A 72,089-nucleotide genomic window follows, 5' to 3' on the forward strand; every position below is an offset into this window, starting at 1 on the left:
GCGGTAAATGTTCTGAGTGGCCTGCGCTGTATCACGTGCAGCGGCAGGAGCTGGGGAGCGCCTGCGCGGGACCGCGAGTGGTGGCTCATTGGTGAGTGGCCTTCAGCAGCGCATTAAAACTGGTTGATGGCACTCCACACCAACTCAGTGCCCGGCCCTGCTATAGACAGCTCAATGCCCGAAACTAACTGCCAGCTAAATTATTGTCTGTTCTAGTGAATCATTTCCAACAGTTCCAAGAATATTTTTCTTGAGCAACTTTAAGTTTCACACCACAAACTCGATAAGCTGAGATATTCCTATTCGTTTAGTTGAAATTGCTGTTGTATCATCATTCTTTTATTAAGTGCAGCTTTTAAGTAATATTTCATTAACTATTTCATAATTAACGCAATATGAAGATGGATTGTTACCTGCTACAATTAACATCACCAGGTCACTTGTTGCTGAATTAATCCAAACTCTATTGATTAATTTTACACATTTGCAATAGTTCTAAGAATCTGTTATCTTTGCATCCTGGATGACAAATGTCACGTTGTAAGTATCCTCGGGGGTGTCACGGTAATCACATCTATCGTGCTCATTGTAGAATTCATGTCTGACACCTGCAATCCGCGAGCTACAGGTGAAGGAAACGCCTTCTCGCGTACAACCATCGCAGTTGGAGGGTCCACGGACAGTGTTGGCTTGAGGATGACATCTGAATAACATGAGATCAGGGACACGTTACTAATTTACAAATTATATTTAACTTTGTTAATTGCCACCATCTCAGCAAAACCCCAGCCCTGCACAAGGTAGAAAAGGCCATCCGTCAGCTCAAGAACAACAAGGCAACAGGAGCAGATGGATCCCCGCCAAGGCACTAACGTATGGCGGAGGAGCACTATTGATACAAATGCATGACCTCATCTCTGTTATCTGGAAGGAGGAGAGCATGCCAGGAGATCTCAGAGATGCCGTAATCGTGACCATCTTCAAAAAAGGGGACAAGTCCGACTGCGGCAACTACAGAGGATCCCCCTGCTGTCGGCCATTGGGAAAGTCATCACAAGAATCCTCCTCAATTGCCTTCTCCCAGTGGCTGAAGAGCTCCTCCCAGAGTTACAATGTGGATTCCGTCCACTAAGGGGTACAACGGACATGATCTTCACCACGCGACAACCACAAGAGAAATGCAGGGAACAGCACCAACCCTTGTACATGGCCTTCTTTGACCTCACAAAGGCCTTTGACACTGTCAACTGTGAGGGATTATGGAGCGTCCTCCTCCGTTTTGGCTGCCCCCCAAAAGTTTGTCACCATCCTCCGTCTGCTCCACGATGACATGCAGGCCGTGATCCTGACCAACGGATCCACCACAGACCCAATCCATATCCAGACCGGGGTCAAACAGGGCTGCATCATCGCGCCAACCCTCTTCTCAATCTTCCTTGCTGCAATGCTCCACCTCACCCATCAACAAGCTCCCCACTGGAGTGGAACTAAACTACAGAACCAGTGGGAACCTGTTCAACCTTCGCCGCCTCCAGGCTGATCCAAGACCGTCCCATCCTCTGTCGTCGAACTACAGTATGTGGACGACGCTTGCGTCTGCGCACACTCAGAGACCGAACTCCAAGCCATTGTCAACATCTTCACCGAGGCGTTTGAAAGCATGGGCCTTACACTAAACATCCGCAAAACAAATGTCCTCCACCAACCTGACCCCACCACACAGCATTGCCCCCCCGATCATGAAAATCGACGGCGTGGTCTTGGATAACGTGGACCATTTTCCATACCTCGGGAGCCTATCAGCAAGGGCAGACATCGATGACGAGGTCCAACACCACCTCCAGTGTGCCAGAGCAGCCTTCAGTCGCCTGAGGAAGAGAATATTTGAAGACCAGGACATCAAATCTGGCACCAAGCTTATGGTCTACAGGGCAGTAGTGATACCCGCCATTCTATATGGCTCAGAGACGTGGACTATATATAGTAGACTTCTCAAGTCACTGGAGAAATACCGCCAGCGCTGTCTCCGCCAGATCCTGCAAATCCACTGGGAGGATAGATGCACCAACGTCAGTGTTCCCGCTCAGACCAACATCCCCAGCATCGAAGCACTGACCACACTCGAACAGCTCCCTTGGGCAGACCACATCGTCTGCATGCCTGACACGAGACTCCCTAAGCAAGCGTTCTACTCGGAACTCCTACACGGCAAGCGAGCCCCAGGTGGGCAGAGGAAATGTTTCAAGGACACCCTCAAAGCCTCCTTGATAAAGTGCAACATCCCCACCAACACCTGGGAGTCCCTGGCCAAAGACCGCCCTAAGTGGAGGAAGAGTATCCGGGAGGGCACTGAGCACCTCGAGTCCCGTCGCCAAGTGTATGCGGAATTCAAGCGCAGACAGTGGAAGGAGCATGCAGCAAATCAGACTCCCCACCCACCCTTTCCTTCAACCACTGTCTGCCCTACCTGTGACAGAGACTGTAATTCACGTATTGGACTGTACAGCCACCTGAGAACTCACTTTTAGAATGGAAGCAAGTCATTCTCGATTTCGGGGGACTGCCTATGATGATGATGCATGTGTGTGTGTATATGTGTGTATATATGTTTGTGTGTATGTGTGTGGATGTGTGTATCTATATGCGTGTATATGTGCACGTATATGTCTGTGTGTATGTATGTCTGTGTATATACGTGTGCATACATGTGTATATGTGTGTATATAAATGTGCGTATGCATATATTTTTTTAAGTTATTCATTCATGGGCTGTAGGAGTCGCTGGGTTGGGGGTAATATATTAGCATGGATAGAGGATTGGCGAACAATCAAAAAACAGAGAGTCGGGATAAATGGTTCATTCTCGGGTTGGCAACGAGTAACTAGTGGGGTGCCGCAGGGATCAGTGCTGGGACCCCAACTATTTACAATCTATATTAACGACTTGGAAGAAGGGACTGAGTGTAACGTAGCCAAGTTTGCCGATGATACAAAGATCGGAGGAAAAGCAATGTGTGAGGAGGACACAACAAATCTGCAAAAGGACATAGTCAGGCTAAGTGAGTGGGCAAAAATTTGGCAGATGGAGTATAATGTTGGAAAGTGTGAGGTCATGCACTTCGGCAGAAAAAAATCAAAGAGCAAGTTATTATTTAAATGGAGAAAGATTGCAAAGTGCTGCAGTACAGCGGGACCTGGGGGTACTTGTGCATGAAACACAAAAGGATAGTATGCAGGTACAGCAAGTGATCAGGAAGGCCAATGGAATCTTGGCCTTTATTGCAAAGGGGATGGAGTATAAAAGCAGCGAAGTCTTGCTGCAGTTATACAGGGTATTGGTGAGGCCACACCTGGAGTACTGCGTGTAGTTTTGATTTCCATATTTACGAAAGGATATATTTGCTTTGGAGTCAGTTCAGAGAAGGTTCACTCGGTTGATTCCAGAGATGAGGAGGTTGACTTATGAGGAAAGGTTGAGTAGGTTGGGCCTCTACTCATTGGAATTCAGAAGAATGAGAGGTGATCGTATCGAAACGTGTAAGATTATGAGGAGGCTTGACAAGGTGGTTGCAGAGAGAATGTTTCCACTGATGGGGGAGACTAGAACTAGAGGGCATAATCTTAGATTTAAAACTGAGATGAGGAGAAATTTCTTCTCTCAGAGGGTTGTAAATCAGTGGAATTCGCTGCCTGAGAGAGCTGTGGAAGCTGGGACATTGAATAAATTTAAGACAGAAATAGACAGTTTCTTAAACGATAAGGGAATAGGGGGTTATGGGGAGCAGGCAGGGAAGTGGAGCTGAGTCCATGATCGGATCAGCCATGATCGTATTAAATGGCAGAGCAGGCCTACTCCTGCTCCTATTTCTTATGTTCTTATTGCCCATCCCTAATTGCCTTTCAGAAGGTGGTGGTGAGCCGCCTTCTTGAACAGCTGCAGTCCGTGTGATGAAGGTACTTCCACAGTGCTGTTAGGGAGGGAGTTCCAGGATTTTGACCCAGCGACGATGAAGGATCTTCTGGTTGGTATATAATTGGAGGGGAACGTGAAGGTGGTGGTGTTCCCATGCGTCTGCTGCCCTTGCCCTTCTAGGTGGTAGAGGTCACGGGTTTGGGAGGTGCTGTCGAAGAAACCTTGGCGAGTTGCTGCAGTGTATCTTGTAGATGGTACACACTGCAGCCACGGTGCGCAGAATATTGAAGGTGGTGGATGGGTGCCAATAAAGCGGGCTGCTTTGTCCTGGATGGTGTTGAGTGTCTTGAGTGTTGTTGGAGCTACACTCATCCAGGCAAGTGGAGAGTATTCTATCACACTCCTGACTTGTGCCTTGTAGATGGTGGAAAGTCTTTGGGGAGTCAGGAGGTGAGACACTCGCCACAAAATACCCAGCCTCTGACCTGCTCTTGTAGACACGGTCTTTATGTGGCTTGTCCAGTTAAGTTTCTGGTCAATGGTGACCCCCAAGATGTTAATGGTGGGGGATTTGGCGATGGTAATGCCGTTCAATATCAAGGGGCAGTCGTTAGACTCCCTCGTGTTGGGGATGGTCATTGCCTGGCACTTGTGTGGTGCAAATATCACTTGCCACTTATCTGCCCAAGCCTGAATGTCGTTCAGGTCTTGCTACACGTGGGCACAGACTGCTCCATTATCTGAGTGCAGTCATCAGCGAACATCTCTACTTCTGACCTTATGATGGAGGGAAGGTCATTGATGAATCAGCTGAATATGGTTGGGCCTAGGACACTGCCCTGAGGAACTCCTGCAGCGATGTCCTGGGACTGAGATGATTGATCTCCAACAACCACAACCATCTTCCTTTTTGCTGGGTATGACTCCAGCCAGTGGGGAGTTGACTTCAGTTTTACTCAGGCTCCTTGATGCCACACTCAGTCAAATGCTGCCTTGATGTCAGGGGCAGTCATTCTCACCTCACTTCTGGAATTCAGCTCCTTTGTCCATATTTGGAGCAAGGCTGTAATGAGATCTGGAGTCTTGTGGAACCCAAACTGAGCATCGGTAAACAGGTTATTGGTGAGTAAGTGCCACTTGATAGCACTGTCGACGATACCGTCCGTCACTTTGCCGATGATTGAGAGTAGGCTGATGGGGCGGTAATTGCCTCAATTGAATTTGTCCTGCTTTTTGTGGCCAGGACATACCTGGGCAATTTTATACTTTGTCGGATAGATACCAGTGATGTAACTGTACTGGAACAGCTTGGCTAGAGGCTAGTTCTAAAGCACAAGTCTTCAGTACTACAGCTGGTGTGTTGTCAGGGCCCATAGCCTTTGCTGTATCCAGTGCACTCGGTCTTTTCTTGATATCAAGTGGTGTGAATCCAATTGGCTTAAGACTATGATGGTAGAATGTAGGGTCTTTTAAATGCCCTTATTTCCTTTAGATTCACTGGCATAAATAGTGATGACAAGGTTACTCGCTTGTGTAAATCAGAATAGCTTATTAAACACACACAAACATGTCTTACACAAACTTGGACAGTGAAGACCTGGTTATAATACAGGCTTCACTTCCCGTACAACCAAGAACATGGAACGTGCTGATGTGGGATGCCCGCTGGACACCCGCTCTTCCTTCCTTGAAGTCGCCTCCTCCGTGTGGCGAGGGGTTTGGAGGTTAACGTCCTCATACCCTGTCAATATACAGTCGTCACATTCTTCATTGATGGCCGTCTGAGCTTTGCCTCGTTCTGTTGATGATTGAATTATTGTCTTCCAATCTTATGATCTGTTCTCATCTCCTGTCTTTTGTGACTGTCTTCCAGTCAAGGAGCATTAACCAGTAAGCATAATCACAAGAGTCATTTTCATACGTTCGTTAACATATCTGACACTAAAGACAAATTTTCACTGTAAAGCCATTACAGAAACTGGTATTTGTGTTCTGCAGGAAAGAAGCCACTAACTATTACAATGGTCGACCCCGAGAAACCTTTGACTGGTCTTGCTTCAAAGGCAGGGCTTTCATTTGGAGCTATCAGAAAAGCTGGTATCTATGTTTTACAGGATAGAAGCAATTAACAGTGCAGCTATGTGACTATTGGTTTCGGTGGAAATATTAAGCCCTTATATGGGGACCTCAAGAAGAGGCCAAGATGGATCATCCATTTGGCTCTTCTGGCTGAAGATGGTTCCAAACGCTTCAGCCTTGTCCTTTGCACTCACGTGCTGGGCTCCGCATTGATTGAGAATGGGGATGTTCATGGAGCCTCCCCTCCTCCCGTTTGTTGTTTCGTTCACGACTGGGTGTGGCACGACGAGGTTCAACACCACCTCCAGTGCGCCAGCGCAGCCTTCGGTCGCCTGAGGAAGAGAATGTTTGAAGATCAGGTCCTCAAAACTGGCACCAAGCTTATGGTCTACAGGGCTGTATGATACCCGCCCTCCTGTATGGCTCAGAGACGTGGACCATGGACAGTAGACACCTCAAATCGCTGGAGAAATACCACCAACGATGCTTCCGCAAGATCCTGCAAATCCCCTGGGAGGACAGACGCACCAACGTCAGTGTTCTCAACCAGGCCAACATCCCCAGCATTGAAGCACTGACCACACTCGATCAGCTCCGTTGGGCGGGCCATATTGTCCGCATGCCGGACACAAGATTCCCAAAGCAAGCGCTCTACTCGGAACTCCTACATGGCAGAGGAAACGTTTCAAGGACACTCTCAAAGCCTCCTTGATAAAGTGCAACATCCCCACTGACACCTGGCCAAAGACCACCCTCAGTGGAGGAAGAGCATCCGGGAGGGCGCTGAGCACCTTGAGTCTCGTTGCCGAGTGCAGGCAGAAAACAAGCGCAGGCAGCGGAAGAGTGTGCGGCAAACCAGCCTCCCCACCCACCCTTTCCTCCAACCACTGTCTGTCCCACCTGTGACAGAGACTGTAATTCCCATATTGGACTGTACAGCCACCTGAGAACTCACTTTTAGAGTGGAAGCGAGTCTTGCTTCCTCGATTTCGAGGGACAGCCTATGATGATGAATTCTGGCTGAAGATGGTTGCGAATGCTTCAGCCTTGCCTTTTGCACTCACGTGCTGGGCTCCGCCATCATTGGGGATGGGGATATTCATGGAGCCTCCTCCTCCTGTTAGTTGTTTAATTCACGACTGGATGTGGCAGAACTGCAGAGCTTTGATCTGACCGGTTGATTGAGGGATCACTTATCTCTGCCGCGACCATTCTGCTTCCACAGTTAGCATCCTGTCTTGTAGCTCCCTCAGGTTAGCACCTCATTTTCACGTACACCTGGTGCTGCTCCTGGCCAGCCATTCTACGCTCCTCATTGCATCAGGGTTGGTTCCCTGGCCTGATGGTAATGGTGTGGTGAGGTATATGTTAGGCTAGAGGGTTATAGATTGTGGTGGAATACAATTCACATGTACCCCAGTTTTGAGCTGCTAAATCTGATCTGTACCCATCCCATTTAGCACAGTGGTAACGCCACACAACACGATGAGGTCCTCATTGTGAAGACAGGGAGAAGGTTTCCTTGGCCCTGTTGCCATGAGACTTCATGGGTTTCAGAGTCAATGTTGAGGACTCCCAGGGCCACTCCCACTGTATACCACTGTGGGACAGGACACGCCCAGGGATGGTGATGGAGGAATCTGGGAAGTTGGTTGAAAGATAGGATTTTGTGAGTACGCCCATGTCAGGCTGTTGCTTGACTAGTTTGTGGAGCTCTTCCAAATTCGGCACAGGTCCCCTGATGTTAGTGAGGAGGGCTGAGTCGACTGGGCTGGGTGTGCCTTTTCCTTGTCCAAAGCCAACGCCTCTGTCGATGCTGGGTGCTCCATCCGGTTTTATTCTTATGATGCTTTTTTTGTAGTTGGCTTGGTGCAACTGAGTGGCTCGCTAGGCCATTCCAGAGGGTCATTAAGAGTCAACCACATTGCTGTGAATCTGGAGTCACATATAGGGTGAGGTGGGCCTTCCCTAATTTGACACCGAGCCACATAAGGAGATATGTAGAGCAGACGACCAAAAGCTTGGTCAAAGAGGCAGGTTTTAAGGAGCATCTTAAAGGAGGTGAGAGAGGTACAGAGGCGGAGAGGTTTGGGCAGGGAGTTCCAGAGCTTGGGGCTCAGGCAGCTGAAGGCACGGCCACCAATGGTGGAGCGATGAAAATCAGGGATGGTCAGGAGGGCAGAATTGGAGGTTTCCTTCCCTAAAGGGCATGAGTGAACCAGTTGGGTTTTTACAAGCTTTTGTTCCAAAATTATTTAAAAGAATTCAAATTTTGAATTAAGTTAAAAATACGTAGGATTTGAACTCATGTATCCAGATCAGTCCAGCCATAACCACTGTGCTGCTGTATCGTATATCTTGGTGTATGTATATATTATATTACTTCCGGACTCAAATCGAGTTCAACAATTTCAGACTATAACCTCCGCCCATATTTTGGTCCCTTTCCTTGATCTTTTCACAAAAACTAACCCCCCTTTTTAAAATTTATTTTGTTTCTCTCTGTTTCCTGTGGTAGCTGCTAATTATTCCGCCCTCTCTAGACTCATCTTTTGTTTCCTAACTTGTCCCGTTACCATCTCAAGTCGGCCCACCATCCCTTTCATCTCTCTAATCTCTCCTGCCTTCACCGACCTTCCCTTTTGTTCTCCACCCCCCCTCCCCCTTTCAGTGCCCCAACACTTTCTGAAGAATCTGTTACATTTTGAACTATTGCCAGTTCTGACGAAGGGTCATCGACCCGAAACACTAACTCTGTTTCTCTCCACAGATGCTGCCTGACCCGCTGAGATTTCCAGCATTCTGTGTTTGTATTACGTTCTCCATGGTGTTATTCACAGTGAGACAGAATCCACAGAGACTGTTTTATAATTATAGGGGGGTGTAATTCTCCGCCATGCACTCTGGGAGGCAGAAGAAGCACAGAAGCAGGACCTGTCCCCCTTATTTGCAGACTTAAAGGGCTAGAAATTGGCCTTTTGGTGATAGTGGTATTTTTTCGTCATTTTTCGTCAAAAAATACTGTTACAAATATCGCTATTTTTTACAGGCCTAAAATTGGCAAAAAAAAAGGTCCACGACGGTAAAAATCGGCCTTGCACGGGGATTCGCGGTGGAAACCACGATCCTCACCAACTTTAGTCTGAGGCCTATTACCGCTAAAAATCCAGGCCCCGGGATGGGGGAAAAATAATTGCAAAAAATCCAAAAATAAAAAAATCACAAAACATTTCCAAGACACTTATCTAGCGAATCGCTGAAAAAGAACTAAAACCTAAAAACTTTAACTTATCTTTTTTGCAGCTCTCCACACTCAGATCGCTGTTTCTGGGGCCTGCAATGCAGGCTTTTCTCGGCAGTTTTCTCACCCAGAATATGGGTTCGCCGAACAGCCAATTTAAAGCGATATTGCTTTTTGTCGTCCTGCATGACGGCGGTCCACTTTTCAGCGGTATTTCAAAACCGCCGGCACACAACTTTGGCCAATTTAGGCGAGCACCTTTTTCCGTCAAAAAAGACGAAATATCACCGAAAAAACGGGCGGTAGGCTAGTCAATGTCTGGCCCAGACAGTCTTTAATAAACTTAAATTTACATCAACAAACAAAAGTTAACTTAGAAAGGTTCGAGAGATTCATAATTTTTTTCATATAAAGCTTCCTTAACCACAACACTAATGTGCATTTATATAGTGCCTTTAACATAGTAAAATGTCCCATGGTGCTTCACAGCAGCGATTATCAAAGAAAAGCTGACACTGAGCCACGTAAGGAGAAATTAGGGCAGGTGACCAAAAACTTGGTCAAAGAGGTAGGTTTTAAGGAGCGTCTTAAAGGAGGAGAGAGAGGCAGAGAGGTTTAGGCAGGGAGTTCCAGAGCTTGGGGCCCAGGTAACAGATGCCTGAGTGATTATAATCAGGGGTGCTCAAGAGGGCAGAATTAGAGAAGCGCGGACATCTCGAGGCTGGAGGAGATTCATCATCATAGGCAGTCCCTTGGAATCGAAGAAGACTTGCTTCCAATCATAGAATGAGTCCTTAGGTGGCTGAACAGTCCAATACGAGAACCACAATCCCTGTCACAGGTGGGACAGGTAGCCATTGAGGGAAAGGGTGGGTGGGAGGTGATTACAGAAATAGAGAGTGACGAGACCATGGAGGGATTTGAAAACAAAGATGAGAATTTTGAAACCAAGCCATTGCTTAACTGGGAGCCGATGTAGGTCAGTGAGCACAAGGATGATGGGTGAGCGGGACTTGGTGCGAGTTAGGACACGGGGGTGATGGGTGATTGGGACTTGGTGCAAGTTAGGACACGGGGCACGGCATGATGGGTGAGCGGAACTTGGTGCGAGTTAGGACACAGGGGTGATGGGTGATCGGGACTTAGTGCGAGTTAGGACACAGGGGTGATGGGTGAGCGGGACTTGGTGCAAGTTAGGATTGGGGAGCCGAGTTTTAAGTCCTCGTTTATTCTTCAATTCTAACCATGGAGTTTCTGCTAATTGCCTTTCCTCACCTATATCCTCTCTTACTAATGTAGTAATTATATCTTTACTCCATAAGGCTCCTCCTCTTCCAGTTTCCCCATCCTTCATAAAGGCCTTATAACCTGGAATATTTAACTGCCAACCATGACCAGCTTGTAGCCATGTCTCTGGGAAGACCACCATGTCATACACTCTAAGCTGTGTTTGAGTCTTTAATTCACTCAATGTATTTCTTATACCCCGTGCATTAGTCGGTAAGATTCTCATTTGACCTATGGAGCCCCGATGCTGCCTTTCTCAAAAACGATTTAAGCTAACACGTTTCTTATTTGTACCATCACCATAGGCAGTCCCTCGGAGTCAAGGAAGACTTGCTTCCACTCTAAAAGTGAGTTCTCAGGTGACTGAACAATCCAATACGGGAATTACAGTCCCTGACACAGGTGGGACAGACAGTGGTTGAGCGAAGGGGTGGGTGGGACTGGTTTGCCGCACGCTCCTTCCGCTGCCTGCGCTTGCTTTCTGCATGCTCTCGGCGACGGGACTCGAGGTGCTCAGCGCCCTCCTGGATGCTCTTCCTCCACTTAGGGTGGTCTTTGACCAGGGACTCCCAGGTGTCGGTGGGGATGTTGCACTTTATCAGGGAGGCTTTGAGGTTTATCAACCTTCGTCACCTCCAGGCCAGATCCAAGACCGTCCCATCCTCTGTCGTCGAGCTATAGTACGCGGACGACGCTTGCGTCTGCACACATTCAGAGGCTGAACTCCAAGTCATCGTCAACATCATCACCGAGACGTACGAAAGCATGGGCCTTACACTAAACATCCGTAAGACAAAGGTCCGCCACCAACCTGACCCCGCTACACAGCACTGCCCCCCAGTCATCAAGTTCCACGGCGCGGCCTTGGACAACGTGAACCATTTTCCATACTGCGGGAGCCTACTATCAGCAAAGGCAGACAACTTATTTGTAACTCCTGCTGTAACTATGTTAGCTATTTTAGTTTTCACTTTACCTGGTATGTCTATATCACTGTCTGTGACCTGAATTCTGTTCTTCGACCATTTTTACCTTTAAACTATACGTTGCTATTGTTTCTGATTGAGCCCACCCTCCCGCCCCATTTATTAGTTTAATGTCCCTTCTGCCACCCTATTTATCCTTTCCACTCGGACCTTGTCCCACTAATCCGTCCCAATGGTACAGCCCAAATACTGGTGCCTGTGTCCTATGAAATAGAACCCCTCCTTCTCATACCACTCCTTCAGCCACATGTTCACCTTGTTGATCCGTTTGTCCCGATGCCAATTAGCACATGGCTCCGGTAATAATCCCGACATTACCACCCTTGAGGTCCTGCTTTTTAATTAAGCTCCTAACTCCTGATCGTTCTCCGGCTGAACTTCCTTGCTATTGTGCCTGGCATGGACCATGACAACTGGATCTTCACCCCTCCCTATTCAGATGCCTTTCCAGCCACTTCGAGATTTCCCTGATCCTGGCATCACACCCTTCGGGATCACGGTCGAGGCTGCGGAGGATGCTATCTTTCCCCCTAAACGGTATCGGCCGGGGCTCAGTGGGCAGCACCCTCGTCTCTGAGTCTGAAGGTTGTGGGTTCAAGTCCCACTCCAGGGACTTGAGCACAAAAATCTCGGCTGACACTCCCAGTGCAGAGCTGAGGGAGTGCTGCACTGTCAGAGGTGGTGTCTTTCAGATGAGATGTTAAATCGAGGCCCTGCCTGCTCTCTCAGGTGGACGGAAAAGATCCCATGGCACTATTTTGAAGAAGAGCAGGGGAGTTATCCCCGGTGTCCCGGCCAATATTTATCCCTCAATCAACATCACAAAGAAACAGATTATCTGGTCATTATCGCATTGCTGTTTGTGGGAGCTTGCTGTGCGCAAATTGACTGCTGCGTTTCCTACATTACAACAGTGACTACACTCCAAAAGTACTTCATTGGCTGTAAAGCGCTTTGAGATGTCCGTGAAAGGCGCTATATAAATGCAAATTTTTCTAACTGCAACCGTTGCACTCTGCACTTCCACTCCTTGGGCAACATCGTGCTCCATGGTGCCTTGGTGGGCATTCTGGCTGTCCTTCCCATAGTCTTTCTCCTTGTCCTCACAGTATCGAGTACTTTATAGCTGTTGGACAGGGTCCGTGTCTGCGGGATCTTCTCCTCGGTTCCCCCTTACCCTACTGACTGACACTCCACCCTTCCCATACCTGTGCTTTCCTCCGAGGTGTGACTGCGCTCTGGATTAAATCATCCAAAAACTCCTCTCCCTCCCTTATGTGCTGCAGTGTCTCTTGCTCGGAACCCAGCTCAGTGACCCTGTGCTACAGTGTCCCTGGCTCGGAGCCTGGCTCAGTGACTCTGTGCTACAGTGTCCCTGGCTCGGAGCCTGGCTCAGTGACTCTGTGCTGGAGTGTCCTTGGCTCGGAGCCTGGCTCAGTGACTCTGTGCCAGAGTGTCCCTCACTCGGAGCCCAGCTCCAGCTCAGTGACTCTGTGCTGGAGTGTCCCGCGCTCGGAGCCCAGCTCAGTGACTCTGTGATGGAGAGTCCCTCGCTTGGAGCCCAGCTCAGTGACTCTGTGCCGGAGTGTTCCTCGCTTGGAGCCTAGCGCAGTGACACTGTGCCGGAGAGTCCCAAGGCAGAGACAATTCCTGTGGATGTGGCAGTCTGGGACTGTCAAACTCCCACAAATCACAGTCCATATAGCCATTTCTAGTATGTATTTATTTATTTGTTAGTAGTAATTTACCACACTTGATCAGCTCCGCTGGGCAGGCCACATAGTTCGCATGCAAGATACGAGACTCCCAAAGCAAGCCCTCTACTTGGAACTCGTTCACTGCAAATGAGCCAAAGGTGGGCAGAGGAAACGTTACAAGGACACCCTCAAAGCCTCCCTGATAAAGTGCAACATCCCCACTGACACCTGGGACTCCCTGGCCAAAGACCGCCCTAAGTAGAGGAACTGCATTCGGAAGGGCACTGAATACCTCGAGTCTCGTCGCTGAGAGCATGCAGAAACCAAGCACAGGCAGCGGAAAGAGCGTGCGGCAAACCAGTCCCAACCACCCCTTCCCTCATCGACTATCTGTCCCACCTGTGACAGGAACTGTGGTTCTCGTATTGGACTGTTCAGCCACCTAAGGACTCATTTTAAGAGTGGAAGCAAGTCTTCCTCGATTCCGAGGGACTGCCTATGATGATGATGATAATGAGTAGTAATTTAACTCCGCTCCTGCCTCAGCTCATCCGCTGCTGGAGCCCTCATCCATGCCTGTGTTACCACTCGACTTGACTATTCCAATGCACTCCTGGCTGGCCTCCCACATTCTACCCTACATAAACTAGAGGTGATCCAAAACTCGGCTGCCCGTGTCCTAACTCACACCAAGTCCCACTTACCATTCACTCCCTGTGCTCGCTGCCCCGTGTCCTAACTCGCACCAAGTCCCACTCACCCATCACCCCCTGTGCTCGCTGCCCCGTGTCCTAACTTGCACCAAGTCCCGCTCACCCATCACCCTCTGTGCTCGCTGCCCCGTGTCCTAACTCGCACCGAGTCCCGCTCACCCATCACCCTCTGTGCTCGCTGATCTACATTGGCTCCCGGTTAAGCAACGCCTCGATTTCAAAATTCTCTTCCTTGTTTACAAATACCCTCCATGGCCTCGCCCCCTCTCTATCTCTGTAATCTCCTCCAGCCCCACAACCCCCCGAGATGTCTGTGCTCCTCAAATTCTGCTCTCCTGAGCATCCCTGATTATAATCGCTCAACCATCGGTGGCCGTGCCTTCAGCTGCCTGGGCCCCAAGCTCTGGAACTCCCTGCCTAAACCTCTCCGCCTCTCTACCTCTCTTTCCTCCCTTAAGACACTCCTTAAAACCTACCTCTTTGACCAAGCTGTTGGTCACCTGCGCTAATTTCTCCTTATGCGGCTTGGTGTTAAATGTTGTTTTATCACACAACCTGTGAAGCACCTTGGGACATTTCACTATGTTAAAGATGCTATATAAATACAAGTTGTTGTTGCAGATATAATAGAATTACTTGAGATACAGATTATAATTAGTAGTTGAATTAAGCTTAATATCAGATTAATTTGAGACTAATTAGTCTTGTTCTTTGTGTATTAACTTATTTGTTTTAATATTCCCTTACCTGCTATTTATTATTTATATATACCATTTATTTAATGCAATAAGGATCGCTTTAATGCTGGCATCCTCTATTTCATAAATTTTAATTTATCCTCATGTATCTAATTCATTACTTTGATCATTTATTTATGTATTTACTTCCTTACTGTTGCCCATTGATTTAAAAAACAGCACATACTTCCTGCTCTGCACTGAGTTCTCACTCTCATCAAATTTCCATCGTCACACTGCTTAGTAGCCTCACCCAACTCTCACCAAGCCCTGTGCGGGTCTCTGACACCTGATCAATCTGTTTATGATTCTGGTCGCTGATAGAATCATCGAATAGTAAAAAGAGAGACTTGCATTTATATAGCGCCTTTCAGGACCTCTGGACCTCCCAAAGCGCTTTACAGCCAATGAAGTACTTTTGAATTGCAGTCGCTGTTGTAATGTAGGAAACGCGGCAGCCAATTTATGCACAGCAAGCTCCCACAACTAGCAATCTGATAATGACCAGATAAAATCTGTTTTTAGTGACCTTGCTTCAGGGATAAATATTGGCCAGGACACCGGGGATAACTCCCCTGCTCTTCTTCGCAATAGTGCCATGGGATTTTTTACGTACACCTGAGAGGCTTGGCTTAACGACTCATCTGAAAGACGGCACCTCCGACAGTGCGGCACTCCCTCAGCACTGCACTGGGAGCATCAGCCTAGATTCTTGTGCTCAAGTCTCTGAGTGGGACTCGAACCCACAAGCTTCTGAAATCACCCTGAATATCTTGATCAGCTCGCCCCCCTAATCCTCGAATCACTTTGGGCTGGAAATTCCTCTGCGCCCCGCTTGGGGTGATAACTTTTGAGATGTGAGAAAAGTATCGGCAAGCGCTAATCCTTTTTTCATCCCGGGAATTTCAGCTTCGGCGCTCCAAGAGGGAAGTGGAGCTAAATCAAGCACTTATCATTTCTCTTAGAGCGCGAAGGTGTGAGAGGGGCGGGAGCAGCAGAGCGCTGAAGAATGTTCAGTGCAGTGCTGCCGTCTGTACAGTTTGCTTCCCTCGTTTACAGGGACGGCCAATGATGGTTTGCAACATTCTTCTTCCTAGTTCTGTGGGGTCATGGGAGCTGCGCGACTTCCATTAAGAACATAAGAAATAGGAGCAGGAGTCAGCCACCTGGCCCCTCGAGCCTGCTCCGCCATTCAATAAGATCATGGCTGATCTGATCATGGACTCAGCTCCATTTCCCCGCCCGCTCACCACAACCCTTCACTCCCTTATCGCTCAAAAATCTGTCTATCTCCACCTTAAATATATTCAATGTCCCAGCCTCCACAGCTCACTGGGGCACAGAATTCCACAGATTTACAACCCTCTGAGAGAAGAAATTTCTCCTCATCTCTGTTTTAAATGGGCGGCCCCTTATTCTAAGACTATGTCCCCTAGTTTTAGTTTCCCCTATAAGTGGAAATATCCTCTCTGCATCCACCTTGTCGAGCCCCCCATTATCATATGTTTCAATAAGATCGCCTCTCATTCTTCTGAACTCCAATGTGTATAGGCCCAACCTACTCAACCTATCTTCATAAGTCAACCCTCTCATCTCCAGAATCAACTTAGTGAACCTTCTCTGAACAGCCTCCAATGCAAGTATATCCTTACGGAGACCAAAACTGTACGCAGTACTCCAGGTGTGGCCTCACCAATACCCTGTACAGTTGTAGCAGGACTTCTCTGCTTTTATACTCTATCCCCCTTGCAATAAAGGCCAACATTCCATTTGCCTTCCTGATTACTTGCTGTACCTGCAAACTAACTTTTTGTGTTTCATACACAAGGACCCCCAGGTCCCTCTGTACTGCAGCACTTGGCAATTTTTCTCCATTTAAATCATAACTTGGTTTTCTATTATTAAAGCTCCGATCACTCTCAGAGAGTGGAAGGCTGATACATCGCACAGCAATGCGGATTTCAAAATTTCCAACAGGCACCTGATGGGTGCGTGGAATAATGATTGGCCTACTTCATCACCACTGCCTTTAATTAGCGCTCCCCAAGCGGGAGGCCGAGGCGACAATGCCTCCTGTTGCTGCCATTGTTGACGCCCGGCGCTGCTGCAGGGGGGGGGGGCGGGAGCGAATGTCACATCCGTCACGATCCACGGGGCGCAAGAGAGCGAGACGGTTAGCGCCAGCGCAAAACCACCAGGGAAGTTCTGGACATCGCTGAGTTCGCCGCGCCAGGTCGGTAACCCCCTCAGCGCCCCGATACCGCCCCCTACAGGCGTTAACGGGAGGCGCAAAGCAGGCGAATTTCTCCCTCGTCTATGCAATCTCTGCTCATAACGTAACCCCTTTAGCCCCGTATCGTTCTGCTGCTATACCCTGCACTGCACCCACTCCAAGGTCACATATCCTTGCTCAGGCGTGGTGCCCAGAACTGAGTGTCGTACTCCAGGCGTGGGCTGACCAGAATTTCATGCAGCTAACTTTTCTGATCACCTTTCCTAAATGCAGGTGTTTCATTTGATAGGAAGGCACCAAACAGTTCCCAATTACAATTAGATTCCTTCAGTTAGTCAAATAAGCCCCTAACTTCACAAAGCAGGGCAGAATTTGAAATAATCTACTGCAAATAATGTTGCTGTGTGATCGAACTCCCCTCCCCCAGGTCCCAGAGTGCTGAAATCAACAGACAAGGAACGTTATTTACAATCACATCTCCCACCTCGCTGTCTGCTGGAACTGACAGTCATGCAGTCCTCAGAGAGTTGAAGGGAAACGGTTTCCTGAATGATTTTAATATAAACATAAAACAGTCTCCAATCGCACAGTGCTCGCAGTTCAGGAGTGCCTCTCGCGGCCGGATTCGCTCGCAGGCACCTTTTCCTTTGTACCATCTGTATCCCGGACTGAAACTCTTCGCCCAGACCATCAGCCCGTGTCACTGGTCCCCATTCACAGTGACAGAAACAGCCAGAGGCTGAAACGCACAGCCGGCCGCTCTGTGTCTGAGTGAGGGAGCGGGGCTTTAACCGTGTGTTGGAGTCCAGGAAACCAAACTCCGCCACCCCCCCCCCGGGGGCCTTTTATGATCAGATGCTCCCACTGGGAATGGCGTTTCCCGGGCGTGCAGCAAGCGATTTCCTAAAAATGCACTTCAGGGAATGAAAGAACGACAGAGGGACTTGCATTTATATAGCGCCTTTCACGACCACCTGCCGTCTCAAAGCGCTTTACAGCCAATGAAGTACTTTTGAAGTGTTATAATTCTTTTTGAAGAAGAGCAGGGGAGTTATCCCAGGTGTCCTGGCCAATATTTATCCCTCAATCGTCATCACTAAAACAGATTATCTGGTCATTATCACATTGCTGTGTGTGGGAGCTTGCTGTGCACAAATTGGCTGCTGCGTTTCCCACATTGCAACAGTGACTGCACTCCAAAAGTACTTCATTGGCTGTAAAGTGCTTTGAGACATCCGGTGGTCATGAAAGGCGCGATATAAATCCAAGTCTTTTTCTAATGTGGGAAACGCGGCAGCGAACTTGCACACAGCAAGCTCCCAAATCAGCAGTGATAATGACCAGATCATCTATTTTTTTGTTATGTTGATTGAGGGATAAATATTGGCCAGGACACCGGGGATAACTCCCCTGCTCTTCTTCACATGGGATCTTTTACACCCACCTGAGAGAGCAGACGGGGCCTCGGTTTAACGTCTCGTCCGAAAGACGGCACCTCCGACAGTGCAGCACTCCCTCAGCACTCCCTCAGCACTGCACTGGGAGTGTCAGCCTAGATTTTTAGCTCAAATCCCTGGAGCGGAACTTAAACCCACAACCTTCTGACTCAGGGATGAGTGTGCTGCCCACTGAGCCACAGCCGACACTGGCTGGTCGTAGTGTCACAGCAACAACAACTTGCATTTAGTGTTGTGAAATGTCCCCAAGACAGGATTGACACCCGAGTCACACAAGGCGATATTAGGGTGGATAAGGAGGTAGGTTATAAGGAGCATCTTAAAGGAGGAAGGAGTGTTAGAAAGATTGAGGGAGGGAATTTCAGAACTTAGGGTCTTGCTAGTTGAAGGCACAGCCGTCGATAGTGGAGCGATTAAAATGGAGGATGCGCAAGAGGCCGGAATTGGAGGAGTGCAAAGATCTCGGAGGGTGGTAGGGCTGGAGGAGGTGCCGAGATCTCGGAGGGTGGTAGGCTGGAGGAGGTGCCGAGATCTCGGAGGGTGGTAGGGCTGGAGGAGGTGCCGAGATCTCGGAGGGTGGTAGGGCTGGAGGAGGTGCCGAGATCTCGGAGGGTGGTAGGGCTGGAGGAGGTGCCGAGATCTCGGAGGGTAGTAGGGCTGGAGGACGTGCCGAGATCTCGGAGGGTGGTAGGGCTGGAGGAGGTGCCGAGATCTCGGAGGGTGGTAGGGCTGGAGGAGGTGCCGAGATCTCGGAGGGTGGTAGGGCTGGAGGAGGTGCCGAGATCAGGAAATAGGACGAGGCCATGGAGGAGCTCGAACATGAGGATGAGAATTAAAAAAATGAGGTGATGCTGGACCGAGGAACCAATGTAAGTCACGATGATGATGATGGGTGAACGGGACTCGCTGTGAGTTAGGATACAGGGAACAGAGTCAGCCCTGAAATATTAACAGCATTAACCCATCATGTGGCTTGCGGAGGAGCCTGTTGTCTATTTTAAGGGCCTTTCTGTTTTTAACACTTGCTTTTACCCCTGCAATGACACAGCCCTGGACAACAACAGATTGAAATGCACTGTGACCCAGTCCAGATTTCGGTGCCCGCCCCGTGTCACCAGACCGGCGGGGTGCGGCAGTGAGAATAACACCAAGTTCGCAGACTTGCCGGGAGCATTGCCGTTTTAACTGTTCCAGAACAAGCCTGCGGACGGCGAGATTTGCAACAAGGAAGTATTCCTCCAGGGTTTCGTGTCAGGGAAGCGAACTTTCGCAGGCGATGTCACCAAAGAGCTGTCACACCTGCCTTAATTATGATTAATAACACACCTGCAAAGATTACTCTCACTGAGTTTGGTCGAACTTCCGAGTCTGTTGCTAAATATTATCTCAGCAGCATCTGCTGGAGCAGTGTTTGAACTTGAAATGAGACACTTCATTCATGAGCTGGTGCAAGCTGGGAGTCGGGCATTGTGTGTTCCCAAGTCAGGGGTCTTCTTAAGGGAAGCATCTTCCTCCTCCGGCTATGGTGCTCCCGGGAGGGCTTTCATTAACTTAATAGACGGTGACAAACATCTGCTTGTGTGATGTGCTCCATTTCCTCATAACCCTTACTTCCAACAAACAGTGGTGTCCCAAGAAGCACAAGGACACTGAATCGGAGGCTTGATCCAGAATGTTGTTGCAAGGAGTTCGATCCCGTCCAACCGAACCAGCTCTGAGACAATTAAAAGTCACACCAAGTAGCCATTCCTCCGCAAAGGGACATGTCCCCAATAACTACTGACAATGGAGTCTCTGAGTGTCCGTCAGCACTGGGGATATCTGAGTGTAAGATCGCACTGGGAGTATCTGAATGTGAGACTGCATTAGTAATATCTGAGTGTAAAACAGCACTGGGGGTATATGAGTGTAAGATTGCACTGGAAGTATTTGAGTATGACACAGCACTAGTGATATCTGAGTGTGAGACAGCACTGGAGAATAAAATCATAGACATTTACAGCACGGAAGGAGGCCATTTCGGCCCATCGTGTCCACGCCAGCCGAATGGTATTTCAAGTGCATATCCAAGTACTTTTTAAATATAGTGAGGGTTTCTGCTACTACCCCCCTTTCAGGCAGTGATTTCCAGACCCCTACCACTTGTAATAGAGCTCCGCCTAGTGGACTATTGGTGTAATAACAACTACTGATGTAATAACAATAAAAGGTCATGTAGTAAGGTCATGTGACACAGTTCTTGTTAAGGAGCCACCTTATGTGTGTATGTTTGTTAGTGGTGTCTTAAAGATATCACAGATTGGCGACAATGATGGGATTTTTTGGGATTCCCTAGCTGATATTTTTGTTGGTGGATAATCCTGCCAACCGACGGAGAGACTTTGAGTGGTTCTTTGTTTTGCGGAACAGCTAAAAGTCCACGGTAATTTTCAAGCACACTTGGCGGAGCTGTCGACATTACCAGTGTCCAGATTGCTGTGCCTATGGGAATAATAGGGAGCTTGTGTGAGTTCCATCATGACCGAGAGACTTTCGGAGTATATGTGGAACGGCTAGAAATGTTTCTCACCGTGAATAATATCGTCGAAGTCCCCGATGATGTAAACTGTAACTGGGTGGTTTTGGAAAGGAAACAGGCTATTTTCTTGACTGAAGCTGGCCCTGAGGTGTATGAAACCCTGAAATATTTGCTTGTTCCTGTCAAGTCAAAGGGCATACCACTGACGGAGATTCTAACCAAGTTAGAACAGCACTACAACCCTGAGCCCCTAGAAATTGCTAAAAGTTATCGTTTTGGAACACAAAATCAATTAAATAATGAGGTCATCAGTGAGTACATTATAGCTTTAAAACACTGTCATTTCGGAAACTTTCAGGACCGAGCATTACATGACCGCTTTGTTTGTGGGATGAAAAATGAAGGAATCAGAAGGAAATTGTTGACATCCATAACTTGACTTTTGACTTAGCTTGTCAGATAGCTATGATGATGAATCTGGCCGACCAATACTCCCGAGAATTTTGTGCCATTTCCAGTCGTCAGACAACCGAGGTGAATTGCCTGCAGGTTAAAGGTAAAAGGCAGTTGGGCCCCAAGGGTTCAGCAACTGACCAAGGTAACAGTGCACTGAAGTCATACTATCGGTGCCTCGGGCAATACATTGCTAAAAGCTGCCCATATGTGAAGGCAGAGTGTTTCTGCTGCAAGAAAACTGGGCATCTTGCGAAGGCATGCCGACTGAAGAGTAAACCGACTTTCAATGCTAGTGGTAGAAATTGTCAGACACTACATAGCATTGAAGAGAAGCAACAGGACGAGGAAGTTCTGGAGTTACACATCATCAGGAGCACGAGGGTTTCTAACAGCCAAGTAGACATTGCAGGATCCAGGATACCCATGGAAATCCTGGGTATCCATGAGCCTAGTACCAGAGTCGCTATATCGTGACACCTTGAATGATTTTCTACAGGAGAAATCGAAGATAGAGTTTTGAGGCTACTCAGGAGAGCAAATCCCTGTTGTAAGATGTATCACTGTACCGGCGAAATACAAGGATCAGTTTCAGAGCTTGCCTGTCAGAGTAGTGGCAGGAGACAAGCTTGCCTTGATCGGTAGAAATTGGTTGTGATCACTGAAGCTGGACTGAAATTAGATTTTTGTGTGGAAACAAAATTTGCATTGAAAGATGACATCATCAAGCAGTATCCGCAGGTGTTCTGCGATGTTGGGGAAGTCCAGAACCAGGGAACACAATCTAAGGATAAGGGGTAAGCCATTTAGGACTGAGATGAGGAGAAACTTCTTCACTCAGAGAGTTGAATTCCCTACCGCAGAGAGTTGTTGATGCCAGTTCATTGGATATATTCAAGAGGGAGTTAGATATGGCTCTTATGGCTAAAGGGATCAAGAGGTATGGAGAGAAAGCAGGAAAGGGGTACTGAGGTGAATGATCAGCCATGATCTTATTGAATGGTGGTGCAGGCTCGAAGGGCCGAATGGCCTACTCCTGCACCTATTTTCTATGTTTCTATGAAACAGGCAGTCTGATCCAAGACATCAAGGCAAGTGTCAGAGTGCAGAAGGACACTAGACCAGTTTACTGCAAGCCACGTCCCGTACCATATGCACGCAAAGAAAAAGTTGAGCAAGAACTCAAAAGACTAGAGACTGAGAACATTATCTCGAAGATAGATCTAAGTAATTGGGCTGCACCCATTGTTGATGTACCTAAGTCAGATGGTAAGGAAGGTTGTGTGGTGATTATAAGGTAACCGTAAACCAGGTTCTAGAGGGTAATCTCCCCAATACATTGCCAAATGTAGAAGAAGTGTTCTATTTTTCATACATTGTTGAGCTGCCAGTCACAGCTGAAGAGCTTGGTAGAGCAACCAAACATGACCCGGGTATGTCAAACGGATGGCCAAACCAGGTATCAGAGGAAGATAGTCATCCATACTTTGTTTGTGGAATGAATTGTCAGTGGATAAAGATTGTATCATGAGGGGAGCAGGAGTGGTTATCCCAAATAAGTTCAGGTTAAAATTGTTTGGAGATATTCATGACCAGCACCTGGGAATGTGCTTGACTAAGAGTTTTGCACGCAATTACTTATGTTGGTCAAGTTTAATAAAGATATAGGGCTAGATTTTCCATTACTTTTTCCTGCATAACACCCACTTAATGCCCATCTTACCGCTGAAATGAGGTGTAACGCCCAGATATCGCCCATTTAGCCACAAAATGGAAACTGACGCCCATTTTTTGGAGACTTATCGCTAAGCGTTACTTTCTCCATGTACATAACACCAGGAAAAAATAATACCGGCCACCCACTTTTTTTTGTCGTAAAGATCAAATTTTCCGAAACTAACGCCCAGTACATCACCCAGCGTCACTTTCACCACCTCACACACATCTCGCCCACAATATCGCTCGACCAATTGTGGGCACTCTGAAAAAATGGAACTGTTCTGAACGAATCACAGCGATGTGGGCTCCACTTTTCAAATCGTAGGTCGCTTCATTGAAAAGGCTGCTGCAACTTCAGGGGAGTTTGGATTGACTCTGGAGTTTTCTCAGGTGAAGTGACCATCTGAACAGACAGCTTTTCAGCCTGTGGACGATTGGGTTTTAATGTAGGTGTCTTTCAGTGTGGAAATTATTGCTTCTGATCAATCGCTATTATACTTTCATTGGAAAGGGGCCAGCCATTTCTCAGCCTGCATCGATTAATACGCAGATGCTGCAGAGTGCAAATGGCACAACGTCTAATGCACATCATTATGTGCCCAATCTAAGACGTGCAAGAATGAGGAGGCGGTCCAGATCATACACAACCCGCTCTTACAGGGAGAAGAGGTCTTCTCGATGTGTCCGAGAACACCTGCCTTCGGAGACTGCGCTTTCACAAAGTGGTGATCACTGAAATATGCCAGCTCATCAGGGCAGATATACAGCCTGCCATCAGGACATCACTGTCCGTCGAGGTCAAGATCACCGTGGCACTGTCGTTCTATGCATCCGGTTCCTTTCGGGCCTCCGCAGTCGAGATTTGCCCTGTGTCTCAGCATGCCAACCATCGCTGCATTAGACAGGTCACGGAGGCCCTGTATGCGTGAAGGATGGACTTTATCAGCTTCCCCATGACCACGAAGGCTCAGACTGACAGGACTGGAGCATTCTACCACATTGCTAAGTTCCCCAAGGTGCAAGGAGCAATACAGTGTACTCACCATCGCCATGCTGGTACCTTCTGAGGACCCAGTGCTTTTTCGCAACAGAAAAGGATTTCACTCCCTGAAGGTCCAACTAGTTGTCGACTACAACCAGATAATAATGGCAGTGAATGCCAACTGTCCGGGCAGCTTCGATGAGGCTCACATCCTGCGTGAGAGTGCTGTCTCTGACATCTTTAAGAGTCAGCCACAAGGACAACGCTGGATGCTTGGTGACAACCGATATGGCCTAGCCACCTGGCTGATGACCTCCCCTGCATGACACCCACACCGAGGCCGAGAAGCGATACAACCAGAGCCACAGAGACACACACAATGTGGTCCAGAAAACAATAACTGTGCTTAAGCAGCGCTTTAGAAGCCTGGAGCACTCAGGAGGGGAGCTACAATACAACCCTGAGCAAGTAGGTAAATTCGTAGTCATGTGCTCCATGCTGCACAACCTGGCTCCTGGCTATCAGGAGGGGACAAGAATTATCTGAAGGGACTGATGGGCCACCTCAGGAGAGAGAGGAAGAGGAGGATGAGGGGCTGGACGCTGACGTAGGGCCAGACAATCAGGCTGTCTATGCAACCATGCCCACGCCGCCCTCCAGACCGCAGGAAAGGGCCCGTGGTGGCTACATAGCTGTAAGACTCTTACATCAGCAGCTCATAAATGAGCGATTTACCTGAAAGAACGTTGCTGTAATTGACAAAGCTGACACACTGCCGTGTGTGTGCAGCTCAGACATCAATGGTGGGCAATACCTTGGTGCCAGTTAAAGTTTAAGTTGATTCAAGTTAAGTTTTATTTAACCCTTTCATGTTAAGGAATCACCAGTGTGTAACGGTCCAGCTATCTGAGACAATGCGCAACAAGGTAATATTGAATAACAAACATTTAACATGACCTTTGGTCTGAAAGTATCATAAGTATCACGGGCAAAAACAGCCCACCCACACCCCACTTTTTCGAACATTGACCTCAATCACATGGTCAACATATTCAGCAACACAGAATACAAAGGCAAGGCAGGAGGGTGGCTCCCTCCCCCATTCATTACAACAAATTGCATACACCCAGATGGAGATATAACACAGCCATCACGTGTGGACATGCACCTCACTTCCCTTCCCCCCTCTCCTTCTCCCCACCTCTACCCCTTCCCCTCCTCGCTCCACGCTCCTTGGCCGAAGAGCTTCTCAGGCGATGCCTCATTGGGGGGGATAAAGGCAAATATGTTGGTTGGATGGGTATGGGAGCGGGGGGTGCCAAGGGGGCAATATTTTCAGATCCAGAAGCAGGATCTTGGTCCTTGCTCTCATGTGTCGTTGGCACTGGTGGTGCGGAACTAGGGGTGGAGTGCTGCGCTCTGGGACCACTGGGAGGCCTGTGCCAACAGTGTTCCTGGCTATCGCCTCCAGGGCTTCCGCCATCCACGGAACGTACTCAGTCATGGTACCGGAGATGGTGGACAGCTGTCGGGATATGCCTCCCATTGCATCGAGGATCTGATCACCATTGTCTACAGTTCTCCTGGACAACTTAACCATCTCCCCGCTCTCATCTGGTGCTCGTGGAGCAGACCCGCCGCGTCCACGAAACCTCCGTGGGGTCAGCGCCGTCCTGGGGACACCTGGAGTGACTTATGGCGAGGTGCTTGGGCCTGGTACCTCTAGAGTGGAGGTGGGAATGGCCGGAAGAGCACAAGATGGCTTTGGGGTGGAATGCCTTCTGGAGCCTGTCAATGTAGGTACCTTAAAGTCTGCGCTCTCATCCATAGAAAACAGACCCAGCGGATTGACGGGCGAGAATCAGAGCTCCTCAACACCAGATGTTGGATCGTCCGGCGAGTCCGGCCTCATGCCCCCACCTTCTGGGCTCTGGTCTTGTCTGGGGCAACGCTGCTGGCTGAGCTGCAAAACACAAATGAGGTTATTAGAGGAGAAGGGGGTACTAGGGTCACAAGGTGAGTCCCGCGCTACACACAGCATATGCACGACAAAAGCACCACCGCTCTCAAAATCATCACAGACATCACATTGCATGACCATCAACACATTGTACATTGCAATGATTTTCATTAGGCCATCATTATTTATAGGACATCTATCATATATTATTCTTTGGATATGAGTGGTGTGGCATCAATTGACCTTACATTATGCAATGGTGTATACTTTACTCACGTGGCATCACTTCAGGGTCTGCAGCTGCTTGCGTGGCTGTCCGGGGGTGCTTCCCCACGAGTGTGAGCACCTGCTCCTCCATGTCAGTGATGTCGCTGATGACTGGTGGCCCCCCCACCCGTTCGCCTCTGCATGGACCTCATCATCGATAGCTTCTTCTGTAAAAGGTGACAGGATGACATGGCATGATATCATTGCTAGATATTGTCACAGAGACTGATACAACACATAACCGACAGATGCAATCATGATTATTATGATAATTATCATTCTTTACCTAAAGACGTACACCGTGAACGCAAGCTTTGAGTACAACATTCCCGGTAAAAGTGAGAGACCTCACATCTGATTATAGTCACTCATGACTCTGACAAATCAAATTATATAAATATATAAGTACATGTAAATAAATGTAATACTTACTCTTGCAGATCCTCACGCACCTCGTTGGTTGCCGACGAGACCGTGTCTGCTATCTCGGTCCATATCTTCTGGTAGGCCTTTGGGGTGGGCCCCCCCATGCCCTCTCTGGGTCAAATCACCCCAGCGTAACCCGACCTCCTGCAGGAGGGAGGCATTTGCCTTATCCGAGAACCTCCTCGCTCTTTTGCGCCCTCCAATGTGCTCCTTTCCCAGCTCACTGCTCTCGCCAGCATCAGTCTCCACAGCAAGCGGTGTCACCTCCTCCTGTCGCTCCATTTTAGGCACCAAATTCAGGCAAATATCTGGATGGAAACAGCTAATTTTTTTCCCCAATTTGCTATAAAGCTCGAAACTCTCTCTCCTTCCTCCCAAAGCAACCACACCACACGCACACACGCCTTCAGTCCCTCCCAGCTCCCTCTCTCTCTGTCTCCTCTTATGCACATGTCATGATGACCCTTGACCTCCTGAATCGTGGGAATCGAGCGTTGCCATGCCATTGCTAAGGACGGTGACACTTTACGGCAGAAGGTCAGAGAGATTTAACGCTAACGCCCATTTCATATCGTTCGCGGTAACGCATAATTTCAAAAATGGAAACTAGGGGCTTTGAGAATGGGCGACAAGCTGCCGATCGAAAACCCATTTTTACCGCCAACCGGGAAATAACGCTAATTTTTGGACGATCTGCATAAAAGTCTAGCCCATAGAGTACATCATCAGTCAGTGTACAACATGTCAATCGGTGAGCAAGAAACCACCATCAGTCCCAGTACAGCCATGGAAATGGCCTCCCAGGTTGTGGCGAAGGTTACATGTAGATTTTGCTGAGCTAGAATGACAGCAATTGTTCATAGTAATAGATAGTCAGTGGATAGAGGTGTTTCCGATGTGGAGTATAACAAGTAAAATACTAGACAATTTGCAAAGCTTCCTTTCTTCTAATGGCCTCCCAGAAGAAATTGTGTCTGATAAAGGGCCGCAATTTTGTTCGGAAGAATTTGCACAGTTCATGAGCAAAAATGGTGTGAAACATACCAAGGTTCCATTGTACCACCCTGTTTCAAATGGTGCAGCAGAGCGCACAGTACAAGTTGTAAAGCGTGCCCTCATCAAGCAAATGTTGGATCCAAATCCAAGGAAATGGCACTTGTCGTTGGACCACAAACTGGCAAATTTTCTGATCAATTATCAGAATACTCCTCATAGCACTACTGGCAGAACACCAGCAGAGTTGTTTCTCAAACGACAGTCACGAACCAGGTTCTCGTTGTTAAAGCCAAACTTGGCACAGTCAGTGGAAGAGAAACAATCAAGGCAGAAAGAGAGTCAGAGGTAGAGTAAGCGAGAGAAGTGTGAACTTGGATAAAGGGGGACCAGTGGATGTGGTGTATTTGGATTTCCAGAAAGCATTTGACAAGGTACCACATAAAAGGTTACTGCACAAGATAAACGTTCACAGGGTTGGGGGTAATACATTAGCATGGATAGAGGATTGGCTACGAATAGAAAACAGAGAGTAGGGATAAATGGTTCATTCTCTGGTTGGTAATCAGTAACCAGTGGGGTGCTGCAGGGACCAGTGCTGGGACCCCAACTATTTACAATCTATATTAACGACTTGGAGGAAGGGACTAAGTGTAACGTAGCCAAGTTTGCCGACGATACAAAGATGGGAGGAAAAGCAATGTGTGAGGAGGACACAAAAAATCTTCAAAAGGAGATGGATAGGCTAAGTGTGTGGACAAAAATTTGCAAATGGAGTACAATGTTGGAAAATGTGAGGTCATGCACTTTGGCAGAAAAAAATCAAAGAGCAAGTTATTATTTAGATGGAGAAAGATTGCAAAGTGCTGCAGTACAGCGGGACCTGGGGGTACTTGTGCATGAAACACAAAAGAATAGTATGCAGGTACAGCAAGTGATCAGGAAGGCCAATGGAATCTTGGCCTTCATTGCAAAGGGGATGGAATATAAAAGCAGGGAAATCTTGCTACAGTTATGCAGGGTATTGGTGAGGCCACACCTGGAATATTGCGTGCAGTTTTGGTTTCCATATTTCCGAAAGGATATACTTGCTTTGGAGGTAGTTCAGAGAAGGTTCACAAGGTTGATTCCAGAGATGAGTGGGTTGACTTATGAGGAAAGGTTGAATAGGTTGGGCCTCTACTCATTGGAATTCAGAAGAATGAGAGGTGATCTTATCGCAACGTATAAGATTATGAGGGGGCTTAACAAGGTGGATGCAGAGAGGATGTTTCCACTGATGGGGGAGACTAGAGCTAGAGGGCATAATCTTAGAAGGGGGCCGCCCATTTAAAACTGAGATGAGGAGAAATTTCTTCTCTCAGAGGGTTGTGGATCTGTGAAATTTGCTGCCTCAGAGAGCTGTGGAAGTTGGGACATTGAATAAATTTAAGACAGAAATAGACAGTTTCTTAAACAATAAGAGAATAAGGGATTATGGAGAGTGGGCAGGGAAGTGGACCTGAGTCCAGGATGGGCTTAGCCATGATCATATTAAATGGCGGGGGGCCATATGGCGTACTCCTGCTCCTATTTCTTCTGTTCTTATGACTCAGAAGGTTAGAATGAAGAACCATCACCATAAATGGTTAAAGTGGTTACCAGAAAGAGTAGTGAAGATATGTGGTCCTCGCACATATTTGGTCAAGATGTTTGATCATGGACAGGTTAGGTTTGTTCAAATTGATCATATTGTACCCACAGATAATAATAACAATAACTTTTATTTATATAGCGCCCCAAGGCGCTTCACAATAATTTTACAACACATTAGATATTGACCATTGAGGGAAAGAGAGAAAAAGCTGGAGAAAGAAGTGTAAGAAGAGGTTAAAGGCTCTGGTCTGAAGAGGTAGCCAAAATGCGCACGCAGATAAACACAGGCAAAAAAAACCTAAAAAAAACCAAAAACTCAAATTATATTGTAAATAATACAATAAGGAGTATGCAATAGTAAAATCAGCATAATAAAGATTAATTATATTTAAACAAAATTAAATAATATGGACCATAATGTGGAAGGAGTTGAAAGTTGGGATGATTCAATTTATTCCAAAGATGTTTTATAAATACATTAAAAGCAAGTGGATAACTAGAGAAAGAGTGGGGCCTATTAGAGACCACAAAGGAAATCTGTGTGTGGAGGCAGAAGATGTAGGTATGATTCTTAATGAATACTTTGCATCTGTTTTCACAAAAGAGAGGGGCGATGCAGACTTTGCAATGAGGGAGGAGGAGTGTGAAATATTAGACGAGATAAACATAGTGAGAGAGGAAGTAACAAGGGCTTTAGCAACTTTGAAAGTGGATAAATCCCCAGGCCCAGATGAAATGTATCCCAGGCTGTTAAGGGAAGAAAAAGAGGAAATAGCAGAGGCTGTGACCATCATTTTCCAGTTCTCTCTGGCTACAGGTGTGGTGCTGGAGGACTGGAGGACTGCTAACGTGGTACCTTTGTTTAAAAAGGGAGAAAGGGTAGACCGAGTAATTACAGGCCAATCAGCCTAACCTCAGCCGTGGGAAATTATTGGAAAAAATCCTGAGGGACAGGAAAAATCTTCATTTAGAAAGACATGGATTAATCAAGGAATGTCAGCATGGATTTGTTAAGGGAAGGTCGTGTCTGACTAACTTAATAAAATTTTTCGAGGAGGTAACACGAGGGTTGATGAGAATAGTGCATTTGATGTAGTGTATATGGATTTTAGCAAGGCTTTTGATAAGGTCCCACATGGCAGACTGGTTACAAAAGTAAAAGCCCATGGGATACAGGGCAAAGTGACAAGTTGGATCCAAAATTGGCTCAGAGGCAGGAAGCAAAGGGTAATGGTTGATGGGTGTTTTTGTGACTGGAAGGCTGCATCCAGTGGGGTTCTGCAGGGCTCGGTACTGGGTCCCTTGCTTTTTGTTGTATATGTCAATGACTTGGACTTAAATGTTGGGGGGTATGATTAAGAAGTTTACAGATAACACTAAAATAGGCTGTGTGGCTGATAATGAAGAAGAAAGCTGCGAATTTCAGAAAGATATCAATGTACTGGTCAGGTGGGCAGAACAGTGGCAAATGGAATTCAATCCGGAGAAGTGTGAGGTAATGCATTTGGGGAGGGCTAACAAGGCAAGGGAATACACATTAAATGGTAGGACATTGAGAAGTGTAGAGGAACAAAGGGACCTTGGTGTTCAGATCCGCAGATCCCTAAAGGTAGCAGGCCTGGTAGATAAGGTGGTTTAGAAGGCATATGGAAAACTTGCCTTTATCAGTCGAGGCATGGAATACAAGAGGGAAGTTAGGCTTGAACTGTATAAAACACTGGTTAGGCTACAGCTGGAGTACTGTGTGCAGGTCTGGTCACCACGTTACAGGAAAGATATGATTGCACTAGAGAGGGTACAAAGGAGATTTACAAGAATGTTGCCTGGACTGGAGGATTTTGGCGATGAGGAAAGATTGGAGATGCTGGGTCTGTTTTCTTTGGAACAGATGAATCTGCGGGGAGACCTTATTGAGGTGTATAAAATTATGAGGGACCTGGATAGAGTGGATAGGAAGGACCCGTTTCCCTTGGCAGAGAGCTCAACAACCAGGGGGCATAGATTTAAAGTAGTTGTTGGAAGGTTTAGAGGGGAGATGAGAAAACATTTCTTCACCCAGAGGGTGGTGGGGGTCTGGAACTCACTGCCTGAAAGAGGCAGAAACCCTCGCTACATTTAAAAAATACTTGGCTGTGCACTTAAAGTAATGTAACGTACAGGGCTATGAAACAAGAACTGGAAAGTGGGATTAGGCTGGGTAACTCTTGGTCGGCCGGCGCGGACACGGTGGGCTGAAATGGCCTCCTTCCATGCTGTAAATTTCTATGATTCTATGATTCTGATGTCAGATAGTCTTGTTAGAAGTAGCAAATCCTACATCAGGTGTCCTGGAAACAAGTCCAAGAGAAAGTCAGAATTTAAGTCTGCGTCCAAGTCAGGCGGACAAACAGTCTGAAGTTGTAGAGAGTCCAAATGTAGATCAAGGTCAGCCCTTGGAGAAAAATTCTCCTCAGGCTCAGCCAAGAATGAGTCTAAATCATAAACAAGATTGGAAAGGTCTGTTCAAGAACGAAGGAATTCTCTTCGAAACAGAAAAGCAGTGGTTAAGTTTGATTTGCAAATACGGATAAATAAGTTCATATATATTGTGTATATCATGCAAGTTATGTATAATCAGCATTTTGTTATGATTAACTTCTTCAATAAGGAGGGAGAAATATGATAGAGCTCCACCTAGTGGACTACTGATGTAATAACTTCTTAGGCAGTCCTCTGGCGTCGAGAATGACTTAATGTAATACCAATAAAAGATCATGTGGCAAGATGATGTGACACAGTTCTTGTTAAGAAGTCATCTTGTGTGTGTATGTCTTTAAGTTATCACTCCATCCTCTAGATGAAAATAATTCTCCTATAAATTACTTTAAATCTATGCCTCCTGGTTGTTGACCCCTCTGCCGAGGGAAATAGGTCCTTCCTATCCACTCTATCCAAGCCCCTCATAATTGTATACACCTCAATAAGGTCCCCCCTCAGCCTCCTCTGTTCCAAAGAAAACAACCCCAGCCTATCCAATCTTTCCTAATAGCTAAAATTCTCCAGTCCAGGCAACGTAAATCTGCTCTGTACACTCTACTGCAATCATATCTTTCCTGTAATGTGGTGACCAGAACTGCACGCAGTTCTCTAGCTGTGGTCTAACTAGTGTTTTATACATTTCAAGCATAACTGCCCTGCTCTTGTATTCCATGCCTCGGCTAATAAAGGCAAGTAAGTATTCAGTATGCCTTTTTAACCACCTTATCTACCTGTCTTCAGGGATCTGTGACCTGCACTCCAAGATCCCTTTGTTCCTCTTCACTTCTCAGTGTCCTACCATTTAATGTTAGCCCTCCACAAATGCATCACCTCATAAATCTCTGGATTGAATTCCATTTGCCACTGTTCTGCCACCTGACCAGTTCATTGATATCTTCCTGCAGTCTACAGCTTTCTTCTTCACTATCAACCACACAGCCAATTTTTGTATCATCTGCAAACTTCTTAATCATACCCCCTACATTCAATTCCAAATCATTGGTATATACCACAAAAAGCAAGGAACCGAGTACTGAGCCCTGCAGAACCCCACTGGAAACAGCCTTCTAGTCACAAAAACACCCATCAACCATTACCCTTTGCTTCCTCCCTCTGAACCATTTTTGGATCCAACTTATCACTTTGCCCTGGATCCCATGGGCTTTTACTTTCATGACCAGTCTGACATGTGGGACCTTATCATAAGCCTTGCTAAAATCCATATACACTACATCAAATGTACTACTCACATCAACCCTCCTTGATAGCTCTTCAAAAAATTCAATTAAGTTCGTCTGACACGACCTTCCCTTAACAAATCCATGCTGTCTGTCCTTGATTAATCCGTGTCTTTCTAAATGAAGATTCATCCCTCAGAATTTTTTACAATAATTTCCCACCACCGAGGTTAGGCTGACTGGCTTGTAATTACTCGTCTATCCCTTTCTCCCTTTTAAACAAAGGTATAAAGTTAGCAATCCTCCAGTTCTCCGGCACCACACCTGTAGCCAGAGAGGATTGGAAAGTGATGGTCAGAGCCTCTGCTATTTCCTCTTTTGCTTCTCTTAACAGCCTGGGATACTTTTCATCCGGGTCTGAGGATTTACCCACATTCAATGCTGCTAAATTTAATACTTCATTATGTTTATTTCATCTAATATTTCACACTCCTCCTGAGTGTGAAAGGGCACTGGGAGTATCTGAGTGTGAGAGAGCACTAGTGATAACTGAGTGTGAGAGGGCACTGGGAGTATCTGAGTGTGTCCTCTGTCTGAAAGACTGCACACTATTTGATGATAAAAGGAGAGCTCAGGGAGTTGTCGAGACACACCTGAAGTTCCCAGCTGTGATCTTGAAAATTCCCCCCAGATGTTGCCGTCGTTACAGCTGGACAGAGTGCGGGGCCTGTGTAACAATAACAAATCACCTCTTAGTGTCAGTGCACGTGTAGCCGTCGTGAGTAATAGCTGCCTGCAGTGATGGATTGTCATGTGCTGTGTGGAAGTGCCGAGTGATCGATTCAATCTTCAACTTCGTTTATTCATCTCCTTTCTTTTGCTCCCCCATTCCCCGGATTTGCTGATTTTCACATCCATCGCCCTCCCCCCCCCCACCCCCTCCCCCACTCCTCCTTGGAGACCGGAGATGAGGAGAACGTGTCCCTTCCCCCCAGGGTACACAGGCGACACAGAACGACTTAATCTGGAGCTGATGAATTGCCCTGGCCGAGATCGGGCTTGCCTCCTGTGTAGTGTGGAGCAGTGCGGCTCCTGAGATGCAGACCACATCGCACCTGGCCTGCCAGGAACAGGAAGCGTTTCCTCCTTCCTGACTTCAGTGCGTGCTCAGCACTCCCAGGCTCTGCTCTTCCCGAGAATGCCATTCTTCAACTGGCCTTGTGGGACCCCCTCCCCTCCTTCCCTCTTCCCACCTTGTCCACAGACCTGCTCCTTTTTGACACAGGCTCTCCTCGCACACATAAATCCTTCACACACGACCAGGCCTCCGCTGTAACTAACCTTCATTTAGCTTTTTTTTATTTGTGTTAATTATACAAATGATCACATTACAGCAAAGCGTCCATTAATTACTTGGGCTGGTTCTCTACCTGATTAAGTGCACCAGACTCATGTGTGATTATCTGTGTATCAGCAGTTTCCCGGGCAGTTAATAATCAGAAGTGGGCGAGGAGACTACAGGGAGCTGGTTTGCTGTCTGCCGATGCTGGGGAAGCTTAATTCAGTTTGCAAAGTCGGGATGCAGATTCATTCTTTAAAACGTGCACCCCCCCCACCCCACCTTTAAACCGGAGGGAAGGTGTTTGCCTACTGTAATGTATTTGCTTCGTGGGATCTTTGCTTAAGAATTCATAGCCACACATTGCTATTAAGAACTAGTTGGTTTATTAACATAAGTTTAACAATCACGCTATACATTACATGTTCATCCACTGGGCTCATAACCACCTACTTCATCGTGGATCCCCCGAGCCCAACTGGCTGGGGTTTTATTGAGTCTTGTGAACATCACGTGACTGGCTAAGCCACTCCCAACTCAACAGCTCAACAACTATTTTTGTAAAACATAAACTCAAGTGCCCCCTTATTAAAGGGGCACTAGAACCGACAAATTAATAAATGAAACTTGGAACATTAAACAAATTGTCAACAGCTCTACAACTATTTTGGTGAAACCATTAATCAAGTTCCCCCTTCTTAGACGGGCATTAAAACTGACACATTAAACAAATTAAACTTTTGACATTAAAAGGATCAAATTAAAATTTGGTTGCCGGGGGTGATGACGCACTCCAGTCCCTCCAGTGCCCAGCTCTCGCGGAAGGCCATGAGCGTACCGGTGCAACAGCACTACAAACTTGTACAATACTCACAGGTGCGTACATTACATGTACTTTGTCAGCTGTGGCTCAGTGGGTGGAAGGTTGTGGGTTCAAGTCCCACTCCAGGAACTTGAACACAACAAATCTAGGCTGACACTCCAGTGCGGTGCTGAGGGAGTGCTGCACTGTCGGAGGTGCCGGCTTTTGGATGAGATGTTAAACCGAGGCCCCGTCTGCTCTCTGCAGTGGAAGTAAAAGATCCAATGGCACTAATTTTGAAGAAGAGCAGGGGAGTTATCTCCAGTTCCCTGGGTCAATATTTATCCCTCAAGCAACATCAGTAACACAGATTATCTGGTCATTATCATGTTGCTGTTTGTGGGAGCTTGCTGTGCGCAAATTGGTCACTGCATTTCCCTCATTACATCAGTGACTACATTTCAAAAAGTACTTCAGTGGCTGTAAAGTGCTTTGAGACGTCCGGTGGTCATGAAAGGCGCTATATAAATGCAAGTCTTTCTTTCTTCATACTGAAACTCACAGCAGATGTATCGAATATCTGTGCCCAGGTCGATCACCATCTCTTCTCACCTGAAGCAGCTTTTCCCGTCTGACGGGTGTGGTGTTTAATTGTCTATCTTACAAGCACTTGGAAGAAATGTTGCTTTAAACAAAAGGCCACTCCAATCTAATGTTTTTTTTCTAAATGTTAAGGAGGCCATTGGAAGCTCTTGCGCTGGTAACTTTCGTCGGGCTGTTATAAATGCTATTTATGATCCTGCTATGACAACTGTGAAGGGCATGGCAAAGAATTTATCACAAGATTATCCATCCACCATCCGAATACATAATAAGATTCTAAATGACCCTAGATAATAATGTAGAGCAGTAGCTTGTAGCAAAGAAGGCATTAATAAAAGAATCTCGGAGGGAGTACTTGTTAATATGTGTGGCTCCAGATAGTATTAGGCAGTCCCTCGTGTCGAGGATGACTTGCTTACACACCAAAAGGGATGAGTTTACAGGTGTTTCAATGAAGGACCTAATATTCCAGATCCTGAACTACATCCTGAAGGGTGGAAGATGCCTGTGGGTGGATTCTTTTAATGTGTGGTGGCCGTTGCACACCAGCCACCACATGGGCTTGACAGAGCTAGGTCTTGGTCCAGTGGCAAGGGTTAACCAGGACAACTAGAGACCAGCTCTGCTGCACGGGCCTAGTGCGCACACGTATCGCAGTGTGGGCTGGCCCGTGCTGCACCTTCCCTGGGCCCCGCTGTTGTTACATGCTGCGCCACTCCTGTGCCTCTGTGTTGCTGCTGGGCTCCGACCCCCCGCTCCTCGACCCCCCCGCTCCCTGACCCCCCCGCTCCTCGACCCCCAACCCCCCCGCCCCTCGACCCCCCGCTCCCTGACCCTCCCGCTCCTCGACCCCTCCCCACTCCCCGACCCCCCTGCTCCTCGAACCCCCCGCTCCACGACCCCTCCACACTCCTCGACCCCCCCCGCTCCCCGAGCCCCCTGCTCCTCGAACCCCCCACTCCACGACCCCTCCCCACTCCTTGACCCCCCCCAACTCCCCGACCCCCCTGCTCCTCGAACCCCCCGCTCCACGACCCCTCCCCACTCCTCGATCCCCCCGCTCCATGACCCCTCCCCACTCCTCGACCCCCTCGCTCCTCGACCCCCCCACTCCCCGACCCCCCCTGCTCCTCGAACCCCCCGCTCCACGACCCCTCCCCACTCCTCGACCCCCCCCGCTCCACGACCCTTCCCCACTCCTCGAACCCCCCCGCTCCACGACCCCTCCCCACTCCTCGACCCCTCCGCTCCTCGACCCTCCCCACTCCTCGACTCCTACCCCCCCCGCTCCCACGACCCCTCCCCACTCCCCGACCCTCCTGCTCCTCAACCCCCCCCACTCCTCGACCCCCCCCGCTCCTCAACTCAACCCCCCCACGCTCCTCAAACCCCCCCGCCCCCCGACCCCCCCCCCGCTCCTCAACCCTGACTCCACTGCTCCTCGCACCCCCCGTTCCTTGACCCCGACCCCTGCTCCGCTCCTCGACTCCAAGGTTGGTAGCCAGGACAAGGGAAAGATGTGGAGTCTCATCACATTATCCTGCGTGGAATTCAGGGCAGGTTTTAGTAACCTCACAAAGGGGGCTGATGGTAGGCCGGCAATGGTTTCAGTCCCGCCCCCCCTCCCCTACCCCTATAGACAGAGAAAAACAGTCCCAGGATTGGCCTGCAGGAGGTGCTGACGTCTGCACCTTGACTGTACCTGATCAGTTTACCAAAGTATCTGGGTGTGAAGCTGCGTTTCATTCTCCGCTGTCTTTTGATGCTGCACTGTAATGACACCAGTGCCACCGTCGGATAAAACCTTTATTGATCCCGCTTGCTTGCTTTGAAATGCCAAAAGGTTTGCTCGAACACTTCCTTCAGACATTCGAGTCTTCCTGAAAGAGCAAGCACATTAAAACTTAACAAATTGCCGAACAGGTTGCTGCTCCAGCACTCCACAGTCTCAGGAGTTACACCAAGGGCAGGCAGCTTCCAAGTCAGTCTGTTACATAAAAACATAGAAATTTACAGCGCAGAAGGAGGCCATTCCGGCCCATCGTGTCCGCGCCGTCTGATAAAGAGCCGCCGGCCCTCGGTCAGCAGCCCTGAAGGTTACATATACACCTATGAACAATGACGGAAAGGCAAAGAGCACCTAGCCTCACACAACTGCGATACCCCTTATACTGAAACATTCTACACTCCACCCCAACTGGAGCCATAGAGCGAGATTGTTTCCCCATACTCGGAGACACTGCAGGACAAGCGACACGTGAGGAAGCCGCTCAGCCCCTCCAGCCTGCTCCGCCATTCTGTCAGATCACTGCCGATCCGTCCCTCAACACCATTCACCTCCCGTCATACCCTCGCCCAACAAAAATCTAGCGATACGAAAGCAAAATACTGCAGATGCTGGAATTTGAAATAAAAACAGAAAATGCTGGAAATCTCAGCGGGTCAGGCAGCATCTGTGGAGAGAGAGACAGAGTTAATGTTTCAGGTCGATGACCCTTCGTCAGAACTGGCGAATGTTTGAAATGAACAGATTCCTAAACAGCACTGAAAGGGGGAGGGGAGGAAAGAACAAAAGGGAAGGTCTGCGATAGGGTGGAAGACAGGAGAGATTAGAGAGAGAAAAGGGATGATCGGCTGACATGAGATGGTAACGGCAGAAGTTAGAAAAAGATGAGTCTAGATTGGGTGTGAATGGCGGGATAATTACCAGCTGCCATTGGAGACAAATAAAACATAATTACATAAGATTGGGAGCGGGGGGAGAGCCAAATATGGGCACAAGTTATTGTCGGAAATTGTTGAACTCGATGTTGAGTTCAGAGGCTGTAAAGTGTCTAAACGAAAGATGAGGTGCTGTTCCTCGAGCTTGCGTTGAGCTTCATTGGAACAGTGTAGGAGGCCGAGGATGGAGAGGTCAGAGTGGGAGTGGAACGGGGAATTAAAGTGACAGGCGACCGGAAGCTCGGGGGTCATGCTTACAGACTGAACGAAGGTGTTCCGCAAAGCGGTCACCCAATCGATGCTTGGTCTTCCCAATGTAGAGGAGACCACATCGTGAGCAGCGAATACGGTATACTGAATTGCAAGCAGTACAGGTAAATCGCTGTTTCACCTGGAAAGAGTATTTGGGACCCTGGACAGTGGGAAGGGAGCAGGTAAACGGGCAGGTGTTGCATCTCCTGCGCTCGCATGGGAAGGTGCCATGGGAAGGGAAAGGGGTGCTGGGGGTAAGGGAAATACTTCTCTCGATCTCAGTCTCGAAAGTTCCAATTGCCCCCCCTGCTGCATCCACAGCTTTTCTTGGGAGAGAATTCCAGGTTTCCACCACCCTTTCTGTGAAAAAGTGCGTCCTGATTTCAATCTTGAACGTCCTGGCTCTAATTTTAAGATTATATTGTCTTGTTCTGGACTCTCCCCATCGGAGAAAATAGTTTCTCTGTATAAAAAGAAAGACTTGCATTTATTTATATAGTGCCTTTCACGACCACCGGCTGTTCCAAAGCGCTTCACAGCCAATTAAGTAGGAAACACAGCAGCCATTTTGCACACAGCAAGCTCCCACAAACAGCAATCTGGAAATCTGTTGCAGCGACGTTGATTGAGGGGGAAATATTGGCCCCGGGACCAGGGAGAACTCCCCCTGTTCTTCTTCAAAATAGTGCCTCAGGATCTTTTATGTTCACCAGAGAGAGCAGGCAGGGCCTCGGTTTAACGTCTCACCTAAAAGACGACACCTCCGACAGTGCAGCGCTCCCTCAGCACTGCACTGGAGTGTCAGTCAAGGTTATTGTGCTCAAGTCTGTGGAGTGGGACTCAAACCCACAATTTTCTGAGCCCAAAGCAAGCATACTACCATCTGAGACTCAGCGAATAATACACGATCAAATCCCTTTATCATGTTAAGCACCTCGATCAGATCACCTCTCAGCCTTGTAAACGCAAGGAAACACAAGCCTAGTCTATACAACTTGTCCTCATAATGTAACCCGCGAATCCTTGGTATCATTCTGGTGAATCTGCACTGCAGCCCCGCCAAGGCCAATATATCCTTCCTGAGATGTGGGGCCCAGAACTGAGCGCTGTCCTCCAGATATGGTCTGACCAAGGTTCTGCACAACTGAAGTATAACTTTAGTTTCTGATTCCTTTGAATTCCAGTCCCCTTGAGATAAAGACCAACATTCCTTTGGCATTTCCGCGTGCTTTTTGAACCTGTCCACCAGCCTTAAATAACTTATGTACTTGGACTCCAAATCTTTCTGCTCCTCCACAGTTCCTAGTCTCTCACCATTGAGAAAATACCCTGATTTATCTTTCTTAGGTCCTCACACTTGCCCACGTTAAACTCCATCTGCCACAGTTTTGCCCACTCACTTAGGGCTAGAAATTCACCTCCTTTGCGCCGAGAACATAAGAACATAAGAAATAGCAGCAGGAGTAGGCCATACGGCCCTTCGAGCCTGCTCCGCCATTTAATACGATCATGGTTGAACCGATCATGGACTCAAGTCTACTTCCCTGCCCGCTCTCCATAACCCCTTATTCCGTTATCGGTTAAGAAACTGTCTCTCTCTGTCTTAAAGTTATTCAATGACCCAGCCTCCACAGCTCTCTGAGGCAGCGTATTCCACAGATTTACAACCCTCTGAGAGAAGGAATTTCTCCTCATCTCAGTTTTAAATGGGCTGTCCCTTATTCTAAGATTATGCCCTCTAGTTCTAGTCTCCCCTATCAGTGGAAACATCCTCTCTGTATCCACCTCGTCAAGCCCGCTCATAATATGTTGCGCCTCCGGGGGGCGATAAGGGGCCGCTATCGGCACTGCCGTGAAGGTTTACAGTGGCGGTAACCACAAGCGCCGCGATCTCCTGCCCCCGGAGTTCGTGATGTCATCGTGGTGCGCATCGTCCCGGTAACACCACAGACCCGAACTTGGGTTCCGCCCCCTGCAGCATCGCCGGGCGACAACACTGACAGCCGCAGGAGGCATTGTTAGGGAGGTCGGCCGCTTGGGGAACAATATTTGAAGGCAAGGCTGCTTGTGTCCATAAAAAAATGCTTTACCCCTTAGGTTGTGTTTTGAACATCAGCCGTGATTGGTCAGCCCTGCACTGAGATGCACTGGGTCCTTTTCAGACAGTGACTAGTGGGGTACTGCAAGGTTCAGTGCTGGGTCCCCAACTATTTACAATATACATTAATGATTTAGACAAAGGAATTGAATGTAATATCTCCAAGTTTGCAGATGACACTAAGCTGGGTGGCAGTGTGAGCTGTGAGGAGGATGCTAAGAGGCTGGATGACTTAGACAGGTTAGGTGAGTGGGCAAATGCATGGCAGATGCAGTATAATGTGGATACATGTGAGGTTATCCACTCTGGGGGCAAAAACGCTAAGACAGAATATTATCTGAATGGTGGCAGATTAGGAAAAGGGGAGGTGCCACGAGACCTGGGTGTCATGGTTCATCAGTCATTAAAAGTTGACATACAGGTACAGCAGGCGGTGAAGAAGGCAAATGGTATGTTGGCCTTCATAGCTAGGGGATTTGAGTATAGAGCAGGGAGGCCTTACTGCAGTTGTACAGGGCCTTGGCGAGGTCTCATCAGGAATATTGTGTTCAGTTTTGGTCTCCTAATCTGAGGAAGGACGTTCTTGCTATTGAGGGAGTGCAGCGAAACATAGAAACCTAGAAACATAGAAAATAGGTGCAGGAGTAGGCCATTCGGCTCTTCTAGCCTGCACCGCCATTCAATGAGTTCATGGCTGAACATGCAACTTCAGTACCCCATTCCTGCTTTCTCGCCATACCCCTTGATCCCCCCTAGTAGTAAGGTTCACCAGATTGATTCCTGGGATGGCTAGACTGACATATGAGGAGAGACTGGATCAACTGGGCCTTTATATATTGGAGTTTAGAAGAATGAGAGGGGATCACATAGAAACATACAAGATTCTGACGGGACGGGACAGGTTAGATGCGGGTAGATTGTTCCCGATGTTGGGGAAGTCCAGAACCAGGGGACACAGTCTTAGGATAAGGGGTAGGCCATTTAGGACTGAGATGAGGAGAAACTTCTTCACTCAGAGAGTTGTTAACCTGTGGAATTCCCTGCCGCAGAGAGTTGTTGATGCCAGTTCATTGGATATATTCAAGAGGGAGTTAGATATGGCCCTTACAGCTAAGGGGATCAAGGGGTATGGAGAGAAAGCAGGAAAGGGGTACTGAGGGAATGATCAGCCATGATCTTATCGAATGGTGGTGCAGGCTCGAAGGGCCGAATGGCCTACTCCTGCACCTATTTTCTATGTTTCTATGTTTCTTCATAGCAAGAGGATTTGAGTATAGGAGCAGGGAGCTCTTACTGCAACTTTCTATGGGAGAGAATTCCACAGGTTCACAATTCTCTGAGTGAAGAAGCTATTCCTGATCTCGTACAGGGCCTTGGTGAGACCACACCTGGAATATTGTGTCCAGTTCTGGTCTCCTAATATGAGGAAGAACATTCTTGCTATTGAAGGAGTGCAGCGAAGGTTCACCAGACTGATTCCTGGGATGGCAGGACTGACATATGAAGAAAGACTGGTTCGACTAGGCTTATATTCACTGGAATTTAGAAGAATGAGAGGGGATCTCATAGAAACATATAAAATTCTGACGTGATTGGACAGGTTAAATGCAGGAAGAATGTTCCCGATGTTAGGGAAGTCCAGAAGAAGGGGTCACAGTCTAAGGGTAAGGGGTAAGCCATTTAGGACCGAGATGAGGAGAAACTTCTTCACCCAGAGAATTGTGAACCTGTGGAATTCTCTACCGCAGAGAGTTGTTGATGCCAGTTCATTAGATATATTCAAAAGGGAGCTGGATGTGGTCCTTACCACTAAAGGGATCAAGGGGTATGGAGAGAAAGCAGGAATGTGGTACTGAAGTTGCATGATCAGCCATGATCTTATCGAATGGTGGTGCAGGCTCGAAGGGCCAAATGGCCTACTCCTGCACCTATTTTCTATGTTGCTATGTTTCCATGAGGAAAAATGTCTTCTCTCAGAGGGTTGTGAATCTGTGGAATTCTCTGCCTCAGAGATCCATGGAGGTTGGGACATTGAATAAATTTAAGACAGAAATAGACAGTTTCTTAAACAATCAGGGGATCAGGGGTTATGGGGAGCGGGCGGGGAGATGGAGCTGAGTCCATGATCGGATCAGCCATGATCGTATTGAATGGCGGAGCAGGCTCGAGGGGCTGTATGGCCTACTCCTGCTCCTATTTCTTCTGTCCTTATGCACTGTGTTAATGTGCTTGGGGCTGATCGTCACGATTCTCGGCTGCCGTTGGTGACGAGGGAAATCATTTCAATGCAAAGCCTTGAATGGAACGGAGGAGTTTCGGATCCCGGCAGCACTGCCCTCAACATTGGGCCGCGCTGCATCGCTACCGCCCCTCTCCACAGCTTTAGCATTCCACGGGAAGTGGTAGCGCTTGATTTAGTGTTCCCCTTCCCTCCTGGAGTGCTAAACCGCAAGTTCGTGTCGGAGTCCCTCGCGTAGTGCCCGTCTGGACCCAGAGGGGGCGCCACGCAACCCCCCCCCCACACCCCCCCCCCACCCCACCCAGTCTTTCTATGACCCTTTGCAACTGTTCTTCTCCACACAAATTACTGCCCCTCCTAATTTAGGGTCGCCTACTAACTTGGATATACAACTTTCTATTCCTTCATCCAAGTCATTAATATATATATATTTATGGTGAATAACTGATTCATTTATATGGTGGAAAGTCATTAATTTATATGGTGAAGTGGCTGATACAGATTATTTTTACTGTAAGTGGAGCTGACTTATGGCTCAGCCATGATAGCAGGGAACAGGCTCGAGGGACTCAATGGCCTCCCCCTGCTCCCATGTTCCCACCCAGCGTAGGATGTGACGAATGCAGTCTGGAGGCTGTGACTGATTGCGATTTGCTGATGAGGGAAGCTGCTGATTATTACTAACGCCTATAGCTACCACTGCAGATTGAGCGACATTGCACTGTGCCTGTCTTTCCTCGGGCCGCCCAAAGGTTCCCAGGTTGTGCGATTCCGAGTCACTGGACATTCCCTTCGATGTACGCGGTTGCCCAGTGTGTGATTCGGCGAGATTGGGTGGGAGCCTTGACACTCGGGGTGGGTGGGGGGGTGGGGGGAGGGGGAAATCGAGCACTGAAGGAGCAGGAAATCAGCCATTTAGTCAACTTCCTGCTCGAAGCACCACCCAAATGATCCAAACCAGGTTGACCCTGGACAATCCGTCAGGGTCACCAGTTGGGGGGGGTGAGAGTGCAAAGTTCACCGTCATCGATTAGTCCAGTGTAGCATGTCTGGTCTGTAATACTGATGTCTGTAGTATCATCATCATCATAGGCAGTCCCTCGAACGAGGATGACTTGCTTCCACAACAGTTCACAGGTGTTTCAATGAAGGACCCGATGCTCCAGTCCTGAACTCCAATAAAAGGGGTGGAAGATGACTGTGCGTGGATTTTTTTAACGTGTGGTGACCGTTGCACATCAGCCACCACACGGGCTCGACAGAGCTAGGCCTTTATCCAGTGGCAAGGGTTAACCAGGACGACTGGAGACCTGCTCTGCTGCATGGACCTAGTGCGCCCACATATCGCAGTGTGGGCTGGCCCTGGGCCCTCGGCTCTTCTGAGCCCCGTACCCTCATTCGCCGCACCTCCACCACAATGTTCCAGGGCCCGGCGCTCCAGCTCTATTTATAGCCCCGACCTGCGGTGGTGTTCTCACACAGGTCGGGGCGGCCCAGGATGTCGTATATAAATACAGACAATCAGGTCCAAAAGAGAGGGACATTAGGGAGAACCTGTGCAAGGCTAGCAGCAGATGAATGTTTCCACTTAGCGTGTCTGAGACAGTTTAGGGGTAGGATTCATTATAGATTCTTCTAAAACTCCTCGAATATTCAACCACCTCCCACAACTCCCCGAAGCCCCTTCTTCAACTCCCTTCAGCCCAGCCCACCCCCCGCCACACTGAGAGTGCCCTGGTCCAAATCACGAAACATAGAAACATAGAAAATAGGAGCAGTAGTATGCCATTCAGCCCTTCGAGGCTGCACCGCCATTCAATATGATCATGGCTGATCCTCTATCTCAACACCATATGCCCGCTTTTTCCCCATACCCCTTGATGCCTTTTGTTTCTAGAAATCTATCTATCTCCCTCTTAAATATGTTCAGTGACTTGGCCTCCACAGCCTTCTGTGGTGGAGAATTCCGCATGGTTCACCACCCTCTGAGTGAAAATATTTCTCCTCATCTCGGTCCTGCATTTCCTACCCCATATCCTGAGACTGTGACCCCTCGTTCTATACTTCCCAGCCCGGGGAAACATCCTCCCCGCATCCAGTCTGTCCAACCCAGCCAGAATTTTATAGGTTTCAATGAGATCCCCTCTCATTCTTCTAAACTCTAGTGAATACAGGCCTAGTCAACCCAATCTCTCTTCAGACGACAGTCCTGCCATCCCAGGGATCAGTCTGGTGAACCTTCGCTGTACTCCCTCTATGGCAAGTATATCCTTTCTTAGATAAGGAGACCAAAACTGCACACAATACTCCAAGTGCGGTCTCACCAAGGCCCTGTATAACTGTAGTAAGGCATCCTTGCTCCTGTACTCAAATCCTCTTGCAATAAAGGCTAACGTAGATATAGGATTGGCTAACTAACAGAGAACAGAGAGTTGAGATAAATGGTTCATTCTCTGGTTGGCAACCAGTAACTAGTGGGGTGCCGCAGGGATCAGTGCTGGGACCCCAACTATTTACAATCTATATTAACGACTTGGAAGAAGGGACTGAGTGTAACGTAGCCAAGTTTGCTGATGATACAAAGATGAGAGGAAAAGCAATGTGTGAGGAGGACACAAAAAATCTGCAAAAGGACATAGACAGGCTAAGTGAGTGGGCAAAAATTTGGCAGATGGAGTATAATGTTGGAAAGTGTGAGGTCGTGCACTTCGGCAGAAAAAAATCAAAGAGCAAGTTATTATTTAAGTGGAGAAAGATTACAAAGTGCCGCAGTACAGCGGGACCTGGGGATACTTGTGCATGATACACAAAAGGATAATATACAGGTACAGCAAGTGATCAGGAAGGCCAATGGTATCTTGGCCTTTATTGCAAAGGGGATGGAGTAGAAAGCAGGGAAGTCTTACTACAGGTATATAAGGTATTGGTGAAGCCACACCTGGAACACTGCATGCAGTTTTGGTTTCCATATTTACGAAAGGATATACTTGCTTTGGAGAAGGTTCAGTAGGTTGATTCCGGGGATGAGGGGGTTGACTTATGAGGAAAGGTTGAGTAGGTTGAGCCTCTACTCATTGGAATTCAGAAGAATGAGAGGTGATCTTATCGAAACGTATAAGATTATGGAGGACTTGACAAGGTGGATGCAGAGAGGATGTTTCCCCTGATGGGGGAGACTAGAACTAGAGGGCATGATCTTAGAATAAGGGACCGCTCATTTAAAACTGAGATGAGGAGAAATTTCTTCTCTCAGAGGGTTGTAAATCTGTGGATATCGCTGCCTCAGAGAGCTGTGGAAGCCGGGACATTGAATAAATTTAAGACAGAAATAGACAGTTTCTTAAACGATAAGGGAATAAGGGGTTATGGGGAACGGGCAGGGAAGTGGAGCTGAGTCCATGATCAGATCAGCCATGATCGTATTAAATGGTGGAGCAGGCTCGAGGGGCTGCATGGTCTACTCCTGTTCCTATTTCTTATGTTCTTATGTAACAAAGCATTTGCCTTTCTAACTGCTTGCCGCACCTGCGTGTTTGCTTTCAATGACTGGTGTACAAGGACACCCAGGTCCCTCTGTACATCGACACTTCCCAAGCTATCACTACTTAAATAATTCTTTGCCCTTGGAGTGCCAACCTCTGTGACTGTGGACGACTCGTCCCTCCTCATCCCTCCCACACTCCTTGCCCTGGCTGACCGCTCCGCTGCCCAGCTCGGTGGGATTTCCGCCCCCTCCATGGTTCCACCCTGACCCATCGACACAGGCAGCATTTCTCCAGCACTGACCCCAGACCGTCACTTCGAGAATGCCCCGCGTGATGTCCTTGGCCCCTGATCTACTGTAAGCAGCTGGCTTCTATCCATCCTTTCATACTTTGAAAACCCTCTATTATACCGCCCTGTAATCTGCATTGTTTTAATGAAACCATTTAACACCATTTTAACTCTTCTTTCATATTTATATTGCCGCATACCAGGCAGCATCCTTGTGAGCCTGCACTGTACGCTCTCTATACCCACTGAACATCCTGCCTATAGTGTGGATCCAATATTGTACACAGTGATCAGTCACCTTATTAAGGGTTTGCACAGGCTCATTATTAACTCCATGTTCTATGGGGGAGAGATTGGGTGCACTTGCACCTCCCGTTAGGCGGGGGCGCTACAGGGGCACAAACGACTTTGTGACCCGGCGCGGAGCTACTAACGGGATTGGGCGAGTTTAGCGATGGCGCCAGGGCGTTGCGCCCCAATGTCCTGCGCCGGAGATCGTGACGTCATGGCCGCGCGCATCGCCCCGAACCCGAAATTGGGTTTCGCCCCCTGAAGCTGCGCCGGGCGATGACAGCGACACGTTCAGGGGGCGCATACCGGGCGGTGCCGGCCTCTCCCGGGGGCAAGAGTTAAAGGGGAGGGCGCCGGCCGCTGCTGCAGGGAAAAAAAACCCTCCTGTTTCGCCTCCCGCTCCGCAGCCGCTTTGGTCGCGGGGTCGGTGCCGCGATCGCTCAGCCCGGCACCCCTGCACCCCGGTGTTCTCGGGAGGTGGGTTCCTCGTATGCAGAGTACGCAGCCTGAGCCCTTCCCTTTAATTCAGGGACGAGCCCCTCGGACGCAGCAGCGACACGTGGCCCAGTGCGCCCACTGCCGCCCCAGGAACAACGAGAGGCGCTCGATTTCGCTCGCCACCTCCTTTCGGGGGCGGCAACCCCAATTTATGGCGAGGGGTGAGACTTCAGCGCCTGGCGCAGAGTCGCCCGCATCGTGAGTGATACCGCCTTCACGGGCGGGGCCCCGTTTCTAGGCCCACACCTCGAGACCAAACCTAAAAAATCTCATCGCCTTTCGTGTCCTGTGAACCCTATCCCCCCAAATCCCTCTGCCCTTCCACATCACCGAGCCTAATCCCACAGAGTATCATTGTTGCTGGTGTTATTTGTACATCAATATATCACCTCACACTGACAGACACTGAATGGTAAGAAGGAAATAGCTAGGAGTAACAAACACGGGAGCTGACTTTCATCAAGACCTCCGCCTGCCCAAAGTGCCGCCGGTGGCCGCCGAGGGATATTCATCGCCGAGGTCCCTCGAAGGTCGGCAGTCGGCAAAAGGACGACGTACACCGCCAATCTGGGCGGCAGCGGGCGGGAGATTGTATTCTCGGCGGCAGAGGCGCTTGCCGCCCAAGTGCGGCCGAGGATGGAGTCGGGCCCACGGAGGGTCGAAGACCCGAAAATAAAAATCATCAGAAAAAAAATACAAAAACCATCGGAAGACCTTCAGGGGACCCCATCCAGGTAAGTCGCTGTGGAAAGAAAAAATGTTCCCTTACCTTTTTTTCTGGATCTTTCGACTCACCGTCGGGGACAGACCGGCCTCCAGCCAGCGGCCCACCCCCGTTCTGCTGCCGAGTCCCGCCTAGTCCCGCCCGCAGGAATCTGGGAGCTCGGCGGGCGGGAGCTCAGTTGCGCCACTCGGCCGTCCGCTGACGTTAGCTGGCGCTTCCCGGCGTCTCTCCACTCCCGCCCGCTCCAAGCCGCCCCGAAAGTGTCACCGGGCAGGTCTTCAGGAGGAATGTCGGGGGCAGTGGGCGGTGAGGTGATAAATTTCAGCCTCCATATGGATTTCAAATTGGAAGTCCATCTGCCACTTTTTAGCTCACTTCCCATCTTATCAATATCCCATCGAAACTTCCTTTGGCCTCATCAACAATTAAACCACTTACTACTTTGGTATCATGTGATAATTTTGACTTCATTCCCTCTGGGCCTGTATCCGACCCACTGATACACACAGTGAACAGAAGTGATCACACTTCCAACCACTTCAGAATCTGCCCTTAGCTCCTGCCCTCGATTTTCCCCCTTCTCACCATTTTTTAACCCAGTTTGCTCTCCTGTCCAGAATTCCATAATCTTCTCGAGTAATCTCCCATGTGGCACCTTGTCAAAGGCTTTCCTGAAGTCCATGTAAACCACATCCACCGCATTTTCCCATCTACCATCTCTGTTACCTCTTCAATGAGGTTTGTCAAACACAATTCTCCCTTTGAAATCCGCGCTGGCTCCTTCAAACTATATTCCCTTTATCTCAACATGTGGCAATTTAATCTTTCAGTCGAGGTTCTAATATTCTCCCTCCCACAGATAACCGGCCTATAATACCCGGATTATCACTACCTCCGTTTTGAAAGTGAGTGTTTCATTGTCCACTATCCAGTCCTTCAGCTTACATCCACACTCGAGAGCTTTAAATTGTCCAATTGAATATTGGGAAGACCGAAGCCATTGTTTTCGTTCCCACAAACTCCGTTCCCTAGCCACTGACTCCATCCCCCTGCTCAACTCCTGTCGGAGGCTGAACCAGACTGTTCGCAAGCTTGGTGTCATATTTGAGCTTTCCACCACATATCCGCAGCATAACTAAGACCGCCTATTTCCACCTCCGTAACATCGCCCGTCTCCACCCTTGCCTCAGCTCATCTGCTGCTGAAACCCTCATCCACGCCTTTGTTACCTCTAAACTTGACTATTCCAGCGCACTCCCTGGCTGGCCTCCCACATTCTACCCTATGTAAACTAGAGGTCATCCAAAACTCGGCTGCCCATGTCCTAACGCGCACCAAGTCCCGCTCACCCATCACCCCTGTGCTCGCTGACCTACATTGGCTACCGGTTAAGCAACACCTTGATTTCAAAATTCTCATCCTTGTTTTCGAATCCCTCCATGGCCTCGCCCTTCCCTATCTCTGTAATCTCCTCCAGCCCCACAACCCCCCCGAGATGTCTGCGCTCCTCTAATTCTGCCCTGTTGAGCATCCCTGATTATAATCGCTCAACCATCGGTGGCCGTGCCTTCTGTTGCCTAGGCCGCAAGCTCTGGAACTCCCTCCCTAAACCTCTCTGCCTCCCTACCTCTCTCTTCTTTTAAAACTCTCCTTAAAACCTATCTCTTTGACCAAGCTTTCGGTCACTTGCCCAAATTTCTATTTATGCGGCTCGGTGTCAAATTTTTTGTCTCGTAACACTCCTGTGAAGTGCCTTGGGATGTTTTACTAAGTTAAAGGCGCTATATAAATACAAATTGTTGTTGTTGTTGGTCTTTCTGTCTCACACTTTCTTGTGGTAATGAATGAACCCCGGGGTCCCCTCCAGATCAGTCAATCAGTCACCGCTCCAATACCGATACATTGACATCGGCCTGTAAATTCCTGGGGCCCAGAGCAGCAGAATGCAACCTCTCGCCACCCCACACCTCCGCACCCCCACACTCCCGACCCCGCCCCCCTCCACCATCCTCCTCCGTGCCCCCACACCTCCTCGCCCAAGGCCAGAGACCCCCCCTCAATGGGCTGCTGGAGCCTGAATGGGCACATCGGTGGTGTCTGGACCGACACAAGCCCGTCCTGCTCTGCTGCGGCCAGAGAAAAGTACACCGAAGCCCCCCCCCAAAAATAATCTGATCTTTTTAAGTTGTTAGCTCCCACTGGATGGAGTATCGCACTCATCAGAGGCATTGGGCCTTTTTTAAAGGCCTCAAAGGGACTCCCAGCTCTGGCTCTGTGCGTGCCACTGAGGATATACATCCTCTGAATTTCTGATAAATCCAGGAAGTGCTCCTTCTCCCTCCAGTACATGTGCTTGAGATGTGCAGGGTAGATATCCGTCCACAGGCCCACATCCAGTGGGGTTCAGAGGTGTGGAATTCCGGGGGGGCAGGCACACGGGCAAAATTTCAAGCCCTGCGCTGGCTGCAAATGCAACACAACCCCCAGGAATTTCAGGGCCGTGGGTTTCAGCCAGTATTGCAATTCAATGCTCTTGCCAGGGCCGTGCAAAAAGTGGACAGAAAAGATGCTTTTCTCGTGCAATAGACCATCAGCAGGCCGGGGCCATTAGAGGGAGCAGCGTGTGGTGGTATACCACTGCAGGGAGCAGTGCGTGCTGCTTCAGGAGGGCGATGATGGACTGCAGTGCAGGCAGGTACAGCAGGAGCGGTGAGGTCGGGGTGAAGGAGCGGTGAGAGATTGTAGAAGGATGTGATCGGGGCCCAGGAGAGGCGAGGGTTCGGGGCCCAGGCGAGGCGAGGACCCAGGGTCAGCACGGGCCAGCCCACACTGCGATATGTGTGCGCACTAGGTCCGTGCAGCAGAGCAGGTCTCCAGTCGTCTTGGTTAATCCTTGCCACTGGACCAAGACCTAGCTCTGTCAAGCCCGTGTGGTGGCTGGTGTGCAACGGTCACCACATGTTAAAAAAATCCACCCACAGGCATCTTCCACCCTTCAGGATGTAGTTCGGGATCTGGAATATTCGGTCCTTCATTGAAACACCTGTGAACTCATCCCTTTTCGGCGTGGAAGCAAGTCATCCTCGTTTTGAGGGACTGCGTATGATGATGATGAGTTGCAATGATGTCTGAGTCTTTGTGTTTCACACTCAGTCCCAGAGCATAGTATCTGTCATGTATTCAACCAGCATTGTAACCCATGTATAAACTGACCTAAGTTGTACACTGTGAGAACACTGACCACTAGGTGGGAGACACTCCTAACCTGGACTTTCAGGTATAAAAGGGGAAGCTCCACCCACCTTCATCACTTGAGTGCTAAGGAATAAAGGACAGGTCACAGACTGACCTTCTCTCAAGCATGGGCCTCGTGTGCATTTATACTGTATAGTAAGGACGTATTAATGGCCACGAGAAACTGGGATTTAAACCACGCGAGCATGGCCACTAGCAGAACAGACGAGAAGTACTGTGTTAAGGAATGGTTGGGACAGAGATTCAACATTGTTAAAGCAACACACAGTTCTCCAGGCAGACAAGGGCAGTCAGGCATGCCCCAACATGTAGTCGAACCCAGAGGGGGAGTTCGACAGAGACAATGGCAAGCTGAACAGCGATTCACGCCATTGCAAGGGACAATGCGGCCAGTAATGAGGCCATCAACACCTGTTAATGGTGCACTCAAGGACAATAACAGGGGCAGTCAGGGACGATCGACTGGCAAGGGACCTTTTGTTTCAAACGGCAACTCATGCTGGAGGCGTGGAGGCATACATTCAGCCGGAGTTTGCAGGGATGAGCAAAATACCTGCAGAAATTGCAGAAATGGACACTGGGGGAAATCGCTGGAAGTTGAAGTTCAGCGAGTTCATGTGGAGCACGTATACAGTTCATACACCAGGATGCCACCGATAATGATGAAAGTGCTCCTCAATGGCATCCCAGTATCAATGGAGTTAGACACGGGTGCCAGCCAGTCCCTGATGGGTATCAAACAGTTTGAAAAGTTGTGGGCATCCAAGGCTAGGAGGCCAAAATTATCGCCGATTGACGCACAGCTACGGACTTACACAAAGCAGATCATTCCGGTGCTAGGCAGCGCCACAGTAGTTGTGACCCACAAAGATTCGGAGAACAGGTTGCCATTCTGGATTGTCCCGGGGGATGGCCCGCACTACTGGGGAGGAGTTAGCTTGCTGTCATGAACTGGAAATGGGGCGATGTCAATGCAATTTCCTCTGTGGAGCGAGTATCATGCTCACAGGTCCTGGACAAATTTGACTCATTATTTCAACCCGGCATTGGCACTTTCATGGGGGCCAAGGTAGTGATTCACATAAACCCGGATGCCAGACCAGTACACCACAAGGCCAGAGCGGTGCCGTACGTGATGTGGAAAAAGATAGAAGGCGAATTGGACTGCCTGTTGAGGGAAGGCATCATCTCGCCTGTCGAATTCAGTGACTGGGCGAGCCCGATTGTGCTGGTGCTCAAGGCGGATGGGTCGGTCAGGATATGTGGCGATTACAAGGCCACCATCAATCGGGTGTCACTCCAAGACCAGTAGCTGCTACTGAGAGCGGAAGACCTCTTTGCGACGCTATCCAGTGGCAAACTTTTTTCAAAATTGGACCTGACCTCAGCTTACATGACCTAGGAGCTGGCGAGTGAGTCGAAGAAGCTGACCACCATCACGACACACAAGGGGTTGTTTGAGTACAACAGATGTCTGTTCGGGATTCGCTCGGCCGCCGCGATCTTCCAACGAAATATGGAAAGCCTCCTCAAGTCGATTCCAGGGACGGTGGTTTTTCAGGACGACATCCTCATTACGGGTTACGATACTGAAGAACACCTCCACAACCTGGAGTAGGTGCTACGCAGACTGAAAAAGGCGAAGTGCGTCTTCCTAGCTCCAGAGGTAGAATTCCTGGGGATGAGGGTAGCAGCAGACGGGATCAGCCCGACTGCATCCAAGACGGAAGCGATCCAGAGAGCACCCAGACCCCGTAACACGACGGAGCTGCATTCGTTCCTGGGACTCCTGAACTATTTTGGTAACTTTCTTCCCAAATTGAGCACGCTGCTAGAAACGCTACACGTGCTCCTACGCAAAGGTCGCGAATGGGTCTGGGGGGACAGCCAGGAAAGGGATTTTAATAGAGCATGCAATTTGTTATGTTCCAACAATCTGTTAACGCTATATGACCCATGTAAGAAACTTGTGTTAACGTGCGATGCGTCGTCCTATGGTGTCGGGTGTGTGTTGCAGCATGTCAATGCCAAGGGTCAGTTACAGCCGGTAGCTTATGCCTCCAGGAGTCTGTCCCAGGCAGAAAGGGGCTACGGGATGGTAGAAAAGGAGGCGCTCGCATTTGTATATGCGGTAAAGAAAATGCACCAGTACCTGTTTGGCAGGAAATTTGAGCTGGAGACAGATCACAAACCCCTAACGTCCCTTTTGGCCGACAACAAGGCCATAAATGCAAACGCATCAGCCCGCATACAGAGGTGGGCACTCACGTTAGCCGCCTATGACTACACAATTCGGCACAGACCGGGCACCGAAAACTGCGCCGATGCACTCAGCAGGCTCCCACTAGCCACTACTGAGGGGGCTACCGAGCATGGTGCTGAGATGGTCATGGCTGTTGAAGCTTTCGGAAGTGAAGGCTCACCCGTGACAGCCCGTCAGATTAAAGTCTGGACAAATAGAGACCCGCTATTGTCTCTAGTCAAGAAATGTGTCCTGAATGGGGACTGGGCAGCCACGTACAGGGCATGCCCTGAGAAATTTAAACCATTTCACAGGCGCAAAGATGAACTCTCGATTCAGGCCGATTGCCTACTGTGGGGAAACCACGTAGTCATGCCCCAGATGGGCAGAGAGGTGTTCATCAGAGAACTCCACAATGGGCACCCGGGCATTGTCACGATGAAGGCAATTACCAGGTCACACGTTTGGTGGTCAGGGATAGACGCAGATCTGGAACTTTGTGTTCGCAGGTGCAACACGTGTGCCCAGCTGGGCCATGCGCCCAGGGAAGCCCCCCTTAGCCCCTGGCCATGGCCCGCCAAGCCTTGGTCACGCATCCATGTGGACAACGCTGGTCCTTTCATGGGGAAAATGTTTTTGGTTGTAGTAGATGCCTATTCCAAATAGATCGAGTGTGACATTTTAAATTCAAGCACATCCTCTGCCACGGTAGAAAGTCTACGGGCAATGTTCGCCGCCCACGGTCTACCGGACATCTTGGTCAGCGACAATGGCCCATGCTTCACAAGCACTGAATTCCAGGACTTCATGGCAGGCAATGGAATTAACCATGTTAGAACGGCACCGTTCAAGTCGGCCTCAAACGGCCAGGCAGAACGAGCAGTGCAGATAATCAAACAGGGGATGCTCAGATTCCAAGGGGGTTCCCTACAAACCCGCTTATCACGCCTCCTGTTGGCCTATAGATCCAGACCACACTCGCTCACAGGGGTTCCACCCGCAGAGCTACTAATGAAAAGGACGCTCAAAACCCGATTATCTCTTATACACCCCACCATGAAAGAAATTGTCGAGAGCAGACACCAGTCACAATATCACTACCATGACAGGAATGCGAGGGCGCGATGTATTGATGTAAATGATCCTGTTTTTGTCCTCAACTACGCTGCAGGGCCCAAATGGCTTGCAGGCACTGTGGTTGCCAAAGAGGGAAATAGGATTCTGGTAGTTAAACTTACCAATGGACAAATCTGCCGCAAACATGTGGATCAAACAAAAAGAAGGTTCAGCAACCCCATAGAAGAAGCAGAGGAAGAACACGATATAGAGTTCACTCCACCACAGGTGACCGAACACCGGAACCAAAGGGAGGAGAGCCCAGTCACTGTGGACAGTCCGGACAGGCCTGAGGCACTGCAAACAGCAGACACTCAGGCCAGCGCCCAACAACCGGAGCCCCAACTCAGCCGCTCTACAAGGGAGCGTAAACCACCAGAGAGACTCAACCTGTGATCCCAATAAGACTTTGTGGGGGGAGGTGATGTCATGTATTCAACCAGCATTGTAACCCATGTATAAACTGACCTAAGTTGTACACCGTGAGAACACTGACCACTAGGTGGGAGACACTCCTAACCTGGACCTTCAGGTATAAAAGGGGAAGCTCCACCCACCTTCATCACTTGAGTGCTAAGGAATAAAGGACAGGTCACAGACTGACCTTCTCTCAAGCATGGGCCTCGTGTGCATTTATACTGTGTAGTAAGGACGTATCAGTATCCATCGTCATGGCCATCTTCTCAAGTAATCCAGGCCGTAATATTTATTCGGAATATGTTTTGCAATTTTGCTGATGTTTAATTTTTTTAAAGCGTGTCCATTTTTTATATCCAATGGATATCGCAGAGCGCCACATCTTGATTTTTTTATATTTCACGTTTTAGCAGATTAACCTCAGCAGCTTAATGAGATGTGTAACAGTTTCTGGAAATAATTACTCAATTTAAGATGGGAGAAAATGTGTGTAATTTGTTGCAGACAAATAGAGCTGGCAGCATTGGCATAATATGGCAGGATGGACGGTGAAATACCCCTTTAATAACTGAGTAAACAGTGTGAAATACCCCTTTAATATTAGAGTAAACAGTGTGAAATACCCCTTTAATAATAGAGTAAAATGTGAAATACCCCTTTAATAACCGAGTAAACAGTGTGAAATACCCTTTTAATATTAGAGTAAACAGTGTGAAATACCCCTTTAATAATAGAGTAAAATGTGAAATACCCCTTTAATAACCGAGTAAACAGTGTGAAATACCCCTTTAACATTAGAGTAAAATCTGAAATACCCCTTTAATATTAGAGTAAAATGTGAAATAACCTTTACTATTAGAATAAACTGTGTGAGTGTCCTCGACTCCATCCCGCAGTATGCTACCCGCCACCACCTCAGTACAATCTCATCCCAGCATGAGGTTGAAAAGGTCATTCGACAATTGAAGAACAAGAAGGCCTCAGGAGCAGATGGAATCCCCGCTGAAGCACTAAAGCATGGCGGAAAAGCACTACTGGCGCAGATCCATGAGCTAATTTCTCTTATTTGGATGGAGAAGAGCATGCCAGGGGATCTCAGAGACGCCGTAATCGTGACCATCTTCAAGAAAGGTGATAAGTCCGATTGTGGTAACTACAGAGAAATTTCCCTTCTGTCCGCCACAGGGAAAGTTAGCACAAGATTCCTCCTCAACCGCCTTCTCCCAGTGGCTGAAGAGTTCCTCCCAGAGTCACAATGTGATTTTACCCACTAAGGGGTACAACGGATATGATCTTCACCGCGTGACAAATTCAAGAGAAATGCAGGGAACAGCCCCAGCCCTTGTACATGGCCTTCTTTGACCTAACAAAGGGTCTTTGACACTGTCAACCGTGAGGGATTATGGAGAGTCCTCTTCAAATTCGGCTTTCTCAAAAGTTTTCACCATCCTCCGCTTGCTTCACGATAACATGCGAGCCGAGATCCTGACCAACCGATGCACCACAGACCCAATTCATGTAAGGGCCAGGGTGAAGCAAGGCTGTGTTGTCATCGCACCAACGCTCTTCTCGATCTTCCTTGCTGCAATGCTCCAATGCTCCTCAGCAAGCTCCCCGCTGGAGTGGAGATAATCCATAGAACAAACGGAAAACACTTCAACATCTGTCGTCTTCAGACCAGATCCAAGGTCATACCATCCTCCATCACTGAATTACAATATGCTAATGATGCTTGCGACTGCGCTCACTCGGAGGCCGAACTCCAAACCATCGTCAACACGTTCACCTTAGCGTACGAGAGCATGGGCCTTACACTAAACATCCGTAAAACAAAGGTCCTCTATCAACCTGCCCCCGTCATACAGTATTGCTCCCCGATTATCAAAATCCACGATGAGACCTTGGATAATGTGGACCATTTTCCATACATTGGGAGCCTACTGTCAACAAGGGCAGACATCGATGACGAAGTCCAACACCGCCTTCAGCGTTATGGTGCAGCCTTTGGTTGCCTGAGGAACAGACTGTTTAAAGACCAGAACCTTAAAACTGGCACAAAGCTCATGGTCTACAGAGCAGTAGTGATACTCGCCCTCCTATATGTTTCTGAGACATGGACTATGTATAACAGGCACCTCAAAGCACTGGAGAAGTACCACCAACGCTGCCTCCGCAAGATCCTGCAAATCCATTGGCAGGATAGACGCACCGATGTCAGCGTTCCCGCTCAGGCCAACATCCCCAGTATCGAGGCATTGACCACGCTCGACCAGCACCGCTGGACGGGCCACATCGTCCACATGCCCGATACGCGACTCTCAAAACAAGTGCTCTATTCTGAGCTCCGACTTGGCAAGCGAGCCCCAGGTGGGCAGAGGAAATGCTTTAAGGACACCCTCAAAGCCTCCTTGAAGCAGTTCAACGTCTCCACCGACACCTGGGAATCCGGGGCGCAAGACCGCTCAAAGTGGAAGAGAATAATCCGGGTAGGCACCGAACACCTTGAGTCTCCTCGATGGGAGCAAGCGGAGACTATACAGAAGGACAACCCAAGCACTCCAATAAACCGGCACTTTCAACCAACATGTGCCCAACCTGTGACAGGGACTGTAGTTCCCGCATTGGACTTAACAGTCACCTGAGAACTCAGTTTTAATTTGGAAGCAAGTCATCCTCGACTCCGAGGGACTGCCGAAGAAGAAACAGTGTGAATGCCCTTTAATATTAGATTAAACATTGAGAAATACCGTATAATATTAAACAGTGTGAAAGACCTTTTAATATTAGCGTAAACAATGTGAATGCCCTTTAATATTGGAGTAAGAACATAAGAAGATAAGAAATTTAAGCAGGAGCAAACCATTTGGCCCCTCGAGCCTGTTCCACCATTCAATAAGATCATGGCTGATCTGATCATGGACTCAGCTCCACTTCCCCGCCCGCTCCCCATAACCCTTGACTCCCTTATCGCTCAAAAATCTGTCTGTTTCTGTCTTAAATATATTCAATGATCCAGCCTCCAGAGCTCTCTGGGGCAGAGAAATCGAAAGATTCACCACCCTCTGAGAGAAGAAATTCCTCCTCATTTCCATTTTAAAAGGGTGACCCCTTATTCTGAATCTATGTCCCCTAGTGCTAGTTTCCCCCAGGAGGGGAAACATTCTCTCTGCATCTACCCTGTCAGGCCCCCTGAGAATCTTATACCTTTCGATAAGATCACCTCTCATTCTTTTAAACTCCAATGATTATAGGCCCAACCTACGCAACCTTTCTTCAGAAGACAGCCCCTTCATCTCAGTAATTAACCTAGTGAACCTTCTCTGAACTGCCTCCAATGCAAGTATATCCCTCCTTAAATAAGGAGACCAAAACTGTACGCAGTACTCCAGGTGTGGCCTCACCAATACCCTGTACAGTTGTAGCAGGACTTCTCTGCTTTTATACTCCATCTCCTTTGCAATAAAGGCCAACATTCCATTTGCCTTCATAATTACTTGCTGTACCTGTATACTAACTTTTTGTATTTCATGCACAAGGACCCCCCAGGTCCCTCTGTACTGCAGCATTTTATAATCTCCATTTAAATAATAATTTGTTTTTTTATTTTTCCTGCCAAAGTGGATAAACTCACACTTTCCCACATTATATCCTATCTACCAAATGTTTGCCCATTCACTTAGCCTGTCTATATCCCTTTGAGGATTTTTTTTGTGTCCTCCTCACAGTTATCATCAGCAAACTTGGCTACATTATCTTGTCCATTTGCCTTCCTGGTTACTTGCTGTACCTAGATGCTAACTTCTTGTGTTTCATGTACTTTATCATCAGAAAACTTGGCTACATTACACTTAATCCCTTCATCCAAGTCATTAATGTAGAGTGTAAATAGTTGAGCCCCCAGCATCGATCCCTGTGGCACCCCACTAGTTACCGTTCGCCAACCGGAAAATGACACATTTATCCCGACTCTGTTTTCTGTTAGTTAGCCAATCCGCTATCCATGCTAATATATTACCCCTAACCCCGTGAACTTTTATCTTGTGCAGTAACCTTTTATGTGGCACTTTATCGAATGCCTTCTGGAAATCCAAATACATCACATCCACTTGTTCCCCCTTAGCCACCCTGCTCTTACATCCTCGAAGAACTCCAGTAAATTTGTCAAACATGATTTTCCTTTCATAAAACCATGCTGACACTGCTTGACTAAATTATGTTTTTCCAAATGCCCTGCTACTGCTTCCTTAATAATGGACTTCAGCATTTTCCCAACGACAGATGTTAGGCTAACTGTTTTATAGTTTCCTGCTTTTAGTCTGCCTCCTTCTTTAAATAGGGCCGTTGCATTTGCAGTTTTCAAATCCACTGGGACCTCTCCAGAATCCAGGGAATTTTGGTAGATTACAACCAATACATTCAATATCTCTGCAGCTACTTCTTTTAAGACCCTAGGATGCAAGCCATCAGGTCCAGGGGACTTGTCTGCCTTTAGTCCCATTATTTTACCCAGTACTTTTTCTTTAGTGATAGTGGTTGTTTTAAGTTACCCCCTCCCTATTGCTCCTTGATTATCCATTACTGTCTGTTTTTAGATTTATTGCTAGTTTACTCTCATAATCTATCTTCTCTCTCTTTATTATTTTTTTAGCCGTCCTTTGCTGGTTTCAAAAAATTTTCCGATCCTCTGGCTTACCAATAATCTTCGCAACATCTTCAAAACTTTGTTTTCAATTTGATACCATCCTTAACTTCCTTAGTTTTCCACGGATAGTTCATCCTTCTCTTAGAGACTTTCTTTCTCACTGGAATATGTCTTTGCTGAGAGTTATAAATATCTCCTTAGATGTTTTTCTATCATCTTGCCCTTAAATCTATTTTCCCAGTACTGTAGCCAATTCTGTCTTCATACCTTTTTAATTGCCTTTATTTATGTACAGGACACTCGTTTGAGACCCAAGTTTCTCATCCTCAAACTGAATATGAAATTCTACCATGCTATGATCACTCTTCCCTAAAGGATCCTTTACCAAAAGATCATTAATTAATCCTGTCTCATTACACATCACCAGATCTAAAATAGCCTGCTCCCTGGTTGGTTCCACAATGTATTGCTCGAAGAAACCATCCCGAATACACTCTATGAACTCATCCTCAAGGCTATCTTTGCCAATTTGATTTGCCCAGTCTATATGAAGATTAAAGTCACCCATGATTATTGTCGTACCTTTCTCACAAGCCCCCATTATTTCTTGATTTATACTCTTTCCTACAGAGTGGCTATTGTTTGGGGACCTATAGACCACTCCTACCAGTGACTCATTTCCCTTATTATTTATTCTCTGCACCCAAACTGATTCAACACCTTGATCTTCTGTGCCAATATCATTTCTCACTAACGCACTGATCTCATCCTTTATTAACAGAGCTGCCCCACCTCCTTTTCCTTTCTGCCTATCCTTCCGAAATGGAAAATACCCCTGAATATTCAGTTCCCAGACTTGGTCACCTTGCATCCATGACTCTGTAAAGGCTATCAGATGATACCCATTTATTTCTATTTGTGCCGTCAACTCATCTACCTTGTTACGAATGCTGCATGCATTCAGATAAACAGCTTTTAATTTTGTCTTTTTACCATTTTTCCCTACTCTGACTCTACTTGTATATGGGATTGGGGGTAATGTATTGATGTGGATAGAGAACTGTTTGGCAGACAGGAAGCAAAGAGTGGGAATAAACGGGTCCGTTTCAGAATGGCAGGCAGTGACTAGTGGGGTACCGCAGGGTTCAGTGCTGGGACCCCAGCTGTTTACAATATATATTAATGATTTAGATGAAGGAATTGAATGTAATATCTCCAAGTTTACAGATGACACTAAGCTGGGTGGCAGTGTGAGCTGTGAGGAGGATGCTAAGAGGCTGCAGGGTGACTTGGACAGGTTAGGTGAGCGGGCAAATGCATGGCAGATGCAGTATAATGTAGATAAATGTGAGGTTATCCACTTTGGTGGCAAAAACAGGAAGGCAGAATATTATCTGAATGGCGACAGATTAGGAAAAGGGGAGGTGCCACGAGACATGGTACATCAGTCATTGAAAGTTGGCATGCAGGAACAGCAGACGGTGAAGAAGGCAAATGGCATGTTGGCCTTCATACTGAGAGGATTTGAATATAGGAGCAGAGAGGTCTTACTGCAGTTGTACAGGGCCTTGGTGAGGCCACACCTTGAATATTGTGTACAGTTTTGGTCTTCTAATCAAGGGAAGGACATACTTGCTATTGAGGGAGTGCAGCGAAGGTTCACCAGACTGATTCCCGGGATGGCAGGACTGACATATGAAGAAAGACTGGATCGACTAGGCTTATATTCACTGGAATTTAGAAGAATGAGAGGGGATCTCATAGAAACATATAAAATTCTGACAGGATTGGACAGGTTAGAGGCAGGAAGAATGTTCCCGATATTGGGGAAGTCCAGAACCAGGGGTCACAGTCTAAGGATAAGGGGTAAGCCATTTAGGACTGAGATGAGGAAAAACTTCTTCACTCAGAGAATTGTGAACCTGTGGAATTCTCTACCACAGAAAGTTGTTGAGGCCAATTCGTTAGATATATTCAAAAGGGAGTTAGATGTGACCCTTACGGCTGAAGGGATCAAGGGGTATGGAGAGAAAGCAGGAAAGGGGTACTGAGGTGAATGATCAGCCGTGATCTTATTGAATGGTGGTGCAGGCTCGAAGGGCGAATGGCCCACTCTTGCACCTATTTTCTATGTTTCTATGTTTCTATGTTTACTTTCTGGTGCACTCTTATTTGTATACGCTCCGTCCCTTCCTGTCACACTCTGGTTATCATTACCCCTATCGCTACCCTGCACTATTCCCTTCTCCTTACTCTTTGACTTTTTAAATTTCCCCTCGCCTGAACTCTCCCACTCACTATTTAGTTTAAAGCTCTGGCAATGTGAAATACCCCTTTAATATTTGAGTAAAATAGTGTGAAATACCCCTTTAATATTGGAGTAAAACAGTGTGAAATAAACAAACTGGGAAATACTCCTTAAATCAGCCAAAATAAAAATGGCAAGATTTCAGATCATGGAGGAATTCTCATTTTAGAATTTGTAAAGTTTAATTTCTGGAGATTACAGTACACGTGTAAATTAATTGTTGTAGGACTTATTAAACAAATGAATTGTGCATACACTTAGATCTTTTTTCGCTGACCTACATTGTGCTGGTTTAATTAGTCAGATCCAGATTTGCTTTAGCTCCCCTTTACATTCTAACTTTCCTGTGTCGAATAATTCAGATCCCCAGGCAGACTTCAAATGATTCAAATTGCTTCCTGTAGCAATCACAGTTCCAATCAAGTGAGATTTTGATGAAACTATGTGAATCTGCTCTGTACATATTCCACACTAGACCAGCTATTTGCTGCCTTTTTGTGACAAGCAGCGTTAAAAATAAAAAGGTTCTTTGATGTAGACTCTGCCCTTGATAATACTTGAACAGCTAATTTTAATGAGTTTAGCATTTTCTGCACCAATCTCCGGTCTCTATCGAAACCTGCTACAAAAGAGAACTGGCCATATTAGTTAAAGCAGGTCTGTCTGTCCTGAAAACCGCTTGTAAGGTCCCCATCACCACCTTCGTGCCAGCTTGCATATTCCGAAGTAGATTTAAATACTTAAAAAAAAAAATTACGAGAACCCACAATTGTTCCAGTTATTAGAGCGATGAATTCACGGGGCAAATTTGGCCCTTTTGTCGCTGGCAGTTAGGGAGGCGCTAATGGGGTGCAAAATGGTTCTCGTCCAGGCGCGGCATAAGACTGACGCACAGCTTCCCTACCTGTGCCCAGCCTTGGTTTGAACAAGTACTCCCCGCAGGGCTAGCTTTTGGGGCTGGTTACAGTTGGAGCCATGCCTCGTGACCCGATTACCCAGCCCAGTACTGTCAGCAGGAGGCAGGTACGACCAATCTCAGGGCACCGTGATGGATTGTAGAGCAGGCGATATCATTTCTTGGAGCGCTATGAATCATCCAAAGTACCACATAACTCACCGATCGTGGAGTAGCCTAATGGTTATGGTACTGGACGAGCAAGACAGAAGTCGTGAGTTCAACATGGCAATTTGCAAAATTGATGCCAATAAATCAGCTAATTTTTTGAGCACCGCCAGAGAAACCCCATGGAAACCGTCTGGTCTGCCCTACATGTGACTCCAGTCCCATACTCTGTCATAATTCTTAAAGCACTCTCGAGTTTAGAAGAATGAGAGGCGATCTCATTGAAACATATAAACTTCTTAAGGGACTTGACAGGGTTAATGCTGAGAAAACGTTTCCCCCCCGGCTGGGGAGTCTAGAACACGGGGTCACAGTCTCAGAATAAGGGGTCGGCCATCTAGAATTGAGTTGAGGAGACATTTTTTCGCTCAAAGGGTGGTGGATCTTTGGAATTCTCTACCCCAGAGAGCTGTAAATGCTCAGTCATTGAGTATATTCAAGACAGAGGTCTATAAATATTTGCGAATTGAGGGGTGTGGGGAAAGCGCGGGACGGTGGCGTTGAGCTGGTAAAAGATCAGCCATGGTCTCATTGAATGGCGGAGTAGGTTCGAGGGGCAGAATGACCTACTCCTGCTCCTATTTCTTATGTTCTTATAAGTAGACGAGCAAGCTAGAGCTATTGGTAATGGTCCAGTCATCATATCAGGATAAGACTAAAGCAATCTCAGCCCAGTGAGCCTCTTCAGCAAACATCTCTTTAATTATATATCACATACAATCACAGCAGCTTACAGCACCGGAGTCCATTCGGCCCATCGAGTCTATCAGCTCTTTGGTCGAGCTATCCAATAAATCCCACTTCCTGCTCTTTCCCCACAGCCCTGAAATTTGTTTCCCTTCAAGTATTTATCCAATTCTTTTGTGAAAGTTATTATTGAATCTGTTTCCATCTTTCGTGCATTCCAGATCCCAACAATGTTTTCCTCAAGTCCCCTCTGGTTATTTCACCAATCCTCTGGTTACCGACCCATCTGCCACTGGGAACAGTTGCTTCATATTACCTCTAACAAAACTGTTCATGATTTTGAACACCTCTATCAAATCTCCTTTTAACTTTCTCTGCTGTAAGGAGAACAACCCCAGCTTCTCCAGTCTCTCCCCATAACTAAAGCCCTTCCTCCCTAGTGGCTCCAACAGACGGCTAGGGAGTGGGGAGTGGCAGTGTCTCCATGGAGCAGGAAGCTGGCTGTCCTCTCTCAGGGTGACAGCATTTGTACTCCCACCACTGCCACTCCGCCATTGCCCTTGCTGCTGCCAGCCAGCCAGCCAGCTCAGAATGCTGCCGCCCAGGCCGAGATGGTGCAGTCTACAGCCGGGCCTTCTAGGACCAGAGCTGCTCGAGGGCGTCCTGCACGGCCATCTGTAATCTCCCCCACTGAAAGTCAGCAGCCTTCGACCAGCCACTGTGCTGCAACCAGTGGGGGAGCACTGCGTAGGAGCACGAGAGTAGGAAATGCAACACGAACAACAGACGCGAAGGGAATGCACAAGGGTTATTAGTTGACTTTGTGATGGAATTAACCGTTTATAAGTGTTTGGAATGTTTGTTTTGTGGTGGCTTTCATTTCAGCATTGTGCTCAAGAGGGCGCTGTGATGTTCCATGACAGAGGGATGGTAAACATAAGAATTAGGAGCAGGAGTCGGCCATTCGGCCCCTCGAGCCTGCTCCACCATTCAATGAGATCATGGCTGATCTTCTACCTCAACTCCACTTTCCTGCACTGTCCCCATAGCGTTTGATTCCCTTAGTATCCAAAAATCGATCTCTGTCTTGAATATACTCAACGACTGAGTCTCCACAGTCCTCTGGGGTAGAGAATTCAAAGTAAATTTCTCCTCTTCTCAGTCCTAAATGGCCGACCCCTTATTCTCAGACTGTGACCCCTGGTTCTAGACTCCCCAGCCAGAGGACACATCCTCCCTGCATCTACCCTGTCAAGCCACTGAAGAATTTTCTAAGTTTCAATGAGATCACCTCTCATTCTTCTAAACTCGAGGGAATATAGACCTAGTCTACTCAATCTCTCCTCATAGGACAATCCGTCCATCCCAGGAATCAGTCTGGTGAACCTTCATTGCACTCCCTCTATGGCAAGTATATCCTTCCTTAGGTAAGGAGACCAAAACTGTACACAATACTCCAGGTGTGGTCTCACCAGGGCCCTACATAATGGCAGTAAGGCATCTTTAATCTTATACTCAAATCCTCTTGTAATAAAGGCCAACATATCATTTGCTTTCCTGATTGCTTGCTGTACCTGCATGTTAACTTTCAGTGATTGGTGTTCAAGGACACCCAGGTCCCTCTGAACATCAACACTTCCCAAGCTCTCACCATTTAAAATTACTCTTTTCTATTTTTCCTACCAAAGTGGATAACTTCACATTTCTCCACATTATATTCCATCTGCCTGATTCTTGCCCACTCACTTAGCCTGTCTATATGCCTTTGCAGCCTCATTTCATCCTCCTCACAACTTACTTTCCCACCCAGCTTTGCATCGTCAGTGAACTTGGATACATTACACTCGGTCCCTTCAACTAGGTCATTAATACAGATTGTAAATAGCTGAGGCTCAAAGGCAGGGAAGGATTGTGTGACGGGGATCTGGGATTTCAGTCAGGGGAAGCGGAGTCTGATGATGGTCTCACGGACAGCCTGTCCGGAACGTGGATCTACAGGCTGCCTGTCTCCTCCTTCTCCTCCTCTTCTTCCTGAGGTGGTCGCAGAACCCGTGGTGGCAAGGACTGCGCCCTCATGGTGGAGGTTGCAGCAGATTGCCACACAATGAGACACCCACTGCAGCGAGTACTGGCCATCTCCTCCCGAGCGGTGACCATTGCTTGAGCACCCCGACGGTCTGCTGGATGATGTTCCCGGGGCGGCATGGCTGTTATTCTATGAGCGTGGGCCACCTGTGGTGGGGTTACGGAGAGGGGTCATCAGCCGGGTGAAGAGCGGATAGCCCATGTCTCCGAGCAGTCACCCTCGGGTTTGACGTGGTGGTTGGAAGATTGCTGGCACACTGGACTGGTGCCGGATGAATGCATCATGGCCGCTGCCAGGATAGCGGGCATTGACCAGCATGTTGTGCTGAGTGTGGTCACACGACACCTGCACATTCAGTCAGTGGTAGCCTTTGAGGTTACGGTACATCTCAGCATTGATCTGCGGCGCCCGCAAAGCCACGCATGCGCACTCGATGGCGACCTGCCCCATGGGGAAGCCCGCTCTCCTGGCAAAACCACGTGGGCGCAACATCTGCTTCTCTCCGTCCAGAGAGAAGACAATGAGGTCCTGTCCCCGAGAGTACAGAGCCTCTGTGAGCTCCCGGATGCAGCGATGGACGGCAAACTGGGAGATGATAGCTATGTGGCCGGCTCCAGCCTGGAAGGATCCGCTGGTGAAAAGATTCAGGGACCACGCTGACCTTGAGGGCTCCTGGGAGAACTGTGGTCGCCCTGCTCTGAGGCTGCAGGTCTAGTCGCAGGAGGTGGCCGAGTTCTGTGACCACCTCCTCGGTGAAGCGCAGCCTCCGAACACACTGCTCCCGGCTGGGGTGCAGGTAGGGGGGAACGTGCTCTGTGAAGACCCTAGGTGGGTAAGGCCTCCTTTTGAAAACCCTCCTCCCTCCTCTCTCCTCCTCCTTCCTCTGCGAGCAGCTTGTTTTGCTGCCTCTGCTCCATCTCCCAGCCATGCTGCAGCGTGAGTGGGGGCTGCAAGTAGAGCCACCATGCCTGGGAGCAAGTGGTGTAGTCAGAGGCCTTCCAGTAGGAATCAATGCCTTCGCAATGCCCAATAGCACTCCCTGCACACTTTATGAACCTTATATATGAGCCTTCCAGTAAACCAGTACAGGTGCAAGGTCCCAAATCCGGAACTCCGAAAACCAGAATTGTCCGAAAGCCAGATATTTTCCACACAGCTGATGAATTCATCCGGAATTATTGCCCGAAAACCCAACATTTATTTTAGGCAAAACCCAAAATCCGACACAGATTCGGTCGTGGATTCCAGATTTCAGACAAGAAAATCAAGCCTGAAATCCGGAATCCTCGACAGAATCCGTGCCGGAATTCGGGTTTTGCCGGATTTCGGACCTCGTCGCTCAAAACCCGGCACGGATTCGGTCGAGGATTCCGGATTTCAGTCTATTGATTTTCTTGTCTGAAATTCGGAAAACCCAAAAACCAGAACAGATTCAGTCCTGAGGATTCCGGATTTCAGATGTTTACCTGTATTGATATATAAATTCTGCAAGAGCCAGTACAAGAGAAAAAATTCAACTTACTTGCAGGTTCAGCTGCGTGCGTTTTGGAGAGGGGGCTGATTGGAACGGCGACATCCCATCCTCAGCCATGGAAACGTGCGTCCCCTGAGAACAAGGGATAACTGTCTGCAGCCAAAAGTGCTGAGGGGATGATTCTACTCAGCCTACTGCCAAGGTCTCTCACCTTCTGAGATGACACAGTCCAGCCAATTTGGCCCATTCCAGCAGGACATTAATAAGCAAATGTGCACTGACCAGAGCAAAGGCTCTGGGCCCAGACAACATCCCAGCTGTTGTGCTGAAGACCTGTGCCCCAGAGCTAACCGCACTTCCACACAAGCCATTACATGCAGCTACGATACAGGTATCTATCCAGCAACATGGTAGATCACCTCGGTAGGTCCTGTTCCCTGCACCACCCTCCCTTTCCCTCAACAACTATCTGTCCCACCTGTGACACGGACTGTGGTTCTAGTATTGGATTGTTCAGCCACCCAAGGATTCATTTTAAGAGTGGAAGCAAGTCTTCCTCGATTCCGAACGACTGCCTATGATCATGATGATGTCCTATTCATAAAGGTAGGGCAAATCTAACCCGACTAATTGCTGCCCGATCAACTGTCTCCCGATCATAGGAATATAGGAACAGGAGGAGGCCATTCAGCCTTTCAGGCCTGCTCTGCCATTTAATTAGATCTTGTGTCAGCCAGCCGTGGCTCAGTGGGCAGCACACTCGCCAAGTCAGCAGGTTGTGGGTTCAAGTCCCACTCCAGGAGCTTGAGCACATAAATCTAGGCTGACACTCCCAGTGCAGTGCTGAGGGAGTGCCACGCTGTCGGCGGTGCCGTCTTTCGGATGAGACATTAAACCAAGGCCCCGTCTGCCCTCTCATGTGGATGTAAAAGATCCCGTGGCACTATTGTGAAGAAGTGCAGGAGAGTTATCTCCGGTTTCCTGGGGCTAATATTTGTCCATCAATTAACATAACAAAAACAGATCATCTGGTCATTATCACGTTGCTGTTTGCGGGAGCTTGCTGTGCACAAATTGGCTGCCGCGTTTCCTACATTACAACAGTGACTACACTCCAACAGTACTCCCTTGGCTGTAAAGTGCCTTGAGACGTCCAGTGGTCGTGAAAGGCGCTATATAAATAGAAACATAGAAAATAGGTGCAGGAGCAGGCCATTCAGCCCTTCTAGCCTGCACCGCCATTCAATGAGTTCATGGCTGAACATGAAACTTCAGTACCCCATTCCTGCTTTCTCGCCATAACCCTTGATCCCCCGAGTAGTAAGGACTTCATCTAACTCCCTTTTGAATATATTTAGTGAATTGGCCTCAACTACTTTCTGTGGTAGAGAATTCCACAGGTTCACCACTCTCTGGGTGAAGAAGTTTCTCCTCATCTCGGTCCTAAATGGCTTACCCCTTATCCTCAGACTGTGACCCCTGGTTCTGGACTTCCCCAACATTGGGAACATTCTTCCTGCATCTAACCTGTCTAAACCCGTCAGAATTTTAAACGTTTCTATGAGGTCCCCTCTCATTCTTCTGAACTCCAGTGAATACAAGCCCAGTTGATCCAGTCTTTCTTGATAGGTCAGTCCCGCCATCCCGGGAATCAGTCTGGTGAATCTTCGCTGCACTCCCTCAATAGCAAGAATGTCCTTCCTCAAGTTAGGAGACCAAAACTGTACACAATACTCCAGGTGTGGCCTCACCAAGGCCCTGTACAACTGTAGCAACACCTCCCTGCCCCTGTATTCAAATCCCCTCGCTATGAAGGCCAACATGCCATTTGCTTTCTTAACCGCCATGCTAACCTTCAATGACTGATGTACCATGACACCCAGGTCTCGTTGCACCTTCCCTTTTCCTAATCTGTCACCATTCAGATAATAGTCTGTCTCTCTGTTTTTACCACCAAAGTGGATAACCTCACATTTATCCACATTATACTTCATCTGCCATGCATTTGCCCACTCACCTAACCTATCCAAGTCACTCTGCAGCCTAATAGCATCCTCCTCGCAGCTCGCACTGCCACCCAACTTAGTGTCATCCGCAAATTTGGAGATACTGCATTTAATCCCCTCGTCTAAATCATTAATGTACAATGTAAACAGCTGGGGCCCCAGCACAGAACCTTGCGGCACCCCACTAGTCACTGCCTGCCATTCTGAAAAGTACCCGTTTACTCCTACTCTTTGCTTCCTGTCTGACAACCAGTTCTCAATCCACGTCAGCACACTACGCCCAATCCCATGTGCTTTAACTTTGCACATTAATCTCTTGTGTGGGACCTTGTCGAAAGCCTTCTGAAAGTCCAAATATACCACATCAACTGGTTCTCCTTTGTCCACTTTACTGGAAACATCCTCAAAAAATTCAAGAAGATTTGTCAAGCATGATTTCCCTTTCACAAGTCCATGCTGACTTGGACCTATCATGTCACCATTTTCCAGATGCACTGCTATGACATCCTTAATAATTGATTCCATCATTTTACCCACTGCCGATGTCAGGCTGACCGGTCTGTAATTCCCTGTTTTCTCTCTCCCTCCTTTTTTAAAAAGTGGGGTTACATTGGCTACCCTCCACTCCATAGGAACTGATCCAGAGTCAATGGAATGTTGGAAAATGACTATCAATGCATCCGCTATTTCCAAGGCCACCTCCTTAAGTACTCTGGGATGCAGTCCATCAGGCCCTGGGGATTTATCGGCCTTCAGTCCCATCAATTTCCCCAACACAATTTCCCGACTAATAAAGATTTCCCTCAGTTCCCCCTCCTTACTAGACCCTCTGACCCCTTTTATATCCGGAAGGTTGTTTGTATCCTCCTTAGTGAATACCGAACCAAAGTACTTGTTCAATTGGTCTGCCATTTCTTTGTTCCCCGTTATGACTTCCCCTGATTCTGACTGCAGGGGACCTACGTTTGTCTTTACTAACCTTTTTCTCTTTACATACCTATAGAAACTTTTGCAATCCACCTTAATGTTCCCTGCAAGCTTCTTCTCGTACTCCATTTTCCCTGCCCTAATCAAACCCTTTGTCCTCCTCTGCTGAGTTCTAAATTTCTCCCAGTCCCCAGGTTCGCTGCTATTTCTGGCCAATTTGTATGCCACTTCCTTGGCTTTAATACTATCCCTGATTTCCCTAGATAGCCACGGTTGAGCCACCTTCCCTTTTTTATTTTCTTTTTCTTTTAGATCAGGGCTGATCCGTATGTCAATCCCATCTACCCAAGGCCTTGGCTCCATATCCCTTGATACCCAACACTTCAGTCTTGAAAGTGCCAATTGAACCCATGAGCCACAACCTTTTGGGGCAGAGAGTTCCAGATTTCACTACCCTTCCCGATTTCCCACCTGAATGGCCTAGCTCCAATGATAAGATTATGATCCCCTCGTTCTTAATCCCCATCAGAGAAAATAGTTTCTCTTTCTCTATCCTATCAAATCCTTTCAACATGTTAAACACCTAGATTAGATCACCCCTCAATCTTCTATACGCAAGGAAATACAATCCAAGTTAATGCAATCTGTCCTTATAACTTATCCCTTCTAGCCCGGTATCATCAGGGCACTGCACACCCTCCAAGGCCAATATATCCTTCCTGAGGGCCCAGCACTGAACGCAGTGCTCCAGGTGGAGTCTGACCAAGGCATCGTACAACTGAAGCACAAGTTCTTCCTTTTTGAACTTCAGCCCTCTTCAAATAAAGGCCAACATCCATCGTTGATTGCTTTTAATGATTTGTATGCTTGAACTCTGCTGCGGAATATTTCAAAATACTCAATACAAGTCTGAAAACGAGGGTACAAACAGTCTTTATTCACAGAAGTGAGAGCCAACTTGCTCTCTGTCTTGAGCCAAGCTTTTAAAATTGTTGCAATTATCTGTCAGCATTTATACATTTTACTGATCTGTTCAGAACATACCCCGCCTCCGTGCCAGCTGCGCGTGACAGTTGCGATTAGGCGCATTTAACCTTGTTAGGTATCTAGAGCTGTAAACTCGTTTGACCATATCAGCCATGAGATGTTTTGTCATATTGCTGAGCTGGCGTGTGTGGTTGTCTGCTTATGTGTTGGCTGCTACAAAGTCCAAATGCCCTTCTGTGGTTTAGTTTCGAGAACTAGCTCAGCATGCAAGCAATAGTCCCCTTAAATGCCAAATTAACCTTTTCAGTCTCCCCTTTTGGTCCTTGGCTATATATCTATGGTCAGACTGCCACAAGCTCTTCACCCTGGCTCAGTGATCAGCTGTAGGCTAGAGTTGCATGTTGCTTGTTGCTACAATTGTTGCATGTTGCTACAATTATCTCTTATGTCAGACCGGGGGCAGGGGGGGGGGGGGTGTCTGACTGGG

The sequence above is a fragment of the Pristiophorus japonicus genome, chromosome 21 (genome assembly GCF_044704955.1).
Source record: "Pristiophorus japonicus isolate sPriJap1 chromosome 21, sPriJap1.hap1, whole genome shotgun sequence".
In the NCBI taxonomy this organism is placed as follows: Eukaryota; Metazoa; Chordata; class Chondrichthyes; family Pristiophoridae; genus Pristiophorus; species Pristiophorus japonicus.